The 71,309-nt window shown below is 44.3% G+C and overlaps 3 protein-coding genes and 3 long non-coding RNA genes across 12 annotated transcripts; 2 read left to right on the forward strand and 4 right to left on the reverse strand.

Annotated features, from left to right (window-relative positions):
* Window positions 1–31,924: 31,924 nt before the first annotated feature.
* On the reverse strand, window positions 31,925–33,339 carry LOC112271037. Its single transcript, XR_002963825.1, has 2 exons — window positions 32,376–33,339; window positions 31,925–32,263 (listed from the first exon to the last, which is right to left on the reverse strand). It is a non-coding gene; the product is annotated as an uncharacterized LOC112271037 (long non-coding RNA).
* A 1,272-nt stretch (window positions 33,340–34,611) lies between these two features.
* LOC112270537 lies at window positions 34,612–37,804 on the reverse strand. The gene is made up of 2 exons (XR_002962777.1): window positions 36,484–37,804; window positions 34,612–36,380 (listed from the first exon to the last, which is right to left on the reverse strand). It is a non-coding gene; the product is annotated as an uncharacterized LOC112270537 (long non-coding RNA).
* Window positions 37,805–38,406: 602 nt separating this feature from the next.
* LOC100841520 lies at window positions 38,407–42,526 on the forward strand. 2 transcript variants are annotated; one of them, XR_002962879.1, is made up of 4 exons: window positions 38,407–39,277; window positions 40,628–40,879; window positions 41,924–42,058; window positions 42,130–42,526. XR_002962879.1 is itself a non-coding variant. In XM_003566340.4 (2 exons), exons 1-2 carry the CDS (start codon window positions 38,665–38,667, stop codon window positions 40,654–40,656), a joined length of 642 nt encoding a protein of 213 aa, XP_003566388.2. In that variant the 5' UTR covers window positions 38,407–38,664; the 3' UTR covers window positions 40,657–41,002. The 2 variants fall into 2 exon arrangements, 1 of the variants encoding a protein (XP_003566388.2); XM_003566340.4 differs by lacking the exons at window positions 41,924–42,058; window positions 42,130–42,526 and having other exon boundaries at window positions 40,628–41,002.
* Window positions 42,527–44,150: 1,624 nt separating this feature from the next.
* Window positions 44,151–50,266, reverse strand: LOC112270811. Of its 5 annotated transcripts, XR_002963222.1 has the most exons (4): window positions 50,151–50,266; window positions 47,891–50,019; window positions 47,106–47,182; window positions 44,151–46,421 (listed from the first exon to the last, which is right to left on the reverse strand). It is a non-coding gene; the product is annotated as an uncharacterized LOC112270811 (long non-coding RNA). The 5 variants fall into 5 exon arrangements; XR_002963218.1 differs by having other exon boundaries at window positions 44,151–47,182; XR_002963221.1 differs by having other exon boundaries at window positions 47,106–50,019.
* A 499-nt stretch (window positions 50,267–50,765) lies between these two features.
* LOC100841827 (MADS-box transcription factor 2) lies at window positions 50,766–52,635 on the reverse strand. The gene is made up of 5 exons (XM_024459093.1): window positions 51,466–52,635; window positions 51,297–51,358; window positions 51,141–51,208; window positions 50,987–51,016; window positions 50,766–50,877 (listed from the first exon to the last, which is right to left on the reverse strand). Exons 1-5 carry the CDS (start codon window positions 51,568–51,570, stop codon window positions 50,873–50,875), a joined length of 270 nt encoding a protein of 89 aa, XP_024314861.1. The 5' UTR covers window positions 51,571–52,635; the 3' UTR covers window positions 50,766–50,872.
* A 1,005-nt stretch (window positions 52,636–53,640) lies between these two features.
* On the forward strand, window positions 53,641–60,245 carry LOC100827776 (transcription initiation factor IIA subunit 1). 2 transcript variants are annotated; one of them, XR_002963870.1, is made up of 12 exons: window positions 53,641–53,911; window positions 54,016–54,213; window positions 54,312–54,479; window positions 54,568–54,622; window positions 54,711–54,769; window positions 55,794–55,919; window positions 57,956–58,087; window positions 58,158–58,212; window positions 58,305–58,486; window positions 58,583–58,666; window positions 59,719–59,819; window positions 59,904–60,245. XR_002963870.1 is itself a non-coding variant. In XM_003568633.4 (11 exons), exons 1-11 carry the CDS (start codon window positions 53,792–53,794, stop codon window positions 59,925–59,927), a joined length of 1,203 nt encoding a protein of 400 aa, XP_003568681.1. In that variant the 5' UTR covers window positions 53,643–53,791; the 3' UTR covers window positions 59,928–60,245. The 2 variants fall into 2 exon arrangements, 1 of the variants encoding a protein (XP_003568681.1); XM_003568633.4 differs by lacking the exon at window positions 59,719–59,819 and having other exon boundaries at window positions 53,643–53,911.
* Window positions 60,246–71,309: the final 11,064 nt, after the last annotated feature.

Raw genomic sequence — 71,309 nt, forward strand, 5'->3', positions numbered from 1 at the left:
ATCTTTCCTTATATCAAGTGACCGTACAACCATTGGGGTACTCAATGGATGTGCTTTATCCATGAAAAATTGTTTCAAACTTTTGTCTGAAAGTTGTCTGATGCAAAAGAATGCCATCTTTGAGATGTTCTATTTGTAATCCAAGGCAAATTTGGTCCTTTCAAGATCTTTCATCTCAAATTCCCTTTTCAAGCAATCCATTGCCTCGTAGAGTCCTTTAGAAGTACCAATCAGGTTGAGATTGTCGTCGCACGGTGCTCCGACACCGGGGGCGTGAGGTCACGGCCCCCTTTTAGGTTTGGCAGGGGCGTCGGGGATCGCCCCGGCGATCGCCGGCACGGCCGGTGGACCCTGCGGGGCCGGCGAAATGATATACTAGAGGTGCGCGCTAATCAAAGAACACATGCACGCACGTTTTTACCCAGGTTCGGGCCACCCGGAGGTGTAAAACCCTACGTCCTGCTTGTCTGAGCTAGTATTGATTATGGATCTAGTATTGATTTCAAGGTCCCCGGGCTCTCTCTCTCTTCCTTTGTGAACGCTACTTGCTACCCTGAACTAACCCTTGAAAGCTTGGAGCCTGTAACCTCCGAACCTCTAACCGGAACTGGAACTAGGACCGAACCGAATAGAGCCGAACTTGACCGAGCAGAACCCTTTTACCGCTGGCGGGGGTCCTCCTTTTATACTCCAGGGGATGACACAGGTGACACGGTGCATGGGCTACAAGTGTCGAGCGGGGAGGCACACACCTCCCCCTCGGTGAGCTGGTGGCGCGCATGGAGGCCACCTCCGCCGCTAGGGGTCTAAAACCCTAGATTAGGATTGGACATCCACTGTTTACTTGATTTGGACTGGTAGCGTCTCTCCTGTCGGCTCATTTAACGAGCCGTGCGCCTTACTCCTTGCCCCGGTGGGGCCGCGCACCCCACGCCCGCCACGCGCCCGCATGGCGCTGTTGATCTGCTCACTGGGCCCCACCCTTGAGGCGGGGGCCTACGCCCGGGAACCCCCTGTCCCAGCAAGTCGCTCCCCGGGAGGCGCCCGGGCCCAACGCACCCGGGAACCACCCCCCCCCCCCCCCGGGAAGCTAGCCCTTCCGGGCTGCTCATAGCCGTTGCCCGGGATGGAACCTTCCCAGGAACTCAGGGACGGGGCCCACGCATCGCGCAGCGGTGGTACCCCGGGTGCCACTGGTGCGACAGTAGCCCCCGGGCGTGGGCCGGCATCACCTGTTCCCGGATAAGTCTTCCCCAGGTCGGTTGCCGGGCTACGCCCTCAACCGACGTGTGGGCCCCGATTTGCCGCGGGCCCGATTTCCTTCGCTGCCCCGTGTACGGCGCCGTTACAGACGGGTTGTGGGCGCGTGATTTCCGCCCTAACTCGCCCCCTAAATTGGGAAGTTACGGCCACTCCGCGCATCACTCCTAATGATTAGGAGTTATCCCCGCGCACCCATAGGGTACGGAACCGGCCGTTACCAAACGGCCGGGTGTTATAAGGCTCTTACTGTTGCAAAAAGGGGAAAAACACTCTGCCCCCGTAGCCTTCGTCTTCATCTCCTTTCGCATCTCGCATTCCAGCGCCCCTGCTAGCTTTCACCTTCGTTCCCCATGGCACCCCCCACCACTAGAAAGGGGAAGGAGGTCAAGGTCTCAAAGAAAGCCGCGGCCAGCAAGAGCGAGGCGGCAACCAAGGCAGCCGCCGCCAAGGACCAGAAGAGGCGGGAGATGCAGGCCACGCTCGCCTTCTACCGCCCCGGTACAACGGCGAGGCGCTAGGGAAGGTCCGGCACGCCGTCGCCTCCAACTTCAACGAGCACGGGCAGATGCTGATCTTCCCGGCGGGCGTCGAGCACCAGGACAACGACTACCGGGTGTTCGCGCGCTTCCTCCTCAGCAGCCTGGTGCCGCCCTTCTCACTATTCCTCCACGCACTGATGGAGTCCTATCAGCTGCGGGTGGTGCAGCTTCACCCCACGTCGCTGTTCCTCCTTGTCACCTTCCAGTTCCTCTGCAAGGCGTTCGTGGGGGTGATGCCGTCGGTGGGGCTCTTCCGCCACTACTTCTACCCCCGCATTGACAACGCGAAGGCGATGTCGTCGGGGGTCGTCTTCCGCGCCCGCGACCAGATGAAGTCCGAGTTCATCGTCCGGTCGGGGAAGAAGATCGAAAAGGAGTGGCGGAGCGATTGGTGTTGGGTCCGAGTGGAGGACCCCCCAAGAGTTCATCCAGCCGCCCACGGAGCTGCCGCAACCCCAAAACGGCTAGCAGGACAGGTATCACCGCGAAGCCAACCTCCTCCCCATCGTGCAAAAGATCAAGGCGCTGCGGCTAGCGGCGCTCACCGACGTGGACGTGGCGTGCACCTTTGTCCACCGGCGTATAGCGCCGCTTCAACTGCGTTCCCGGCCCACATGGATGTACACGGGCCCCGGGGACAGGACACGCCTCCAGCAGGACAGCGTGGACTTGGAGACCCTCAGGATGTGGGTGAAGAGAATCTCCGGCGAGACCTTAAAATCAACGCAGTTCCCGCCGGGGGTTTCCTCTCTTCACGCCGGCATTACGGCGCTCAGTGACATTGTCGGTGCCTCCTGCAACGAGTGGGGGTTGATGGACGACACCCCCACTCGGGTCCCGCACGCTCCCCTGCAAGCACCCCGCGAGAAGTAGGTGCTCGAGGAAGATGATGAGGGCGCCTTCCTATTCAGCAGTAAGGTTCGCATCGACAGTGACGATGCGTTCCTCGTCGTCGGCCTGGAGGGGCAGCTTCTTCACCTTGGCGGCCTCCTCCCGGAGCTTCTGCCCTTTGCTGGGGCGCGAGCTCGAGCCTGCGCCTCCCCCGGCAAGCTCTTGCGGGGTAGCGCGGGCCTTTTTCGTTGCCGGGGCATCGCCCGACAAGCTGCCGTCCCCGGGGTCAACTGCGGCAGCGGCCCGGACGACTTCGCCCACGCACCAGGCCGCGTCCTTGAGGTCGCACCTGATGGAGAGGACTCCATAAACGGACGGCATTTTCAGCACGCCATAAGCGCAATGCATGGCCGCCATAAACTTGATCAGCGCTGGCCGACCAAGGATCCCATTGTAGGGCAACGGGGTGTGTGCCACGTCGAACACTATGTGTTCGGTCCTGAATGCTTCCCGGGACCCAAAGGTGACCGGTAGCGTGATGCGCCCCAGCGGGCGCACGATCCCGGGGTTCACCCCCCGGAACAGGTCGGTGGGCTTCAGCTGCTCTACTGGCAACTGGAGTTTCTCCACCAGCCTGGCGGACAGGAGGTTAAGCCCCGCTCCATTGTCCAGCAGCACCTTGGTCACCGTCATATTGCTAATGATCGGCGAGACGACGAAGGGTGTTACCCCTGAACCCAGCTGCCACGCTGGGTGATCGTCGGCGCCGAAGGTGATCGGCACATGCGACCACCTCAGCAGCTGTTCGGCTCCGCGTCCGGCAACAGAGCGCACACGTCGCAGGTGAGGCACTTCACCGCGGCGTGGGATGGGAGAGCGTAAGCTCCCCCATGGATGCAGGCGACACCGCGAAGCACCTGGAAGCCCGGCTCGTCGCCGCCAGTGCAGTCAGACTCGCGTTGCTCCTCAGCGCGGGCCCTGTCGCGTCCCCGGGGTGGGCGTTCCCACCCCGTGCGGGGCTGACCGCGTCCCCCTTGGGGTTCGTCCCTGCTGGCACCGCCGCCGGCAGGCCTTGGCCCTGCCCTGGGGTCGTTTGGGCAGTCTCGGGAGAGGTGCCCGATGTCGCGGCAATTGAAGCAGGCGCTCCTCATGGCGCTGCTCCCGCCGCTGCTTGATCCCCTGTAGAACGCGGCAGTTCTGCGCGTCGTGGGTGGAGTTGCTGTGGATGGAGCAGCGGGGCGCGTCGCCCTGCTTGCCACCAGACCCGCCACCCGGCGAGGCCTTCTTCGCAGGCCTCACGGCAGGAGCCCCCGAGTCCGCAGCGAGAACTTGCTTCCGCTACACTTGCGGGACCCTTCTTCTGCGAACCCTCGCCAGGGCTCGCGGCAGCCTTAGCCGCTAGCTCGGGCACTAGGCTCCCTTCCTCGGCCATGGTGCATTTGTGCGCCAGGGCGTACAGGTCATGCATCGTCCGGATCCGGTGCATGCTCAGCTTCTCGCGCATCTTGGGATCGCGGACATTGATGGCGAAGGTGTTGATGATGGTGGCCGCCTCCGCCTCCGGGATGGAATAGGAGATTGGAGAAACGGTTGGCGAAGGCCCGCAACGTCTCTCCCGGCTTCTACACAATAGTGTGCAGCTCCGCCATGGTTCCCGGGCACTTATAGCCGTCCTGGAACGCGCTCACAAACTGCTCGCGCAGGTCCGCCCAAGTGGCGATGGACCCGGCGGGCAGGTTGAGCAGCCAGGTTCTCGCTAATCCTTTCAGGACCATCGGGAACCAGTTGGCTCTGACCTTCTCGTCGACGCCGATGGCATGCATCCCCAATGTGTAGGTCAGGAGGAAATCCTTGGGGTTGGCGGTCCCGTCGTACGTACCGAGAGCGGGCGCTCGGAACTTATGGGGCCACGTCACCCGCCGCAACTCGCGTGTGAACGCGGTGCAACCGTCCTCGGGGCCCATGGGAGCATCTTCCTGCTCCTGTGGGCGTTGGCGCTCTACCTCGCGCCTGCGCCGGCGCTCCAAGCGCTGGCGCAGATCCTCCTGCTGACAGGCATTCAAAATGCCGCGCGCATCACCCCCCGGAACGGTGGGCGACGAGTTCGAGGACCCCTCCGAGTCCCCGTTTCCTTGGCCTCCCTGCGGAGGGGGAGGATTCTCTCCCTGTCGCGAGGCGGGCGGCACGTCCTCGCGCTCCGGGTTCTGCCCGTGGCCGGAGCCTGCCGGGGCGCCCTCGCCTTACAACTGCTGGGCGGCCAGGGCGAGGAGCGCGTCTAACTCCTCGCCCCAAGTCTCGTGCCGCACCATGACGCGCGCGGCGATGATGGCTTCTGCCTGGTTTCGTGCGAGGGGCAGCCGGTTTCCCGAGCGGCTGCTTCCCGCTCTGGCCCCGGACGACTACGGGTGCGCAGGGTTCGAGCCCCCGGGGGTCGCCCGCGACGCAGTATGTTCCTGGTGCCGCTGTCGCTGTGCATCCTCGGCCCACGACTCAACTCGCTGACCGGCGCGGGTGGCACCATGTGCGCTCGCGCGACTAGCTCCGGCACTGGGGGCAGCCGATCCTCTCGGCCGATTATCGGCAGACGGCTGAGGAGGCGGGGGGAGGCAGTTGTGTTTGCTGCACCCTTGAGGGCACGGGGTTCTCCTGAGCCCCCGACTCGGGTCGCACGTCGTGCGACCGCGTGTGCGCCGCAGGGGCCTCACGCGAGTCTATCCGAGGATCACCAGCCCGCTTGGGGGGCATGGTGACTAGTATCGTCGGCGAAGAGGGCGAGGCCGACATCAATGCAAACGCTACTGCCGGCGATCACCGGCGAGCTCTACTCCTGCGCCCCCTACCAGGCGCGCCCGATGTCATCGCACGGAGCTGGAACCAGGACCAAACCGAACAGAGCCAAACTTGACCGAGCAGAACCCTTTTACCGCTGGCGGGGGTCCTCCTTTTATACTCAAGGGCATGCCACAGGTGCCACGGTGCATGGGCTACAAGTGTCGAGCGGGGAGGCACACAACTCCCCCTCGGTGAGCTTGTGGTGCGCATGGAGGCCACCTCTGCCGCTAGAGGTCTAAAACCCTAGAGTAGGATTGGACGGTCACTGTTTACTTGATTTGGACGGGTAATGCCCCTCCTGTCGGCTCATTTGACGAGCCGTGCGCCTTACTCCTTGCCCCGGTGGGGCCGCGCACCCCACGCCCGCCACGCGCCCGCGTGGCGCTGTTGATCTGCTCACTGGGCCCCACCCTTGAGGCAGGGGCCTACGCCCGGGAACCCCCTGTCCCGGCAAGTCGCTCCCCGGGAGGCGCCCCGGCCCAACGCACCCGGGACCCCCCCCCCCCCCACGGGAAGCGGCTTCCCGGGAGGTGCCCAGGCAGGAATATTCCCTGAAGCCCCGCTAGCCCTTCCGGGCTGGTAGTTTGCCGGGCTGCTCGTAGCCGCTGCCCGGGATGGAACCTTCCCGGGAACTCAGAGACGGGGCCCACGCGTCGCGCAGCGGTGGTACCCCGGGTGCCACTGGTGCGATAGAGATCATCAACATATACAACTATTATCACAAATTCAGCTCCAGATCTTTTTATGAATATGCATGGACAAATAGAATCATTTTTGTACCCTTCTTTTGTCAAATATTCACTGAGACAATTATACCACATTCGTCCAGACTGTTTCAGTCCATATAGTGACTTATTCAATTTGATTCAATATTGTTCCCGAGAACCTGCCTCTGGCAGTTTAAAATCCCTCAGGAAGTTTCATATATATGTCACTCAAGTGAAACATACAAGTATGCTGTGACAACATCCATTAGACGCAATTCACGATTCTCTTTTATTGCCAGACTAATAAGATATCTAAAACTTGTTGCATCCATCACAGGAGAGTATGTTTCTTCATAATCTATACCGGGTCTTTGGGAGAATCCTTGGGCAACTAATCGTGCCTTGTATCACATAATTTCGCCTTTCTCATTTCGCTTTCGCACAAAGACCCACTTGTAACCAACGTGTTTCACACCAACAGGTGTGCGGGTTACGGGTCCAAAGACTTCTCTTTTTGTAAGAGAATTTAATTCTGCTGAATTGCATCTTTCCATCTTGGCCAATCTTGTGTTTCCTTGCATTCCTCGACCGATCGAGGTTCATGATCCTCAGTTTCATCCATAATTTCTAGCGCTAGATTATATGCAAATGCATCATCGATGATGACTTTGTCACGGTTCCAAATTTTTCCCGACATGACATAGTTCAATGAGATCTCATTTTCTAAAGAATCAGGTACCTTTATCTCTTCTGTGGCAATAGCATTTGTCATGTCTACAATCTCCTCAGGAGATTTTTCTTGGTTTATTATTTCCTCATGGTGACCATCTTGATTCTTTGCTCCCTTTCTTTTCTGAGGATTTTTATCTTTGGAACCCAATGGTCTACCTCATTTCATGATAGGTTTTGATTCATTTGCGGTAAACGGTTGCCCATGTTGGACATCAATTCTTTCAGGAGCATTAGCAGCTGGAATGTATGACTTTGTCACTCTTTTTAAGTCTGTAAAAGCGTCTGGCAAATTATTCGCTAAGCTTTGTAAATGAATTATCCTTTGAACTTCTTGCTCACATAGGTATGTACGAGGATCAAAGTGAGACTGTGATAATTCGTTCCAGCTTATTTCTTTATTTAGCTGCTTATCCTCTCCCCATGTTGTCGGGAAATTTGACTCATCAAAATGACAATCAGCAAATCTTGCTATAAATACATCTCCTGTTGATGGTTCAAGATATTTTATTATAGAAGGGGACTCATATCCAACATATATTCCCAACCTTCTTTGAGGTCCCATCTTTGTGCGCTTTGGTGGAGCAATTGGAACATACACCGCACATCCAAAGATTCTTAGATGGGAAATATCAGGCTCTTTGCCAAAAACCCAACGTTAGAGGGGAAATTAATGCCGCTGCATGCAAACTAGCATGTCCCTATGCAGACATTGGGAGTTTTGACTTCATAAGTAACGGTCTCGCTATTAATTGGAGACGTTTAATAAATGACTCAGCAAGGCCATTCTGTGTATGAACATGTGCAACTGGATGTTCAACACTTATTTCAATCGACATGCAGTACTCACTGAAGCTTTTTGATGTAAATTCACCAGCATTATCTAGGCGCATAGTTTTGATCGTATTATCTGGAAACTAAGCTCTTCACTTGATTATTTGAGCCAACAGTCGTGCAAATGCTAGATTGCGAGTTGATAGTAAGGAGACGTGAGACCATCTAGTTGATGCATCAATTAAAACCATAAAATATCTAAATGGTCCACTTGGTGGATGAATTGGTCCTCATATATCTCCTTGTATGCGCTCCAGAAAACCGAGGGACTGATGTCCAATTTTAGCCGGTGATGGGCGCACAATCAATTTTCCTTGAGAGCATGCGATGCATGGGAAGTCATTCGATTGGAGAATCTTTTCGTTCTTTAGTTCATGGCCACATGAACTATTAATAATTTTTCGCATCATTACTGATCCGGGATGGCCTAGCCGGTCATGCCATTTAATAAAATTCTATGGTTGGTGAACTTCGGTTCCACCGCCATATATGACTCATTCCTTTTGAGACTTGTATAGTATAAACCAGAAGATAATTCTGGTAATGTTGAGGTATTCCAGCACATTATTTTTTTCCCGATGACATTGTAATGTTGAGGTATTCCACATTATGAAGCGATCCTTCCCCTTCCTAGGGTTCGATCTCTGTGCTTACCGTGCTAGTCTCTGGATCGACTCGCTAGCACATACAGTTTCAAGATGTAATATCAAGATACAAAGGTCAAAAGTATATTACATCGTATTGATCCAGAATTAAATAATACCTTACATATTGCATAACCTCATGGGTTATCTCAACAGAAAATAAAATCTTGCAGCGGAAGGCAGAAGATACAGGAGTCCCATAACAATTCCACGGTCGAAACATGTTGGAATGTAAACTCGCAACCCTAACAATTCGTACCTCACTCTTCACCTGGTTCACCTGCAACATTTAAACGTTGCAGCCACTAGGGGGTCAATACATTGAATGTATTGGCAAGTTCACCAAAGGTTTATAACAGATCCTATCAAGTACATGCAGTATTGGCTAGGTGGGGTTTGGCTATTTGCATAAAAGCATCATTGTTTCATCCTATCATTTTTAACCAAAATAGTTTTATTTCTATTGGACACGGAGTAGAAACACCCATGCTCATATTAACCTAGGCACATTGAGTAGAAACATCGATGCTCCTACCCAGTTCAAACCATTCATTTTATTAGGAAATTGGAATGAGTGAGACCTTCCTTACAGCTCCAATATCTAGTTGCTCATAATTGTCCGTAACCGGGGACACGGCTAAGTACTTAGTTTGACACTCTCGAGAGGTGGTACACGCAAGAAATCGACGTGTTAATCCCTTGCGGTCCTCAGGGTAGAGTAGCAACGGCATCGATTACAGGAATTTTCAGAACATATTCCCCCAAACCACCTGAGGGACGCGTTCCAACCTACACTGCTACATACCGATGTCACCTCGGATCTAGGTTCATATTTCTTACATCCATTCTGGCAGAACCCATAATACCATGTGCTTGTACTGAAGTTACTAAACAGGAAACTAGTCCAGTCTCTGGTTATCCCGGGTGGCATCCCACATTGTGACGCAGGCGCTCCCCGAATCGCACGGGGAGACGAGCATGGACGCTCCCGAATCACACGGAGAGACGACTCAACGGGCTCATAGAAATGGACCTAACGTCACGACATTCGAAAACTCAAAGCAGCCCACCCAGGACGGTTCATTGAATTACTTGTTTTGCCATACACTAGGGAAATCATATTGTAGTTCAATATTATCACATTGTAATAATACCACCCTCGTATATTCTCATAGCATAGCATTTTACTACTACGATGGCAATTGGTGGTGAGGACATGGCCAGGGTATCCTACACTACTAGGACAAATCATAGCTAGTATAGATACAATAATAATCCTGACAATGCAACTAATAAAATCTAGTGCATAATAAAATAATGGGATGATGGTCAAAGTGAACTTGCCTGATTAGTGTCTTTGTATTCTTCTTCTTTTCGATACTCACGGTTACCGCACTCCGTATAATCTATCGCGAAAAACGAAAAGCAATAATAAATAACTATTCGAGAACTCCAAATCATAACTCCAAATAAAGAACCAAAGCAATATACGAAGTTTAAATTACACAATACCTAACTACTGTTAGGCTATCCTAGGCATAGATCTAAGAAGTAGGAACGAGGTTGGGACAAAAGCGGAGTTGGAACGGAATTGATTTGGTAACCTACGGGCTGTTAATACATACAATTTTCTAGGGGTCATGGGCTACTGTAGAATAACTTTGGAAGGTGTACAAAGTGGTCCAGAAATTAGAGTTTGATGTACTCTTGTCGCAACAGAAAGAATGAACTGGTTTGAAAATATGGCTCAACATGTATGGGTTTTGGAACATTGCTAATCAATAAGACAATGTTAATAGATACAAAGTTTGGTTGGGCATGGACTAATGTGGTTAAGTCTGGAATTTAAGTCTATAGGAACTATTATAACTTAGATAATTTGGCTGTTTGGAAAATGGTGCTAAATGGCAGAACATGAGATAAGAGTATACTAATGTATATTATTAAGATTGCACTTGCTAACCCAAAACGTCATATCCCAAAAGGGTCCACAGAGAAATAGCTAGTGGCTTGCAAAGCTGGCTAGTCTGATTCTGACAGATTAAAGATACTAACTTCTACTGAAAATGTACTGGTGCTAATGGCTTCAAAAGACAGAGGACCAATGGGATAAATTAAACTAGATCTAACAAGATTTCAGAATACACTAGTTTAACCTAAATAGGAGTTGTGAGTAAAAATATACAGGCTTACAAAACAGGCTAATCTATAACAAAGTTTCTGTAACTTAAGGGCTTAAAATTGGCAGTGTGGGAAACTGCTGAAGGTACTTTTTTGCAATGACGATGAACTAGTGTGGATGAACTTGGAAAGGTGTTAAAAGAGGTCTAGGATGTATATTTGGATTTCATCTTGACATGACAGAAAGAATCATCTAATTTGAAGTAATGGCTCAAAAGATATAGGCTCCGGAAGATAGCTAACTGATGTGACAGTGTTAACAGATACGACTTTTGATTGAAGATGCACCTCTGTAGATGAATCCTAAGTTGTGCAAGATGTACAATAATGTGTAGAAAATGATCTAATTGATGATCTACAGAAGGTTTGGAACCAAACGGATCAATGGAACAATTTATATTAATTTCGAAAGGTGGCTAATCCAGAAACAGCATACTGTGAATAGCAATTTCCAAGGAAGATGCCGTACTGAAGATCATGAAGACAGGGTATACAATCTGCTCTGGTCTAGAGACGTGGACACGCTCTAACTACAACAGAAAGATTCGGCCAAAAATGGTACACTGATCAAAAGATATGGGCTTCTAAACATGGCTAATCAAAACTGCTGCGGCTGAAAAGTTGCTCACCGGAAAAGACACGGAGTTCGCCGGAGTTGAAGAAGGACGGCGACGATGTCGACCTAGGGTTTGATGGGGCCGTGGAAGACATCGAGGCGGACATCGTGACGCGGTTTTCGGGGTCGAGGGCGTCTCCGGACGGCGACGGGCGGAGCTCCGGGCGCGGCTTTGGCATGGGGTCGGCGACGGCGCGGCCAACGGCGTCAAGAGGTCACGAAACCTTGTCACAAAGGTAGGTAAGGATCACATGAGTCTACCGGTGAAAGGAATTGAAGAACGGAGGTTCGGGGTGATCTCACCGGCAACAATGGTGGCGGTGACCAGCGGAGGAAGACGTCGAAATAGCCGGCTGTACAGAGGTTTTAAGGCCAAACTTTCTACATAGGAATGGGAGGGGAGAGGCAAAGGCTCAAAGTGACGCGCGTGGAATCCTTTTGTAGTGGCCAAGGAGGGAGATCGGGCGCGGGATGTCGACGGCCGGCATTCGGTGCGTCTCTTTTGGAAACTGCGATTATGAGAGGAAACTTCAAATTGATTTCCTGAATGGGTTCCCGGGATGGTGAGGATTGATGGAATGGTTTCCTTTTAGAGAAAGACGCGCGGGAAGGAAAGAAATCGAAGAAACAAAATATGGAAGGAGTGGATTCCTTACTCGTAGAGGAGGGCTGGGGCGCTCGGTGGAGATGGGCCGGCCCAGTTGGGTCGGTCCATTCTCTTTTCTTTTTTTTTCCTTTTTTTTTTATTAATAACTTTTGATTCCTAATTCCAAATAAGTCCAAATAAACTCCAGTAAATTTGTAAATTCAAATCCTCCAAAGTGTGAACTTTTGGGACTTGAATATTTTCAAAATAAAATAAGTAAAAATACTTTTGTTTATATAAATGTCATTAGGGCTTTATTAGTAATACATAAAATATATTTTGAAATCTATTATGAAAACCATAAATTAGTTTAAACTCCAATAAAATATTGGGTTGGCATACTTTGCACTAAAACCCTTCCTTAGCTAAATACCCCATTGGGTTTAACTCCAAATAAAATCTCATAATAATTATACGGTTCAATAAAATTCTCAAATGGCTTTATAACACCAAATCACAAACCATGTAAACATCGCAGATGTTTCTAACTATATATGTTTGGGAAGTCACGTTATCCCACTCTCAACAATAGAATAAATGTTGGAATAACATTTGCACATGAGGATGTCATGTTATCCTCTTCTCGAATATTTTATAACTTTTTCTCGAAAACAAAATGAACACGACAAAGCAAATATCGAGAGAAACATAGGTGAATCATTATATATGTTTTCCAACCATATACTTGGGAAGTCATATTATTCCCTTTCTTTAACATTTAAATAAATGTTGAAGAACATTTCTAATCGATTTAAGTATTCCAACGATGCTCTCAAATGGTCATGGCATCCAAATTGGAAACTTAGTGTGCTAGTAAATCCTTCAAAAAGAACGTAGGATTTATTTAGATGCAAAGAATAATTCGGTGGAAATCATAAGATGCATATGGGTCCAAAATAGAATAACTTTGAACTTACATAAATGTTCCCAACCATGTTATATAATTTGGATAGTCATATTAATCCACTCTTTTGTTGAATATTCAAACATGGTGTGGAAAAATTTAAATAAGTCCTAAAAATTTCAAATCCTTCAGAAATTCACAACCAAAACATTTCCAAAACCAATATTTTAATTAAAATAATTATTTTATTTAACATTCCAGAATTGGAAAATTCTGGGATGTTACACATTATCCTCACACATTGTCTCTATATGATAGCCATTTCGACGTATATCTTTAAAGCTCAACAAATTTCTTTGAGACTTTGGGGAATAAAGTGCTTCGTTTATGTCTACCTTTGTCCCACAAGGTAACATTATTGTGGCTCTTCCAGAGCCCTCTATCAATTTAGCACTTTCAGATATTGTATTAACAACTACGTCTTGTACCACAAGGTACGAAAAATATACTTTACTCTTTAGTATGGTATGCGTTGTTGCACTGTCTATAAGACATATATCTCTTTCCTTCGGAAGATCTTGATCCAAAGAGTTTTCCATATATACTTTAAAAAACATATACCAATCACTATTAGTTTATTAGAATAACTTTATTAAATACTAAGCAGTTACATGCAGAGTATTAAACACATATATGAATCTATTTTGTAGCAAAGGAAGTTACAACATACTTAACTCTTATTGTAATTAAGACATATTTATTCTTATATGGACTAGGAAGTTACGATATAAATTATTCTTGGATGAAGAAATCAGAAACATCTCTTGAATGAAGAAATCAGAAACATCCAATACTTTGGTGTGCGGCAATTTCATGCCCAATGGGGTTTTCCTCCACAATAATGGCATGGATGTTCAGTTTATCCATTTCACCATTTTCTTTATCTCCCTTTTTCTTGTCTTTCATGAGGTCTAGATGTGTTCTTGAAACGAACACTATAATTTCCTCTGCCACGACCTCGTCCATATTCATAGCCACGGCCACGTCCACGACCACAACCACGTCCTCTATTTTGGTAATCATATCTTGTCGCATTCGCTTCAGGGAATGGACTGGAACCACTTGGACGTGACTCAAGGTTTTTCATCAAAAGCTCATTATTTTGTTCAGCCACTAGTAAACAAGAAATAAGTTCAGAATATTTCTTGAATCCTTTCTCACGGTATTGCTGCTGAAGCAGCACATTTGATGCATGAAATGTAGAGAATGTTTTCTCTAGCACATCTTCGTTCTGTTACTTTTTCTCCAAACAACGGTAACTATGATGTGATTCTAAACATGGCTGAATTGTATTCAGAAACACTTTTATAGTCATGCAACCTTAGGTGCAACCACTCATAACGAGCTTTAGGGAGGATCGTTTTCTGATGATCAAATCTTTCTTTTAGTTTCTTCCAAAGAACAAGGGGATCCTTATCAATAAGGTATTCAGCCTTTAGACCTTCATGGAGGTGGCGACTAATGAAAATCAAAGCCTTAGCTTTATCCTGGCTAGATGCATTTTTTTTCTTTGATCGCATCACCAAGCCCATAGGCATTCAGGTGAGTTTCAGTATCTAGCACCCATGACAAGTAATTCTTGCCCGAAATATCTAGAGCCGTAAAATCAATATTGGCAAGATTCGACATAGTAAACTACAAAATATATAGATTGCAAAATTCAAACAATCGCGCAAGAATGAAAGGGCATTTCGACCCTAAGTGTTTTGGTGTTAATGACAACATGACTCGTGGACTAACCGTGTGCTCGAGTGTTTCAGATGTGAGATCAAATGGCACAAGACGGTTCGTTGCCCTAAAAAAGGAAAGAAGCGTGGAAGGATTTATGGCTTTGTATTTATATTGAGTCGTAGGAAAACCGTACTATTAAGAGGGAGTCCACATGGGAAAGGTTTGGGTGAATCAACTTCACATACACAAATCTACTAGTTGCATCCACATAAAGCCGTTTCCTAAGTGGGAGAGAGACCACCTCATAATCTTAGCCTAAGGGTTTAGTGCCTAATTGTCTCCAGGGCGGCAGTGCAGCTCTATCCAGGCCGGTAGTACCGAGGCCGGTAGTTTCGCCCCCGTACCGGAACCGCACCTAAACGCTATTGTCTTCTAGCGGTAGTGGGGCGGTACCGGAGTGGTACTACCACTGGCGGTAGTACCTCTCTGCTACCTCTCTACCACCCGGCTGCCCGAAATACTCATAACGGTCAGTTTTTGAGGCGCCCTTTAAATAGGAGTCGTCCCCTACCTCGGGACTTCTTCCCCACGAAGCTATTCCTCTCTCCCCTAAATACAAGAGCTTCAAATTCCTAGATCTCCATCCCTAGTGCTTCCCCACTTTTGATTCTTTGAGTATTGGAAGAGAAGATCTTGATCTAGGGTTTCACCAAATTGAAAAGTTGATTCCCCTTGTTTCCTTTGTGGATTTTGTTACTCTTCGGATTTTGGAATTTCTAGCCGAAAGGTGTCTCTTCAAGGCCTCCAATCTTGTGAGGGGCTCCTTAGGATTCGGGAAGGAGCCTCCAATTATGTTGTGGAGTTGTGCCCTTCTCCTTGTTTGTAAGGGTTCGGCGTTCGCCCTCAAGGAAGCCACTAGTGGAAGTCACCTCACCTTTGTGGTGTTGTGAGAGCTCATCCCACCTTTGCGGTGTGGTGAGTTGGAGAATAGAGTGAGCCTTTGTGCCGCCTCTACCTTTGTGGTAGAGCACTTCTCCAAACGAAGACGTACACCAACCCTAATAGGTGGAACTCCGGTGAAATCTTCGTCTCCCCGTGTGGTATCATTCTTGCCCCTTTACTTACTCGCAAAGCTTAATTGTTTCTTGTGCTTTGGCTATCAAGCAAGTTTCAATTGATTATCTATTGCTTATGCTCGTGCTTCGGCTATTGCATCATACTAGGGGTGTTCATCATTTAGACGTTTTAGTGAACCCATGTATTGATGCTTGTATCCCATAAAAGTGAAAAGAAAAAGTAAAACTTGTTGTCGCCTATTCACCCCCCCCCCCCCCTCTAGTCGACCATACCGATCTTTCAAAGAACAAAATATAGAAACAAATACAAAAGATAATGTCTTACCACAAAAATAACATTGCGATCAACGTAAAGTTTCTTACCTAGTTCTTTATAGCTTTTAGAGACAGTCGTGCTGATAACGTGTTATAAAATAACTAGTTGTAATGTAAGGGAATATATAGAATGGAGAGAGTGAGTGATGAAATCGGAAATTCTTATTTCCTTTCCAATACATAAGCTCTCATATATATAGCCATACATGTGAGATGGAGTTACAAGCATTAATGCTATGAGAGTTACACCATTGAAGTAGAAGGTTATAACTTTGATGGTATAGGGGTTATGGACATCCACATTAATATTTCATAACAATGTTCGAGTTTTGTCTGATTACTATATTTTTCTATGAACTTAATCGATATTAAAAGTTTGCCTAACATCTAATATTTAGGAACAAACTATACCAAATTCATAAAACCCGTATATAAAAGTGTCGAAAAAAATCTTAAAAACATGCCATATGTTGGACGTGTTTTGCTCTACAAAAGTGCAAAATTTCAAGTTGAAAGTCAACTGCATTTGAAAGTAATTAAAAATAGAAATATACAAATGAATAGTGTCAAACACCGAAGGGCAACTACTCATGCTAAATTTACGTCAAAAAACTATTCATGCTGAATTTTTTTCTATTATTTTCTGAGAATTTTTGTAATTTTGTACGGAGTTTGCACCATAGAGATGGTTTTCACCGGATATGCCACCTAGATAACAATAGTATCTCAAAGTATTTTTTATATATATAAATGGACCTCATTAACCATAAAAAAATTTCTGGTCATATATACTTGGCGTCTTCTTCTCGAAGGTGATAGAGAGGCCACCACAAAGAGCGTGTGTGACAAGACATTTCTCTAGAAAGCGAAGACATTCGCCTTTATTGACCTCGTTCATAGCGGATGGGTTGGTGCTCGGAAATGGAAGATTGTCGAATGAGATGGCACTCGAGAAGGGAGGGATATCTGTTGGTCTCAAGATCCGAAAAATCGGCAACTGGTGGCTACTATAACTCATGTTCTCTCTATTTTATTTCTCTTCTATTAGTTTCCAAAAAAATGGCAACTGTAGTGAACAGTGCAGTGGCCACTGCCGCTCATATTCTCTGTAGGGTAATTGAGGGGCAAATTGTTGTGGTAGAAATGGAAGGCTTGGAACCTAAGGACATTCTAAGGGTGAGCCCAATTTTTCTCCTCATTTGTCCACTTGAGAGATGTCTGCACAAATAGGAGTGGACAAAATAGCATGCGGGTGAAATAACAGGATACTACTAGGTTCTCTTTTGATGCCCGATGATGATTGTAATGCATGCCTACCGTACATGTAGAACCATGACTAGAGTTTTTACTTTTTGGACCTTGTGCTTTGGTTGTCAATTATTAATGATTATACATTTGATCTTATCCATATAAAGTCTTGTTTATTTCCATCTTGTATACCTGCTAGATGGACAGTCGCGCTTTGCTGCGACGTTGTCAGCGTGAATGTTTTTTTAGGATTTTGTGCCGTTTCTGAGACTTGTTATCTTCTAATCTCTTTGGTACCGAGTCTTTTAACAGATATGAACGGAAAGATCTTTCTTGAACAATGCACTAGAGAATAATAACATAGAAAAATGACACCTGATCCTACCAAGAGCTCGACAAGCTAAGAATGAATAATAACAACGAAAAATGACACGCTACACAAGCAATGGATCCAGGGGGTTGGACGCAACAAGGGACCAAGCAGCAGTCGCCAAAAGGTTTTGTCTAGCTCACAGCAAACATGGCTGAATTCTTTCTCATCTCTGGTGCAATGGATGAGCCTTGATACCTCTACTAACAAATCCCATCTAGCATACAGTTTTGCAACCATAAGATCTGAGTGTGACCACATATTCAAGAGTTTATTTCTGAATATGAATAGCAAGTATCACTATTCCATACGAATAGCACGGAAAAGCTATTATCTAAACAATGTAGAGCACCTTGGGCTGGCAATTCAATTTCCAAAAGGCCACAAGCACCATTAATGACGACATAGTACACTTGTGAGCACCCCTTCCCTGTCAGAAACTTATTTCCAATTGCAGTCACCTCATGGGACAAAAACCATCATCTTTGAGTTTTTAGGTTGTTCCATTGGCAACAATCTCGCAACTGACCAACCACGTCTTTGATTTGACCTTATTCTGAAAATACCATGCCATAGTTAGTGTAGTAAAGTATTGTTCAGAAATAAAACTACAACTATAATAATATCATAACAATGTGAATGACCACCTCAACAAACACGTAACCAAGAAGGCCGGAGACATGGGTGATGTCACAGCGATCTTTAATTTCTAAGTAATTTAAAATACTATTTAGAATTGCATTCAGAGTAGTGCTTTAAAAAAAAGATAAAGATAGGAAATAGCCATGTTGAAAATATATAAGGAGTAAAGTGAGAAAAACATAAGTATAGTCCGAGAGGTAAAAATAGTTTGCATTGAGTAGCTTACTTCTACTTCTGGTTATACAAATACATAAGGAAATCGACGGCCAATGGATATAGAACTCAGCTTCTGAGCAACACTTTAGTAATCAGATGCTAGGTACATGGCAAAACTCTCATGAACTATTTCCCGAAATTGGTCCAATGTGTAGCTACTAGGGGGGCACTCACCTTCTGATGGATGAGACTCACGCACACCTTCATCTTTTTCTCTTTGGTATGCTAGTGTCTCACACACTACGAAGTTATATTTATTCTTCTCAAATGAACTACAAACTTCGTTTTCCTACGGAAGGGATAAATCCTTATATAGCCTTTCTAGGTCGGTTACTGTTCACAAAACAGTAACTTCTAGAAATTACTACAACTTGCTCCTTGACCTATTCCAAAACTGACTTGAACACAACTACTCTTACTTCTAGTAAATCTCCTACATATCCTGGATACTTCTAGACTAAGCTAACTCCATCTACTAAGAGCCGACTAGATTCTTCTAGATACCACTACTTAATTTATGAAAAGATTAGTACTAACATTCTCCCTCCTAATCTTGTCATATCAACGAGATCCACTTATCCAGATCACCTCGCACTGCCTCATGTCTAGCATCGGCATCACACCGTGCTTGTCAGCCTCACACTGACTACATATAAGATGGCTTCACACCACCATTTTGGTTTCACGCCAACCTTTCTACTCATGACTGCATCACACCGTAGTGGTCGGCCTCACACCGACGCCTTTGTACGGTCTCCAAAAGCCTCACACCTTTGGGCGTGCACTTTCACCACCCCTCTCACAGGAGTGTTGGCTTCATCATCGTCATTTCCTCATGACAGCGTCGCGCCGTCGTCTCCTCATGGCAGCATCACACCGCTTTCTCCTCCATGCAGCATCACACCACAACCATCCACTAGCGGCTTCACACCGCTAACATCTACACCTCGCGCCGTCGTCCTCCACCTCTCATGGAGTCCGCAGCCACCGCCTCAATATTGCACCTCGTCACATTGTCCTCCACCTCGCTTGGAGTCTGCCAGACTACAACCGCCGCCTCATATCTGCACCTCGTGATTTCGTCCTCCACCTCACATGGAGTCCGCTGCCACCGACTCGGATCTTGAGGCTCTGATACCAATTGTGGCTAGGAGGGAGGCCCTTAACTTCTAATAGATGAGCTTCACACTCACCTTCCTCTCTTTTTCTCTTTGGCATGTTAGTGTCTCACACACTATGAAGCTATATTTATTCTTCTCAATACACTACAATCTTCGTTTTCCTACATGAGGGATAAATCCTTATATAGTCTTTCTGAATCGGTTACTGTTCACAAAACAGTAACTTCTAGAAACTACTACAACCTGCTCCTTGACCTATTGTAAAACTGACTTGAACACTACTAATCTTACTTCTAGTAAGAATCTTACATACCCTGGATACTTCTAGACTAAGCTAGCTCCATCTACTAAGAGCCAACTAGATTCTTCTAGATAGTAGATACCACTACTTAATTTATGACAAGATTAGTACTAACACAATGGAAGTATAGTTAAACTAAAACGGATAGGTCATGAACATGTTGAAATTAAATGGATAGGTCATGCAAATGTAAATTAGTAGTCATGTCCTTGGATCACTCCATTTATAAGGCAAATATTCCCACAGCTATTCTTGTACTGATTGAGAAATAAATTTGTGCAACCCACAGATTCTCGGGGAAGTTGTTGCTTAAGATAAGAAAATCAAGACATAACACCTCCAATCTTTTTGAAGGATATGAAATTCTGAAGTAATTTGTAATTCAAAATGAACAACATAGTCCTACTTCTGTTTAATCCAACGAATTAATGCCATAAATCTAGGCATACACATTTCAAGTGAATTTCCATTCTCTTGGTTGCATCTTTTCCTCAATGCCGAAGGCCGAGACATTCAACCTTCTTCTCCTTTTTAATCTCTGTACCATCTACCATTAAACATTACATCCTCATCCTATCGAAGTATGGAATAAAGATCCAAATCATTATCCTTTGACTCCCTAGCTGAAAACCAGCAAATAAATAAAATAGAGTAAATTTCAAGAAACCACAGGTTTTGGGGCTAGGGTTTCAATGGGGCACAAGTTTTGTGCTTTGCAACAGAAAACCACAAGTTATGAGCCTAATTGTTTCAGAAAACCCAAATGACCCGGTTTTGTCAATTTGACAGCAAATCCGACAGGGACGGCCCACAGCTCAGACGCCACGTCCGACAAACTCTTTTTTCCCCAGCTCCTCATCCAAGTCTATATTTGCACCCAACAACAAATAACATTTTCCCCGGAAAAAAACAACAAATAGCATAAAAAAACAGAAAATTACCTGGCTGCCTCGGTGCCTCCATACCGGCGCGGGGCTGCGCCTCAACCGCCGCCGCCGCTCCTCGCGCGCCGCCGCCGCGGGCCACCGTTCTACTGCGGGCCGCCATTCTGCTGCGGGCCGCCACCGCTCCCCACGGGCGACCGTTCTGCTTCAGGCCGCCGCCGCCCTTGCCGCCGCTCTGCTGCTTTTCTGCCCTGCCCTCGGCTCCGCCCTCGCTGCCGCTCTGCTTCGGGGTCCGGGGTTCGCTGGACAGGGAGATCAGGTGGCGGCGGTGGTCGGCCGGAGTCGGTGAAGATGAAGGTGGCCCCGGAGTCGGTGAAGACGAGGATGGACAGAGGTGGTAGAAGGGGATAGAGAGAGGGTCGTGAATACAAAGGAAGGTGGGGGCTATGTGAATAAAGAGAGCGTCTGAGCTGTGGGCCGCCCCTGTCGGATTCGCTGTCAAATTGACAAAACCGGGTCATTGGGTTTTCTGAAACAAGTCATAACTTGTGGTTTTCTGTTGCAAAGCACAAAACTTGTGTCCCCGTAAAACCCTAACCTCAAAACCTGGGGTTTCTTGAAATTTACTCAATAAAATAAGTCCTACTTTTGTTCAGCTTGCATATAACACATGCAACACTAACATTGACAATTACAGGTCATCCATGGATTCGTGGCACTCAAGAAGTGAAGATTCCCTTGGACATGATAATTTACAGGCTTGTGAGGGCGTACATAAGCTCATCTTCTCTACGGAAATCTGCTCTGACACAGTAATATTCTTGTAGGGTCTATTAAGTGGTTTTCACCTTCCGCTTGCTGATGGTCATTCTCTTTCTAGCCTCAAATTGATGTGATACCTATTTCTGTTTTCTAGAGAACAAACAGTCTCAATTATACGTAGTATTAATCATGTCCCTTTTTGTCTTAGTGGTAAATATCTGTCCACATCATATAGCCTATTTTCAGCTATGCTTTAATTTTATTTTTACCACACTTTTGTTTTTCCTCACATAATTATATATAGCTGGCTGTGTGTTTTCCCGAATGCCTGTGGACATGGTTATACTCTGCACACTTTTTTTACTGTCACAAACACATCACCAAGAGTTGTATTCAAACAGTGTAATATATAGCCAAATAATCTCAGAAACATCCTGTGTATGCCTTTTTCCATTATTCAACGCTCCATTTGCTGTGTCTGTGCATGCTGAAATACCATAATTTGCTGACAATAGTACTTACATACTTTAAGTGAGTGTTAAAGTGGTTTTTGCTAAGTGTCGGCTCCGGAGATTAGGGGGTATCCCGGAACCTAAGAGCTTGGGCCACGGCCCCACCATGTCCGTCTAAGGCCCCCGGGGACAGGGTACCCCGAAGACCGCCTCCCCAGGATTGACTTCCTGGGAGCTCTGTGTTTGTTCTCTCCTTTTCCGGGCCTGGTCTGGTGCTCGAGGAGAGAATACGGCACTGCTTACCTCAGCCGGTCCTGAGTTGCTACTTTGGCGCCCACGAGCAATCTCATGATTATGATTTATGGTAAACTATGGTGAAAACCGTGCAATTTCCATAAAAACCATGTTTAGAGGTTTTAAAAAATTCCTATAAAAATAACATATGTTTGAGGTGTGATGTTCTACGAACAACAAACCAAAGCTCTATTATTGTCTTCGAAATAAATTAAAAACACAAATATACAAATGAATAGTGCCAAACAATTAAGAACCACAGTTAGTTAGATAGGCCTAGCTTGTTGAGCATGTCAGTGTTTATCCACTTTGAAAACTTCTGGTTTATAAAATCTTAAGAACCTGTTAGCATCGCTTTGACAATGCCGGACTATTAGATCAAAAGTTACTGCACATATAAATATGGAACGCTTGTGGACAAAAAAAGAATAAATAATCTGACTCAGTGTATGCATTCGGCATGCCCATAGCAGGATCATACTTTTCTTTCAACATTTTACGTAGTTCTGTAACAAAATGACCACCCAATGGAAACATAAATTTGAATAAAAGTTCCAATTTAAGTATTTATGAAGTAGTATTTTTCTTTTTGTGCTTCATATTTAACTTGTAAAATTCAGACCATAAGAGTTTGGCCTGTTCTTGCAGTTCTTTTGAACTGTTTATATACTCAAAATTATTGTAATCGGCATATTTATAAGTAAAGTCATACTATTGTTTTAACTTGAATATCAATTGTTATTACTCATAGTTAACGGAACAAAACTATGATTTTAAGTAAAAAAGAATGATACACTTTTACAAATGAAGCCACAAATGCACCATAATGCTGTAATAGTTGGCTACAGATACTTCACCGAGTAGAATTCACTGGACTTTATCTTATTATAAGAATCCCATATAGCAATACTCTAGTCTAAAGGCCGGAGACTCCTCTCCTGTCACCCTGCTGCTACGTGGTCACTTTGTCACCGTTCATTTTCGTTACGTGGCCACATCTATCGTCGTAAAACCACGACCCGATAGTGCCTCCAGGCTGGGTTCCGGACAAGGCAGTGGCCTTAGTCCGCGCGGCCGCGCCCCTCCGCAACCTCGACGCCGTCGCCACCAGCCTCGCCGTTGAAACGACCGCCCCCGTACATGGATTCGATCTCTGTGTTTTTAGTGCTATTTTCTGGATCGACTCACTAGCACGCACAGTTTCAAGATGTAATATCATAAAACAAAGGTCTCAATATTACAACGCATCATCCAGAATTTAAGAGTACTTACAAACTCGCATAACCTAATGGGTTAGCTAGAAATAAAACAATTGTTTAACAGCGGAAAACGGAAGATACAAAGGGCTACATCAACACCACGGTGAGAGCGTGTTGGAATGTAGACTCGTAACCCAAAGACCAGAAAGTATCCTTACTCTTCGTCGGAGCTTCCTGCATCATTAAACGATGTGGCCACTAGGGTCAATACATTGAATGTATTGGTAAGATCACTAGGAGTTATATCAGAACCTACCGAGTATATGCATAATCTGGCAAGGTGGGGTTCAGGCTATTTGCATAAAAGCTAAATTGTTTAATTCAATCATTTTAATCAAATAATTTTGTCACTATTGGACATGGGGTAGACACACCCATGCTCCTATTAAACTAAGGACATTGAGTAGACACATCAATGCTCCTAAACCCAAGTTCAAACCATTTATTTTTATTAAGAAATTAGAATGAGTGAGACTTTCCTTACAGCTCCACTATCCAGTTGCTCATAATGGTCCATAACCGGGGACACGGCTAAGTACTTAGTTTTGACTCTCTCGAGAGTTTGTACACATTCCCCACAAGAAACCGGCGGGTTAATCCTTGCTGTCCTCAGGATAGAGTAGCAACGGCGTCGATTACGAGATTTTCAGAGGTAATTCCCTAAACCACGACAGAATCACGCTCCCCCTACACAGGCTACCTCAGTACAATTCCTCGGGTCTAGGTTCATACAACATATTCTAGTCTAACCAGAGCCCATTTAGCATGTGGTTGTACTAGAAGCTACTAAATAGGAAACTAGTCCAGTCTCGGTTACCCCAGGTGGCATTCCACATTTGCGACGCAGGCGCTCCCATAGACATGGAGAGACGATTCATAGAAATGGACCCATAGAAATGGACCTGACGCCGCATAACATCAAAATCCTCAAAGCCGCCCACCCAGGATGGTTCATTAAATTAATTGTTTTGCCTTATTCTAATAAAACATCTCATTTCTCCATAGACATAACAATATCATAATGTAGTAATTGCCCCCACGATACTATCATAGCTTAGCATTCAACTACAAACGATGTCAAATTGGTAGCAAGGTAATGGCAAGGCTAAAACTATACTACCTGGGATTTATAGCTAGCATAGAGGTACAAATAATATTCCTAATGCAACTAATAAAGCAACTAGTGCATAGTAAAAATATTTGGAAAATGATTAAAGTGAACTTGCCTTGTCCAAGGTTGTGATAGTTCTCGCACTCTTCGCAACAACAAAGTTCACAATCCACACAATCTAAAATAAAAGAATACACACACACATAAACATGCAATTCAATACAAAAACATGCCATGATGCAATAGTCATGAAGATGCACACTTAGGTTGGATTTAAACTTAACAAGTTTAGTTTCTGTTTCAAAGAGTTTCACAAAAAGTTTGGACAGGTTATAAACTAATAAAGAGGTAATTACTTTGTATGAAACAAAGATGAGCTTTAATTAAAAGTTTATTTGATTTTTGTAAAGCATGGAGAAAGATTAAATTTGTGTAGCAATATTATTTACAAAAATAATTTCCCTTCTAGTCCTAATGGACAGAGAGTATACTCAAAACATTTTTCAACATGCTAACATGTTCAAAATCATTTTGAAAAAATTCGTATGAATTTTAAACCATAACTAAGCAATCTGTAATTTGGTTATATTAAAGTTGGTCAAATTCAAAATTAAACTATGCCAAAATATTCTACATGTTGTGAGGATTCCAGAAAGGTGCGGATCGTAATTTTTGGCCAAACGGTTTAAAAGTTATGATGGTTTGAATATCCGAGGGCTTTTCTGCAAAAGTTCCTTTTTAAATCGGTCCGGGAAACGTTTTAATAAATAAGGGACACGTGGCAGCACGTGATTGGTCGGTACCGGTTCGGTTCAAGAATAAAAGCGAGCCATTGGATTTAAAGAGGGATGGACGGATGAGATGAACCCGTACCCTTTCACTTAAGTGATTTAATTTGGGCCCTTAGATGAAGATCCAATGGACGGGAATGCACCTACCTCAACTCTGGCTAGGGTTGGCTCCTCCGGTGAGCTCGGGCGGCGGCGGCGGCTCGGGCGATGGCGGCCCGGGCGTTCCGGTGATCGTTCGAGCTCGGGAAGAAGTTGGGGAGGGGCGGAGCGAACAGGCGAAGAAGATGGCGGCGCTAGCGATCCTCGGTTCGGGCGGAGGTGTGCGCTTCGTCCTTGAGAAGTCAACGGCGGCGGCGGTTACTTCAGGTTGGAGTCGACGGTGAGCTACGGAGATTGAAAAATTAAACGGAGCGCGTCACAAAGTCAGCAAGGATGAAGGGAAAAAGGAGAGGTAGGTAGTCGCGATTTTGTCTCACCGGGTCGGTGGCGGCGGCCAAAACAACAGCAGTGGCAGTGGCTTCTCCGGCAAGCTTTTTGGCCGGCCTGGTGGCGTGGAAACGGTCGAGCGAGAGAGGGGAAAGGATGCGGGGGCGAGGTGCTTTAAAGTGACGCAGATAGCTTCAGGTATGGTGGAGTGGGCAAGGATAAATCGGACGTGGGGATCGTGGACGCGCGCTCGGGTTCGTGCCGGAGAAAAAGGGGTGGTCGTTGGAGGTTGAAGATGAGCCCGACCGGTGGGTCCCACCTGTTGGTGGCAGCGGCGGCGCACGGGCTGTGGAGATGGGCCGCGGCGCTCGGGTAAGTGGGCCGGCCCGATTGGAGTTGGTACGTTACCCCCTTTTTTTTCTTTTCTTTTTCTTATTTTCTGTTTTTGATTCTAACTTTTGATTTAAAGCTTCAAATCGAGTCAAATAAAATGCAAAAAAAATTGTAAAATCATATCTTCATATGATTCAACTTTTGGGACAAGAATTCCCTCAAAATAAAATATTTAAAAATACTTTTGCCCGTAAACTAACCTTTAGGGCTTTTTAGCTATTAAAATATTTAGTGTTTCAAATCAAATTCAAAAACCAAGATATGGGGTAGCTTTATAAATGCATTAAACCCCTTTTTATGCCAAAACCCTCTTGGGTTAAAATGCAATTAACCAAAAGCAAGAAAAGAGCCAGATTCAAATAAAAGCACTTTTGTTAAAGGGTTTTTCTGAGCTAAACTTTAGGGTTTTAAATGTGATTAAATGCAAAGGTGACATGATGCTTATGAAATACAATGCATATGAAGGGTATTGAAAAATGGGATGTTACAGCCGCCTTTGTCGCCCGCCCCTCCCTCCCCCACTCCGTCGGTAAGTTCGCCTGCCTCCAATCCCCGTATTTGGATTGCCCTACCTCGCCCGACCAACAGAGGACTAGGTTCGGGTGTGCATGTTGATGACCCGACTATGTACGCGCTGCAGGGACCAGAGGAGGGGCCCTCGGGGTGCTCTGCGTCACCTCGGGCGGCACCATGGTGCCCCTGGAGCAGCATTGCGTGCGCTACATCGACAATTTCAGTTCCGGCCAGCGAGGGGCCGTGTCGACCGACTATGGCCCTGTTTGTTTGGACTTATGCTTCAGCTTTTGCTGCTTCTAGCCCTCTGAAAAGCACTTCTTCCGTTTACCCATGAAGCTGGGAAGCACGTCGGGAGGTGCTTCCCTCCAGAAGCTGCATGAAGCACCTTCGGATGTACTTCTCAGTTTCATGTGTAAACGGGAGAAGTGCATTTTAGAGAGCTAGAAGCACCAAAAGTTGAAACAGAAGTCTAAACAAACATGGCCTATGTACCGTGACAGCTTCTACCCACCTTTGCTTCTCTGCTTGCTATTACCTGCAAATTTTTGTGCAATGCAGATATTTTCTCAAGGCTGGCTACGCAGTCATCTTCATCCATCGCCGGTGAGTCTTTCTAGCCCAAGATTCTTTTAGTGCAGCTAAGGTAGTTCAGGATTCAGGTAGGGGTTTTCATCAGGTCATTGAGATTTGCCATGTAAGGCCTCTACCGGCTGCAAGCTTGATCTTTTTGAGCTCGGTGAAGGATCCGAAATCCAAGCTCTGGGAATGGCAGTCCTAAATTTTCTATGCATGTCATGCAAAACTGTGCATGTTTTTATGCTATTTTCTTTCGTTCTTTCCATTTTGTCTCATTGTTCAAACCTTTTCGCTTGAATATTTTGCAGTAGTTTAAGTAAATGACTCTGTATCCTGCTTTGGAACATACGTGCTCATCTGAGCTACTTATCTCAAATGAACTTGCTCCTCCTCTTCTACGATGTGCATCCAGGCCAGGACTTTGGTGTTGTCTGCGAGGATTAGTAGTGATGTTGAAAATTTAGGTATTTTCGATGAATATTTAATCCAGAAAATCATGGCTAAAAACATGTACCATATTATGTCATGCAAACTAGACAAACTAAACAGCAACGCAAAGCGATAAAACTCGTCTAATTCTACAGCATGCATAATATAACTACTGAATAAAATCAACAAGAAAGAGCAGATTACGTACGGTAAGGTGCCCTTCTCTTGAGTTGGTTCCTTCTTAATGAATTTGTTGAAGTCGGTGACGAGTCCAGCGGCGTCGATGTTCACGCCGGCTGCAGCAGCTGACCTGGCAACCTCCTGGGCAGCTGTGAGCGCATGCGCTTGCATCTGGGTAGCAGCAGTCGCCTGTTCTGTGATCTGTTGCTGTGCTTGGAGTTGAGCAGTTTGCTGCTGCTGAGCTTGAGCGGCAACCTGAGCCACGGGATTACCGTTGTTGACCATGGTGACCAAGAAGCCGACGAAGAAGGGATGTGATAAAGCGAGCAGTCGCCTAAGAACGCTTTCTAAAAACCTTATCAACCGTCTCCCGGGAAGGATCTCGAGGGTCGGGGTTCCGAAGGCCTGCTCTCCCAGCAAGCTGTGCACGCAGACGGCAGGATGGAGTAGCAGAGGGCAGCGAACAGCGAGATTGGATCGTGGACGTGACGGCGGCTAGGGTTTGAGACGTGTTTTACCGGAGGCCGGGATCGTCCTTTTTATATGCACACATGGGACGTCGGTTCGGTTTAAGAAACCAACACGTCCGCAATTTCAGGCACGCAGGCGGATGTCGGTTCAGTTTAGAAATCCAAAACGGACTCCGCAATTTCAGGATTCGTTACGCGTCCGTAACAGATTCTGACTGCCAAAAAGATAAGCACGACCTGGACCGACTCGATCTCAAACTCGATCCATGCAACGCAACGCGCGCGCGCGTCGAGACAAGGCGAGCGGAGGAGGAGTGCGCATGGGGATATTCCCTTGCTCACCTCTCTACTATGTAGGATACCAACATTTCTTATATACTGGTCCAACTCCCACTAAATTAGCAAGGTGGGACTATTCCACTTCCTCATCCCACTTCAAGAGTGGGCTTTGAGATTTTGCACGAATTAATTTCAGATTGGGCCTTGGTCCTAATCCCAAATTCCAAAAATCTCCCACAATATCTCAAAAGCACAAAATAATACCGTTGATCCAAAAAATTTGTTTTTGATATACCAGCGTTTCAGTGGAGACCGGTTAAGGTTGAACATCCACCTAAACAAATAGTTACACTCATGCACAACTGAGCAATGGACAAGACCTTGAATTGTCAGTTTTCTGTGTTAGAGCTTCACTAAGTTGTTGTCTGGTACTGGGCTGCCGAAAGCTACCCCGCGGTGTGGAGCATATAAGTCATTCTCCAGGCTTTTTCATGAGCTTACTAGAGACCACCCAAATCTCATAGACTGCGACCAACAGTCAGGCTCATATAGGTGTGTTCTTTCGAGAGTACTCTATAGGACAGTATCTCTCTTCCAAATTAATGCGACACATCAGAACACATAAGTCAAGCAACCTACCATACAACATATGAGAGTAATGCATCGTCAACGGAGTGGGATAAGGAATGTACACTCTCCTCAGTTATCATATGACTTGTTTCCCAGGTTCTACTTCACGGGATCTTCGATCACATGGGCTGGTTTACCGCCATGGTAACTCACGTGGGTTGCAACCCCATCTCCCGTGATGCAAATTCTATCGCATTCCTTGATAGACCCTTCATAAAGGGATCTGCCAGATTTTTAGCCGTTGGGATATACCCCAATGCTATTATTCTGGAATCTCTCATTGCTCTGAAAAATTTCAGATGTCTTTTAACGTGTCTTGATGACTTCATGTTGTCTTTAGAACTGTTCACTTTGACTATCACAGTTTGATTGTCACAGTTCATAAGAATTGCCGGTACAGGTTTTTCAACAATCGGGACGTCCATCAAGAGCTCTCCAAGACAGTCGGCTTCAACTGTGGATGTATCTAATGCTGAAAGTTCTGCTTCCATTGTTGATCTGCTTAAGATCGTTTGCTTGCAAGACTTCCAGGAAATAGCGGCCCCTCCGAGTGTGAACACATATCCACTCGTGGTCTTTAGCTCATCAACATCAGATATTCAGTTTGAATCACTATAGCTCTCAAATACTTTGGGGTACCCAGTATGTATACCATAGCTCATTGTATTCTTTAGGTAGTGCATTACCCTCTCAAGTGAACTCCAATGATCATCTCCCGGATTCTTATTGAACCGACTCAGTTTGCTCACAGCAAAAGAGATGTCAGGTCTAGTTGCACTAGCTAAATACATGAGCGAACCAATAATCTGAGAATATCTCAGTTGGTCTCTTCCAATTCTGCGATTCTTTCGAAGCAGAACGCTTGGATCATAAGGAGTTTGAGAAGGTTTACAATCAGCATAGCCGAAATGACCCAATATCTTCTCCACATAGTGAGATTGCAACAGAGCGATCTCACCATTGTCGCCTCACAAGCTTGATGTTTACAATAACATCAGCTACATCAAGATCTTTCATGTCAAAGCACTTCGACAAGAAAGCTAACCTCTTTAATCACTTTGAGGTTAGTCCCAAATATTAGTATGTCATCGACATACAAGCAGCGTATAACTCCCTCACCCCCACCATGGCGGTAGTATACACATTTGTCAGCTTCGTTAACAACAAAGCCGGCAGATGTCAAACTTTTGTCAAACTTCTCATGCCATTGCTCAGGAGCTTGTTTCAGGCCAGATAAAGACTTTAATAACTTACACACTTTGCCTTCATGACCCTTTATTACAAATCCATCTGGCCGTTTCATGTAAATTTTCTCGTCCAACTCTCCATTGGGGAAAGCTGTCTTGACGTCCATTTGATGAACGATCAGACCATATGAGGCAGCCAGTGATAGTAACACTCTGATTGTGGTCAATCGAGCTACAGGTGAGTAAGTATCAAAGAATCTTCACCCTCTTTCTGAGTTAAACCCTTGGCCACAAGCCATGACTTGTACTTCTCAATAGTACCATCGGGCCTAAGCTTTTCTTGAATATCCACTTGCATCCTACAGGTTTGCACCCATACGGACGGTCAACAACCTCCCAAGTACCATTAGCCATGATGGAGTCCATTTCACTACGAATGGCTTCCTTCCAATAGTCTGCATCCGGAGATGCAATGGTCTCATTAATGGTTTTAGGAGTGTCTTCCACGAGGTACACAATGAAATCATCATCAAAGGATTTTGCAATCATTTGTCGTTTACTCCTCGTAGGAGCTTCATTGTCATCGTCCTCAGGAATCTCAGCAAGCGTTTGTTCAAGATTTTCCATTGGGATGGTGGATTCAGGAGCTACATCATGATTTTGATGTTCCTTTGAACTGTCGGGTTCAGCAGGTACATCATGATCCTCTCTAGATGTGCTATGCATATCTCTCATGGGAAATATTTTCTCAAAAAATGTAGCATCCCTGGACTCCATAATTATACCAACGCTCATGTTAGGTACTCCAGAATTTACAACCAAGAATCTATAACCGACACTTTGAAGAGCGTAGCCAAGAAAGACACAATCAACGGTTTTTGGTCCAAGCTTACGTTTCTTGATGATTGGCACATTGACTTTCACCAAACAACCCCAAGTCTGTAAGTAAGAAAATGTGAGTCTCTTCTTTTCCCATATCTCGTATGGTGTAATCTCTTTATCTTTTGTGAGAACACGATTTAGGACATGACACGAAGTCAACAGAGCCTCCCCCCACCATGCCTTGGACAAACCCGCAGTGTTTTAACATGGCCTTAACCAAGTCAGTTAGCGAGCGGTTTTTTCTCTCAGCAACCCCGTTTGATTGGGGCGAATAGGGTGGCGTCCTCTCATGGACGATGCCATGTTCCTCACAAAATGAATTAAACTCATTGAAGAAATATTCTCCACCGCGGTCAGACCGCGGCCGTTTGATTTTTTTCTCAAGTTGATTCTCGACTTCAGCTTTATAGATCTTAAAATAATGCAATGTTTCATCTTTTGATTTTAATAAAAACACATAGCAAAATCTAGTCGCATCAGCAATGAAAGTCATGAAGTAACGTTTTCCACCTTTTGGTAATACACCGTTCATCTCACAAAGATCAGAATGTATGAGCTCTAACGGTGCTAGGTTTCTCTCCTCCGCAGCTTTGTGAGGCTTGCGAGGCTGCTTCGCTTGCATACAAGCTTGGCACTTTGAACCTTTAGCCACAATGATTTTAGGGATTAAACTCAGATTTGCTAACCGCCTCATGCAAAATTAATGTGACAAAGTCGTGAATGCCAAACATTAGACTCATTGTTAATAGAATTGATGCTATTCATGACCTTATTACAAAAATCCGAAAGGGATAAGCGGAACAAGCCTTCGCACTCATAACCTTTACCAATAAATTGTCCATACTTAGACACAATAACTTTATTGCACTCAAACACTAACTTAAATCCGTCCTTACAAAGGAAGGATCCACTTACAAGATTCTTCTGTATGGAGGGCACATGCTGCACCTTCCTCGGCTGCACGATCTTCCCCGAAGTAAACTTCAGATCCACTGAACCAACACCATGAACAGAAGCATGAGCGTCGTTCCCCATCGTCACTGAGCACCTGATGGCCTGATATGAAGAAAACAAGGAAATATCAGCACGCACATGAATAGTTGCACCTGTATCAACCCACCAATCGGTGGATTGACATACAGAAAATACAGTAAATAAATTACCATACCCGCCTGCATTTTCGTTGTTGCCAAACTTTTGTCGTATATGTCCTTCTTTGCGCTCTTTGCAGTTACTTGCCCAATGGCCGAGTCCTCCGCACACAAAGCAATGAAACTTGTCCTTGTTGCCTCATTTCTTCTTCTTCTTGGAAGTGGTAGTGTTCTTGGAACCAGGCATGCTGAATCCCTTTCCCTTTCCCCAGTTGTTACTGTTGTTGGGGTTATGGTTGTTCCTCTGAACCATGTTGGCAGTGGATGTACCCTCCACGGAGTTGCATTTGGGGCCAGCATCTTTTGCTCTTGCCTTCTCCTCAACATCAAGAGTCCCGATCAGGTTCTACACAGAGATTTCCTGTCTCTTGTGTTTTCGAGAAGTAGTAAAGTTCCTCCACGAGGGAGGAAGCTTGGAGATGATGCCCCTGACAACAATTTTGTCGGGTAGTGGACACTTGAATTGTTCAAGTTCCTTAGCCATAGTCAGTAGCTCATGAGCTTATTCGACTACAGATCGGTTTGCGACCATCTTATAGTCAAAGAACTGCTCCATGACGTACATATCACTGCTAGCATCAGATGCGTCGAATTTTGTGTCGAGCGCATCCCACAGCTCTTTGGCATCCTGAATATGCAGATAAACATCAACGAGCTTATCTTCCAGCACACTTAGGACCGCGCCAACGACTACAACACAGGCCTCTTTATACAGCTGCTCAGGAGCAACTGTTTGAGTCTTCTCGTGTTGTACCGCCCACCATGCGCCCATAGCCACAAGCCACATGTGACATTTATAATGTCACCTCTTAAAATGCAGAGAAGTAAACATAGGTGGTTTCAAAGTAGCAGCAAATTGAGCCATCAAAAATTGCCTACACAGATAAGGTTTTGGATTGTTGAAAATTTAGGTATTTTTTATGAATATTTAATCCAAAAAATCATGGCTAAAAAGATGTAGCATATTATGTCTTGCAACCTAGGCAAACTAAACAGCAACGCAAAAGTGATAAAACTCGTCTAATTCCACAGCATGCATAATATAACTACTAAATAAAATCAACAAGAAAGAGCAGATTACGTACGGTAAGGTGTCCTTCTCCTGAGTTGGTTACTTGTTGATGAATTTGTTGAAGTCGGTACCAAGTCCAGCAGCGTCGATGTTCACGCCGGCTGCAGCAGCCGACCTAGCAACCTCCTAGGCAGCTGCGAGCGCCTGCGCTTGCATCTGGGCAGCAGCAGTCGCCTGTTCTGCGATCTGTTGTTGTGCTTGGAGTTGAGCAGCCTGCTACTGCTGAGCTTGAGCAGCAGCCAGAGCCGCGGGATCACCGTTGTTGACCATGGTGACCAAGAAGCCGACAAAGAAGGGACGTGATGAATCGAGCAATCGCGTAAAAAGGCTACCCAAAAACCTTATCGACTGTCTCCCGGGCAGGATCTTGAGGGTCAGGGTTCTGGAGGCCTGCTCTCCCGGCGAGCTGTGCATGCAGCCGGCGGGATGGAGCAGCAGAAGACAGCGAACAACGAGATTGAATCGTGGGCGTGACGGCGGCTAGGGTTTGAGATGTGTTTTTCCGGAGGCCGGGATCGTCATTTTTATATGCACACATGGGACGTCGGTTCGGTTTAGGAAACCAACCACATCCGCAATTTCAGGCACGCAGTCGGACGTCGGTTCGGTTTATCGGTTCGGTTTAAGAAACGAAAACCGACTCCGTAATTTCAGGACAGATGTGGGGTGCATGAGCCTGATGTCGCGAGCCGTGGGTGGATCACTCGATCCTTCTCCGGCCACCACCAGGCAAGATGGAAATGGCACACGGAGTTTCCATCTACATTAACCATTTCCAGAACTTTGACCTTTTCCATTTATTGTAAACAAGAATGATTTTGGAGATTTTACCTTCTTCTTTTGGTGTTCCTTCCCTTTAATAACTCATGAGATTTCTTATGTTGTTTCTTGAGTGTGGCAATATGAACTTGTTTCAGGAGATCAGCTAGACAGTGACTGCCAAAAAAAAGTGTCAAACAACGCCGCAGCGAAGCGCGGTTATTCGTCTAGTCTTGTGGTATCACTGGAGGCTCTCTCCGTATCTTATTAAACATCAAAAGGTTTCTCAAGAAGCTCCAGAGACCGACGTTTCCTTAATTATGTAAATATCTACCTGATTACTGGGTAATGGGTATAGTTACAGTACGTTGACAAACATTTTCCAACTTCCCTAGCCGATGAAACAAAATGTTAACAAAATATTGAAAATCCCATCTCATCCCATTCTCATTCATGAGTCGACCTTGTAGGTGAGTCCAATGATTTCAAATATCTACAGCCCAATATAAACATTTTATAGAAAGTCATACAGATTCAAATATTAACAGGACACCATGCATGCAACGGTCACAATGATGACATGCCTGATGCTGCAGACTGGAGCCAAACTATGGCATTGAACATTTGAATGCTTATACTCCCTCCGTTCAACAAAAGATGTCTCAAGTTTGTCAAAATTTGAATGTATGTAGACATGACTTAGCATATAGATGCATTCAAATTCAGTCAAAGTTGAGACATCATTTGTTGAACGGAGGAAGTAGTTAATTTTTACCTGTAGCATTGGCACCTTAAAAAACCATTAAGAATCTCTGTGTCAGCATTTCTTTTGGGAGCTTTGTAGCATATTCTTTTTCTTCATATGCATTCATCTTGTATCCTTCTTGACTGCTTATCTTTCCCTTCTCTGATTGCAAAGCTATGTACTGCAAAAATGAAGAGAAGTGCCAAGAAACATATAGTTGCCGCCCAAAACCACCATTTGTTATCAGCAACCTCCTCTTTAAATATGCATTTTCACATGTACAGAGATGCTTACACTGCAAATAACAAGCAGGTCTGAAGCCATCAGACATATACATCGAGGCAACAAAAAAAACCCTGCTTTTGCTCACATGAATCATGTATTGAACTGATTGGGCTCCCTCAACCGTGACATGCAGCTCTCTCCCTCCCTTTTCTATCTCTGATTACAATTATTTATGCAAACTCAAATTGAACTTTACTCCCTCCGTTCCTTAAAAAATGCCATATTAGCTTTCATTAAGACAAGGCTTTGACCACAAATTACTATGTCAAAGTGTGGTTTATATAACATAAAATTAGTATCGCTAGATTTGTTATCAAAAGTGCTTCATGATATTTGTGGTTTCATGATATATAAACCACACTTTAATATAGTAATTTGTGGTCAAAACCTTGTCTTAATGATGAAAGCTAATATGACAGTTTTTAGAACGGAGGGAGTATATGTCAGGCAAGAAAATGGGGGCATACACTAATTGTTGTTAAGTGTACTGTAAGGAATTTGTAGCATAAATTGAATCCATGGCAGCTTCAGAACACAAGAACATGACGGACATGCTAACCTGATGGCCAATAGTTAAGATCTGTCAGACAAAAACTTACCAAAGAAAAAAATATTATGCAAGACGCAACAGGGTAATAAAATAAATTTAATTTCAACTAAATTAAGAATGGATAGAAAAATAAACAAACATATAAAGTGGTATGGTTTGGGCAAACTCGGAGCACCCAAAATGATTTTGTATTTTATTAACTTCTGCTTTATCCATATCCATGACAGCTTGTGCACTGCAATAGGCAGGATTTGGTGCTCCATATAAAGCACAACATTTTGTACGTAGATCAAGAGGTTGATCTCAGTATATCTCTAGTATGCTAAATCCGAGGTAATTTCTATCATAATTCAGACTATGTACTATAATTGCACAAACAGTGATGGAGCACATACAACCACATTATATGCAATAATTTAGGTCTCAAGATCTTGTACTGAAATTATTTTCATCTCTGAAACACTTAGTCGGTGCTAGACAGAAAAAGAAATATAATCATAAGACCGAAGCACACGTATAGAGCAACTTTTACTGTTATAAGAGTAAATATTTATCTATGCGAATATTAATTGTGTAAAAAGGCTACTTCGCAAGCCTCCCTCCTTCAGATTCTGTTAATAAAAGAATAGAACATTATATGAATGGTTAACTATAAACGTATATATATGATTATCAAAGAACTTGAATCCATGACTGCTCTTAACTAAAACTCACCAATATCATAATATGATTATCAAAGAAATTGAATCCTTGACTGCTCTTAACTGAAATTCACCAATATCATTCCATGATTATCAAAGAAATTGAATCCTCAACTGCTCTTAACTGAAACTCACAAATATCATACTGCACATAGGCGTGGGAGCTGAAAACAAAACAAATCTACTTGGTTGAGCGAAGTGTTAAAACAAAGAACATTTACTGTCATTTGCAGAGTCAAAAATATATGATCATCCTACACCACCAACAGACATGGGAGTACAGATGACGCTACACGTGAAATCCATATGATGACAGATCGAGCGCATAGATGTGGACTACAATTCCCATAGCTAAATCTGAAGAAGAAATAACTTAGTTGAGCAATGGTTAGCCAAGCTCTATCTCCATGGGTTATCATATCACTACCTTCACTGAAGAACCAATGAAAATTCTTAACTGACGCCACAATGATGATTTTCTGCACTCAGTTCTATCTTTTGGGTTGATATAAGAAAAAGAAAAACATGATATTTCTCCTTGGTCACATGTAACAGCAACAGCCCACAACTGTATTGAAGCAAACTTCTATTGCTCCTGTACTATCTTTTGGGATTGGTCGAATGTAATTGGCTTCTATATGGCTGATTTTTAATTGCAAAAATGCAAGCAAAATGCAGTATTCAGAAACAAAGGACAGGATATATGGTATTTAATATTCACTTGCAGCTTGGAACAAAATAAATATTTATAAATTACTATTAATGTATTATGCCCGGCTACATCAGTAGTGCCTGAAAATTTAAATACAAAAAAAAATAAGCATCTCCATGTTGCACACGTTTCTTCCAATCAAGGATCCTGACCTCCCTGGCTAGACCAATCCACTGTAAAATTATCTAATTTGAGGTCTCTGGTTACTATATGTTCGAAGCTCTATCAATCAAACTGTTTTGGGACCAATACCAACATTACCGTCAGGAACTGGAGCATGCTGAGAGAGGGAGGGATGGAGAAAAAGATAGAGCACTGGTAATTGTGGCCGGGGAAGAGATGGCGTGATCCCCATACAAAATCGAGGTTGATCGAGATCGAGACATGGGAGGCGCCATTGACAGGCGGGGATTAAGAAGAGCACTCAGAATGCCGAGTATGCTGCAGGAGGGCAACGGAAGCCAGAGGTAGCACGCAGCCACCGCGGCCACGATTCCAGAGGATGCGAGAGAGCGATTCTGCTATGGGGGACGGGTCAACAAAGGAGTAGGGGAGCGGAGGAGATGGGACGACGCTGCGGCGGCGGTTTGGGGAAAACATAATGCGAGGAGACAGGAGTTCGGGAAACCAACATACATCGAGTAAAGGGATTAGACCGCTCTGATTTAACTCCACGTCGGATCAAACGCCAGAAGTTTTGCTTTTTTTTTTCTGGTTGCTACTTTTAGTATATAATAGATTATAGCTCACTTGATGCACCTTGCATAGACATAGGAATTGAGATGCATTTTACTCTTTTTTTTGTTGTTACAGGTTCCCTCAAGATCAAAAAAATGTGTGTTCTCATCATTGATTCAGCATCGGATATCTAAGATGTCTTCTTTGACGCCCTCTAACATATACAAGGCGCATCCTTGCAACATAGCACATTTTTATGCGGCTACCCTCAGCGATACTTAGGACACAGAAGGGACATTAAGTTCGAAAACACACTTAAGTTTGGTGCATCTCTTTTTCTTAATGTACTCCATAATTCGTTTAAGAAAGAAACACGGTTCATGCTAAATATGCTCTACGGTCTGTCAGAAAAAAGCTCTACGGTCGACCATTTCAATATGGGCTATATTTTCTTCGACTAATCAGAAAGGTCATGAGCCGTGGCTAAGCACAATATGATTAAGAGGGATTTTGTTAATTAAATACCAATGTCAATGGCAAGCCTCATGGATTCATGTGCTCTTTCCTGAGGACCACATGCCTGCACGCACAACCCCCTCTTTCTCTTTCTAATCCTCAACAGAATCTGGTCATAGGCTTCTTCTACCTACCTAGCATCTCTCACGTCTCTAGAAAACGCTTTTGTGCTGCACATCTCATATCTAAGCTAGCTCTCTTTCCGGTCTGGATCTGACGAAATTCCGAAGTCAGTTTTGTCCGATCTGAAGCAGAGCTAGACAAACTAGCCAAGGAAATTAAGAGAGGATGCTCCATAAGAGCGCGAGCCAGAAGACGCTCCGAGACGTGATGCTGGAAGAGAGGACGACCACCATGGCCAGCCGCCTGCTCTCCCCCGACCTCTCCAACCCCTCCTTCCGCAACTACTACGGCGTCGCCTCCGCCGGCTCGGTGCCGTTCCTCTGGGAGTCGGCGCCGGGCACGCCCAAGAAGGACGCCATCTCGTCCAGGGCACTCCCGCCGCTCACGCCGCCGCCGTCCTACTACAGCAAGGCCACTTGCAGGTCCAAGTCCTCCAAGAAGCTGCTCTCCTCATCCTCGTTCAAGCCGGCGGCCAGCTTCGTCCACAGCATGTTCCGGAGGAGCCAGACGATGCCGTCTCCCTCGAGGCCCAAGGATCAGAGTCAGAGCGTCGTCGACCAGCAGTGTAGCAGCAGGAGGAAGAGGCTGGTGCCGAGCCCGAGCCCGCGGTCGTCGTTTTCGTCCACGTCCAGGGGGGAGGACGAAGAAGGGGACGGTGCTCAGGACGGCAGGGCGGCATCGCCAACGTCCACGCTGTGCTTCCGGGCGAGGCACACCGGCCAGCCTGGCTCCGGCGGCGGGGCCCGGAGGCTGCTTGCCTCCGTGCTTGGAGGGCATGGTAATGCTGCCTCTTAATTAGCGTTTGACCTTCTGTTGCCTCGATCGTTGGGTTGTTTTACTTTGGGTTCTACTCTTTTCTTTTCTTTGTTTTTGACACGACACCTTCTACTTGGTTTACCTGGAAGACAGAAAGCATCACTTTGACCTGTGTATATGGATTGTTTTATTCAGCATGTATTTGGGTTAATCTTTCTATGCTTCCCCTGCCTATCCGTGACGCTTGGTATGTTCATGCTCCCTCCATTTCACAAAGAATGGCACGCACGCATTTCAAGATTTTGTTTTGACCGATAATTAGACTAATGATTTTACAAAAATTATATCATTGGATTCGTATTTCAAAAATCTTTCTAACAATATAAAATTTGTAACATATAATTTACATACAATTAGTCTAATCATTGGTCAAAGTTCGACCTCGAAAAACGTGGGCGCCATTCTTTATGAAATGAAGGAAGTATTAGAGATAAATCGAAGGAATTTTTTGACTATCTCAAATCTCAAAATGCTTTGATTGTGGATCAACTTTTCTAGAAATTGTAAAAATGCTTTGTGACGTGGACTTGTCAAACTATAGTACTCCCTCCGTTCCTAAATACTCAGCGAGAAGTATTTAGGAACGGAGGAAGTACTACTATTTGAGATTAGTTCGTGTTATATACATGGGAAGAGGCTGAACCAAAAATAACATACTTACGTATAATCTTTTTTTGAATTATATAATCATATAGTATTGTCCTTTCTGTGCTTTGCGCGGCGTCGTTCCTTATTGCTGAAGGTGGCCACCTAACCCTTTCCAGAAGTGATATTTTTTATTAGTCTCGATGCACACAACCACCAATTAAAACAATTCTAAGCACCGGGCAACATGCCTCCATGCGCCCCCTCGTCTGCGCCCCACACCAACAGATGCACAGCAGCAAAATCCCGCTACTGCAGGTTAGCCACTGGGCAAGGGCCGTGAGGGGAAGAGCACGGAGGGGGAGGGTGACCGCCGGTGTCTTGGGAGCCATCCGACTCGCCCAAGGTCAGGTCTAAATGGCAAAAGTATTACTACACATGTTTTGGAAAGTAGAATATGAAGAAAAAAGGATGAATTTAAAAGTAATTAGTCTGATCTTAACTATAACATTCAGGTGGAAATCACAACTATAAATGGCCACAATGGAAAACAAATATCTGATTCTCAGTTCTAAATTATTTCCTATTTTCTTCGAGTTAACCTACAAGCTAATATAACATTTTAATAGGCATTCCCTTGTTTTTCTATAAATACATGTTTTTAAGGCTTAATTTGCTTACCTGATAATTCTAAACCATCGATTAACTATTTTTAATATTGGTACAGGAGAAGAAACAAACAAAGGATTCAATTGAGAGGCTGCGAAGGAGGCTATTGAGGTATAGTTTATCAGCACTTCGGTTTAGAGCTAGTTTTTCAGAGGACAAGGCCCAACAGGACACCACAGGTTCAGAAGAGCAACAGATTTAAGAGCACCATTTCATCTCCCTCGTGCTCAACCTCCTAACGCCTTGTTGTACATGGTCAACATGTCATCGTGGGTTCCGACTGGCGACGATTACGCCACGAGCCTCTCAGGTAAATAAAACAATAGTTTATTGACACCTCAGTTCTCAGGTTCAAATTCCACTGTTGTATGCACTCCAAAAGCATTATTGCCAATGTTAAACACTACTATTTCAGCATGATGCACTTTTTTCAGTCTTTGGCTGCTTAGAACAAAGTGGGGAGTACATGAATTCTGGTCCCACATTGAGAGACACCTAAAAGTAACACGTTTCAATTTTTCTATGTACACTATATAAATCAAGTTTCTATTCTCGAGCTCTTGTTTTGTTTGTCAGCGTTCTTCAAGATTTCTCATCTGTTTTTGTTTTCCTTACTCCATTGTACTCCCTCCGTCTCATATTAAGTGTCTTAGAATTGGTCAAATATGGATGTATCTATATACTAAGATGGCAACGTATCTGGTGAAAACTCCGGTCCAGTGAAAACCTGAAAACTCCCGCCGTGAGCCGTTAGATCAAAAACGTACGGTTCGGATCGAAGGTGGGAGTCCCTCAGGCCACTTAAACGTACTTTTGCGGAAAACCCCCTGACTATTCCTCTCGTGCACGTAACCATCCTGGCAACGAAACGCCGTTCCAATCAGAATACCGATCGGTCGATCGACCATGGATCGTCGTCCTCCGTGCGTCGGCGCCGCCCCTCCGCCAGCCGTCTTCCATCCCTCTCTGACGGCCTCGACGGCGCTGCGCCCTCTTCCACGTCCTCCATCTGTCATGTCCAGCAGCCTGCGCTCTCCGTTCGTAGTTCCCCGCCGTCCGCACGCCACCGGCGGGAGCCGTCGCCCGCTGCCGGCCATGATACCCCGTCCTCCGCAGGCCGTCGTCGGGAGCAGTGGATCTTCGACGGCACCTGTCCCATGCCACATTACTCTGCGGGCCATGTGCAGCAGCATAGCTGGAGCTCCGCCGGCCACGTGTGGGAGCTTACCTTTGATCACAAATTTGCACCTGCCTCCTAGTAGCAGTACACATGTAATTAGCCTTATTGGAATTGGTTGATGGTTGCTTTTCTTCTTCTATACAAATTGATCACTGCCATGGTTGTTTATATTAGGTTGGTTGTGATTTGGTTTTACAAACCGCTGATTTCAATGAGGAAGGAGGCCATGATGGAGAAATAAATCTCCCCTTGATCAATTTGGACAGCTTCAGTACGCCAAAAAAGGGAGATTCCAATGGTCCAGTTTGTGTGAGTACCCTTATTGCAAATATCTCTAATTATTGTAAACTTGTATGACTAATGGGTGTTGTAATTTTTAGGGTTCATCGTGTATACCAGGATGTGATGACAAATTAAAGCCGGTCGTAGGTATGACATTTGACAATTTGGAAGCAGTCGAGGAGTTTTACAAGCCGTATGCTCACAATGTTGGATTTTCGGTTCGAACTGGACAGAGAAAAACTGTTGGTGATGTGATAGTTTGGAGGCATTTTCTTTGTGGAAAATCAGGTTTCCGAACAAAGGAGGAGGAAGCTAAGATGAGTTAGACCAGAGAGAAGAAAAGAGCACATGTTAGAAAAATCACTAGATGTGGTTGTGAGAGCAATGTACTAGTTTATTTTCTGGAACTTTGTAAGAGATATCTAGTAGTTTGTTTTTCATAGGATTGTTATGTGTTCTGACTTTGTGGCTTGCATCGTGCTTCTACTTTCTTGTTTTCCTGGCATTTGTTCAGTTCAAAATGCTGTTATGAAATACTTGTTCAAAATACTGCTATGGAATTAACCTAAGAGCAATGTACTGTTGGTATTATCCTTTACATTCACATTAATACAAGATTTCCTTGTACATATATGTGCAATAATGTCAAAACAGCAGGAGAAATATTTCCTTGCATATCACATTCATTCAAGATTTCGGTACAATTACATTGATTCGGATACAAGTACAACAAGTATGAGTGTTCCTTTACATCAAAGAAGCCTTGGAGATGCAAATGTTGATGAAGTTGTTGCCCTCTGTGCAGCAGGTGTAAAACAGGTTCAATGAAAATGCACAACAAGCAATAGGCATCAACACACAGCAGCATTCGCTGGAAGTCTGAAACCACATCAACAAGTCAGGCCTGGCCGTAGGATGGGGACCGGTACCAGGTCCGGGTGGCCGTTGCGGGGGGCTGCCGCCTGTACCGCGCCTCCATAGGGTGGCCACCGTCATGCCTGCCGTACAACACTAGGGTGGCCGTCGCCGCCTCCTGTGCCGCGTGAGGCGCTGGCCAGGGAGAGAGATAAGGAGGCCGAGGAGAGGGGTCGAGCACTGGCCACCGTCGCTAGGAGGGAGAGGGAGGCCGAGGAGGGTGGGGCGCCCGAGCGAGAACAGTGGTGGCCGCCGGCGACACCTCCAAATCGGGGGTTGAGATTGGGATCGGGAGGTTGGGGACGGGGAGACTTTTCTTTTTAATTTTACCGAATCGTTTTTTCTCAATACCAAGGTGGGGAATAGTCAGGGGTTTTTCCGCAAAAGTACGTTTAAGTGGCCTAGGGGACTACCACCTTCGATCCGAACCGTACGTTTTTGATCTAACGGCTCACGACGGGAGTTTTCAGGTTTTCACTAGACCGGAATTTTCACTGGATACGTCGCCTACTAAGACATGTCTAGATACATGTAATAGAAAATCACTTAATATGGGACAAAGGGAGTACACAACAAACATATGTATTCCTCACAACGCGCCGGCTCCTTGACAGTGAAAATAACGGTGAAGTTAATAAATTCGCTATGGGCTCAAAATCCATCCTAATACTAGGCCCTAGTAGGCAATAAGCTGGCCCATTATCGTTTTCTTCCGCGAGAAAGCTGGCCCATTATCAAATTGCGACCATATCAATGCACTTATCGACACTATTGGAAGAAAAATGATTTTAGTCCGTACCAACATACCTACTTCCCTAAAAAAACAAAAAAAAAAGCTGCTCCTAAGTTGTTCTCAAGTTCTCATGGATCCTAAGTTGTGCTCAAGTTCTCAAATCCATGCGTATAAGAAATCGTGCATGATTTATTCATCTTAATTGCAATATAATCCAGTTGTTAACTATTATTATTTTTAACATGTGAATGATTTTAGTCCATACCAACATAAGACACTATGCTAGCCATCTTTACTTCTTATAAAAACCTGAGCTGGTGGTCGTCAATTCACTTAATTGAGGTTATTATCTATAAAATTTAATATGGTAGATATACGTATCGTGTTCTTTATAATTGACTAGATTGATTAATATTTTTGTAAAAACGAATGTAAATGTACGCATTTAATACGGTAGATATACGTATCGCGTTCTTTATAATTGACTAGATTGATTAATATTTCTATAGCAACGCATGTGCTTTTAGCTAGTTTTCATGGAGGATAGAGTGATGATGACAAGTGCTGAATTCATAGCTTGGCACGCAAAAAGGATACAAATACATAACATAAGAACCGACCAAAAAAAAAAGAAAGAAAAAAACAACTTTGAGGTGCACCTACCATTGGAAGATAGGAAACCTCCTTACTAAATTAATCTTTTCAATATGTATGCCGGGCATAATTGATGCAAGGAGAGCCCTGCTGTCTCCTTCTGCCCCGTTTCTCGATGAGTGGCCCACCTATTAGGGCATGCCTCTTGTCGTCAAGGTCCCTTCCACACATTCAGGAACGTTTGAGTCACAACCATGTGTGCTTCCTCGACCGCCGAGTTTTCTCCACGTTTTCATCTCAAACCATGCAGGCACTCTCCGCCGACTCCCATCTTCTCTATCATACGACATGGCGGGTGCAGGGAACACGGGCAGCCCGAGCGTGTGTGTGGTGGCGGGGAACGAGGAGGCTGAGGCACATAAGGCGAAAAAAGTGTGCAGCTTCGGTGGTCGGATCGGGCCGAGTTTCAGGGGAAGGGGCGCTGCGATATGTAGGCTGACATATACAGCTCATCTCCAGCCCCGGACTACCTCCTTTGGGAGCTCATGGGGAAGGTCGAGTCAGTCGACGAGGAGGCATGGCGGCTGCCAAGTTGTTCGTAAGCTCATCTCAACATCCATGGCTACAATTTGGTTAGATGTACTTGCTAAAAACCATATGACCAATGAAAATAATATACGGAGTACATACCACTTGAAACATTCATTAAATTTATTCATAACCAAGTTAATATATAAATCAAAGAAAAGCTAAATAAACCGTCTCTAAATTATCACAACTTAATACAAAACATAAACCCAACTTTTAATACTAGTGAGCTTGCACGTGCAACGCACGTATTCACAATACGTGACAACTCAAATTCTACCTTTTTTATACGATGACTTGTTCTTTCTACAGGTTTTTTTGTCTCTCTTATTTATTTTTAAGCCAAAATGCTAAAGTTGCCCCCCCCCCCCCCACACACACACACAATGCCCAAACTTTCTTCATAAAATCATCAAATCTGAACCATGATGACCATTTAAAAAAATGCACCATTATACACCAAAGTCAAATCAATCTCATTTGAACATAGACAATATCCAAAATCATCAAATCTGAACCAATAAGGATACAAGATTAAGGTTTACAGCGGAATTTCCAAGAAAAAATTGCATAACATGAACCCAAGGCCTCAATTACGCTCTGCTGAAAGTACCAATGTACTCCGTAAGACCACTTTTTTAAAATAAGTAGTCTTCCCTACTTGACTCGGGATGGGAAACAACGGCAAGCATTTGGAATTCCCAAGTCACCATTACCAATAACACATCTTAGTACAAAGATATTTCCAGATATTAGAAATCCAAATCTCCTAACCATTTATGTCAGTATCATAAACAATTATGATACAAACACCACGTCATCCCTTATTTTACACCAACTCTAAACTCAGAAAATGTAGAACTTAACGACACGAGTTTCAGAAACATTTTGTATGGATTGATTTCCAGGATAAAAAAAGCAACTATCATGGTCAGCTAATGGGAGTTTTGACAGAACTATAGAAAGCTAACGCGTATCTCCAAAAAGAAATAGCTACAAGTTTTTTTGTTCCCTCTTTCCAGATGAGCATGAAGGAGTTCACTATGCATTGCCAATTCATAGATGCATTCAACTCTCAGAATTTAGAAGCAGCTAGCAAGCTAAGACAGAAAAATAAAGGGACTGCACACATTTAAGATAGCTATTAGGTCCTTACTCAGGTACTGAAGGACCGCAAGCACAAAATTGCTAATTCTCTATATGCCAGTTAGCCTCGAATGATGTGATTTTTTGGCAACTGAAAGTCTGAAGCCAACAGTGATAATATATGAACAGTCAAAACAGGATTCAGAGAGAGCAGAGGGGTCCTTATCCAAGTTAGATTTTTCTCAATAAGCAGTTATTGCCGAATCAAATCAATGAACTCTTCCCTAAAAAATTAAGCAAGCTAAATTACTTGAAGCAGTGGGGGTGATATTTCATCAGGCTTTAAATATTTACCTTTATCCATATTCATTTATTCTGTTGGAATACGTATTGTTGAATATAATGTGCATGTACTCTCTGATCTCCTTTTGTTGAATATAATGTGCATGTACTCTCTCTTACTCCAATGGCTGGCTGCAGATTAATTAAATACAAAATAAGAGAAGCAAAAACATTAGTCTTAGTTCAATTATAAGGAGATGAACTGTGTTCTCCCTATTCTGAATGCAGAATACCTGTTTGAAAACTCCAAGACATCTTGGTACACAATGTCACTCTTAGGGAAACAGAAAAAGGAATTCACAACAAAAGCATTCGTGTTGATAGTCATATTGTTGTAGTGGCATCAAAAGCATTGATCAACCATAGGCAAATGATTTCTTTAGAATCAAGGAGCCTTTCAATTAACTTAGAGAAATAAATACAATTGTGTTGTATATAGGAAGTATTCATATAAAAGGACTCGGAGAAGAAACATTACGGAAATATTACAATGCCATGGAGTCCCATGGAGGAAGATGCCCATCTCACCATTGGCCACTCTAGTTGATTTGTTATGCAGATTATGGTTAGTATACTTTGGGCATGCAGACGGACTGCAAACCTCCCTAGGTTCTATAATGATATTGCCTTGTGCGTCGAACAGAGAAGTTATAGCATATGATATAATTTTGGGAGACTACCGAGCAATTAATGAAGCTGAAGCATTTTTCAGTTTTAAGGATGCACAATTGCATAGCTGAAGCTCAACCAATTTTCAAATTTTGGGAATCAAACAGGACAATAAGCGCAGCTTAGAAGATCCAATGAGGCACGAACCTTGTTAGAGTAATAATGTCCAACCTGGTTCTTTTCAGCAATAAACCTTACTCCCTTCTCCATATATGTCATTTTAGCTATAGTAAGTCCCCGTAATCAGGTACAACAGCATAGGTTACCAAAAAAAAATAAGTCAGGTAAAAAAATATTGCTCAACCATCAATCAGGATCCCTATTGACATACAAAATGGAAATTGTGCAAATCAGAACTTCTACAACTCAACTACCCCAGCCAACTCTTTTTAATAATGAGTAATATAAAATAGGCTGATCTGACACTGAACAAAAGCACTCGTATGCAGATGGTTCGGTATCTATCTTGATAGTTACAAAACCAAGGATTCAGCAAACAGTGCAGATGTTTTACAGTTGACACATATTTTACGTTCAGGTGAAGTAGACTCGTATGCAGATGGTTCAGTATCTATCTTGATAGTTACAAAACTAAGGATTCAGCAAACAGTGCAGATGTTTTACAGTTGACACAAAAAAATTTATACGGTTGTCATTGAGAACAGAGGTTGAGCATTACCAAGTTTCAAATGGTGACATGCACCCTCATTTGATAATTGAAATTTGGCACACTGAACTTTCTATATATAGTGGATAGGTTACCAAAAAACTTCTTCCACCATCAGATACTTCCTAGTATTACTAATACAATAAGGCCAGGAGTAAATCTTTTCTTTATATAAGAAATACAGAAGAGTTTGTGGATGGTAAACACAGGTATACAACACAGGGTATGGTCATTTAACCAATCACACAATGTAAGCATAGTTTACCTTTATTGTCAAGGCTTCATAGTTGGATCAGCAGCCCTTGTCCACCTTGTCAAATACAATATCATTCACACAAAATGGCAGAGCTTAAAACTGGTTGCTATGAACAAAGATCGATCGGGCATCCGACTACATCAAATTCAGAATATTAGCTTCAGAGTTAGTAACAATTTCATGATCAGCCTTAGAAAAAAAAGCACTCCTGATTTGTAGAAGAAAGAAAGGGAGAGTCAGGTCCATTTTATTTGCACTGCTTGTATGGATAAGAGCATGATGGAAGTTGAATACCTAGGCTCTAAAATTTCTAAAATTGCACAAAGTCTGTCTCCCAGTGAAAAGCATGTAAATACCTATTAACGAACAACTCCAAAAAGCTAGTACTTCCTAACTTATGCAGCATCATGATTTTAAATAGCGGGCTATGCAGTACAGCGGAAACATTTTTCAAGCAGCTAAACAGCTACAACGGGGCTATAGCGCAGCTATGTCAGATAGCGGCTTTGTGAAAAATAAAAATTATGGCAGCAGTAAATACATAACTTGGAGAGAGACAACAGTAGTGTATCAATAGTTCAGTACATAGGACATGAGACATGGATCCATAGAAGGCTGCTGCTCTATGCAACAGAAATATTGGGGTCAAAATCAGAAGAATGGTCACTTGGCTGCTGCTGCTCCATGTCAACATCCTGATCGTCTCCATGTAACAAACATAGCAGTAAAAGGAATAAGATTACAATTTCTGTTTTCTAAACAATCCTCGGTGCAACAAACTATCATGCCTCCTTCTGTGTTAAGAACACAAACCACGCACGCCACCACAGGGCAATCGTAGAACAAAGCACTACAGATAGGGAGATTAGAATTTTAGAATTTGCATGCCTGGAGGTGGCTGGGGATCAGACATTTCGAGGTGACAGGGAGATTAGAATTTCAGAACAAAACACTGCAGCAGCTGATCACCAATTGCACAGGAGCCACCGATCAGAGCCAGCCAAACGCTGCAGATCTGGGCGAGGGCGCGAAGTGTCCATTAATTCCCTACCAGGTAGGATTGGAGGCCTATGTAGGAGCGGAAGACGATGACGCGCAGGGGCCGGGCCGGAGCGGCGAGCCGTCGACGGCGCCATCGGGACGCGCGGCGGGGGGTGGACCGGAGTGACGACGGCGCGTCGAGGCCTGGGACCTCGCGGAGTTTGGGTCCCGACGGGACGAGATGGCGGCGTGTCGCGAGCGGCTCGGCTGGTCTCGGGCGGGGATCGGCAGCGGCGTCGGGTCGCGATCGGAATGCGTGGTCGCGTGGTGGGGATCGGCGGTGGCGGTGCGTGGTCGCGTGGGGGGTCGGCGGCGGCACCCGCAGGGGAAGGGAAGGAGGAGGAGGCGGCTCCGAGGCTGGCGGGTTGAGGAGAAAAAAGAAAATGGGGTCTGAAAGATTCTCATGGTGGTGGAATTTCAGCCTTATCGGTAATGGTAATCAGCAAGTGCACACGGTTAGCAAATAATCCGTATTTAGTTAGTATAATTGTGGAGCTACTAGTAAGCGGACACGTGCACGCACGTCTGCTTACATGCTTTCAGATATCTAAACATTCATGTATGATGAAGGCATGTATGCTACATCTGACTGGACGACACGATTGATAAATCTTCAGGCCTGTAGTTTGTGAACAAAGGCATGTAGTTTGTGAACAAAAGAAAATCATCTCTACGCCTTGTATGCTACATCTGACTGGACGACACGATTGATAAATCTTCACCAAATGATGACCATACAACAACAATCGCAATTATAGAAAATTCATGTAAACAAGGATATTAGAAAGGCCATCACAACTATAGAAAGATTTCTTAATTGGTAAGTATGAATATTTCTACATTTTTCTAGCTGCTACTGCCTGCTATGCTACATTTTGTCGTACAATTAATGTAATCTTAACAATCGAAGATGTACTGTCCATGTATAAAACCGTAGCTATATCTTCTGGGGAGAACACTGAAAATTCATATGGTGATTATTTTTGTAATATCAAATAGGAAGTTAATGTAGCCCAAAACTAAGTTAGACCCCCACATATCTCCTGCTTGCAATCAGATGTGGCAAGGTACACCTTCATAACACTGCACTCTAGGGCCTGCCACAAGCAATAAACACAATTAGCTATGCAATCAAGATTGGCCTAGTTTAAAGCCAACATAGCGAGCTCCATGTCATTTGCGGTCACCGTAACATGGCCAATCAAACACTACGAAAAGTCCTAATTACCTACGGAGTAGCCACAAGGGAGAACCTTTGTGATACCTGAATGCTCAACCTTCAGGGAAAAAAATATATCAAGTTATTTACAGATTCTGTTTGATGCCGCAGCTAATCCCTCTGCAAGCCAGTGCAATGATTAACATATTTATCCAAATAATAACCACATGATTAATCAGGAAATAGGGTACAGTACAAAACCAATCGAACAGTGCATATTACCACCATGAAGTAAAGTCTTAAAGAGCAAAGAGCAAAGATTGGGTTTAGGGGTTTGAAAATACTCATTTACATACTCTCTTTTCTAAATCTGACTGATGCTAGTAGTTTCTGATCTGATTTTTTTAAAATCGAATAATCTAATCTAAAGCACATTTTCTTTTGACTAAACACAAGTATTCTGCACAGGGCTATCAAATATAATTAGAACTTACTTGCAAAATAATAATAATTAGAACTAACATATAAGGATGCTGTAACGTGGCATCAAATTCATTGTTGGTATCCAATTAACGTACTCTTATTTAGAATTTGAGCAATCAGCAGGAATGCACAAAGAAATACAAAGTAATAGCTATTTCAGCAGCTCGTAAAACATAAATTCTTGTCATGAACTTTTCTTACTTGATCAAAGGCGAAAGCATCAGAAATGACACTTTCCTCTCCAAAGTCCAAAGCTACCTGCATCAGTCAGATTAAAAGCAAGCAACTTGTTCTCATCTTCCAACATTTTACCCTGTAGTTGACCAAGAAAATGCTGGATGAGGACAAAATCATAAAAGAACTGATCTATGATCAAACAAAAATGCACAACCCATAATCCTGTATCCAGAAATAGGTCATACATTTTTCATGAGACTGTCCCAGTGCTCCATCTGCACCACACAAAAAAAAACATCAGAAACCAAAGCATTTCAGAAGTTATAATGCTTAGAGTGTCAACCAAGAAATCAAACAATTATTTTGCCTGTTTTTCATGCACGCTTGTTAGCCTATTACCAAGTGCCTCCTCAATCATGATCAACTCTTTTGGTTGCAGCGAGTTTAGATCTTTGCCTTTCAAGTGCCTGTACCATCACGGTGGGTGACTGAAACCTCCATAGACAGCAACACTGAACTTCAAAGAAAGAAGAAACAATTTGTTCACGTATTTACCTGAACTCGATGTGCATGTTATCGTTCTCTTTCTTAATTTGATCAATCTCCGCACTAAGGCTCTGAAAGGTTTGATGTGCTGATCAGTGAGAAATCATTCTGCTCAATCTGTCCTATATTTTTCAAATAATAAGTAAATTGATACTTAAGTACCGACAACAAGAACTACCTTGTGATTCTCATCCCATAGCATCTTCCCAGAGTTGATCTGGTACTTCTCCAAGATTCTGGATATCCTACCTGTCTCACCAAAATGATGCATAAACACAGGCATAAAGGTTACTAAACGTGTCACTTGAGAGTATGAATCGAATGGTTTACCTAGCTGCAGTGACTAAATATAAATGTGTCCTCCTATACAAAGACCGACAAAACAACCATAAATCACATATTTACCAACAGCAAAGAACCTAACGTCAAATCCATTGAGAAAAAAACCATTTTTTCTCAATAAATCAATGGATTTATATTTTGTCACTGTCCAGAAAAATGAGGAATGATAAACTGTAATCACATACCTGCACAAATCAAAATAATATGCAATGTCAGTTGAAAGCGGGGGCGCCACTCATTAGACTGCTCAAAATGGATCTAAAGTTTATACCAAATTAGTGGAATCTCCCAGTTCTGCAAGACTAAATGGTGTGTAAGATAAATGAGTGCTTTTTAAAAAAAAAAGGTACATCTATATGTCATGGTCTAGTTACTTTACCAGACAGCATCATAGCATGAGTATGGAGAAACACAGGAATGCGAAAAGCATGCTTTTTTTTACAAAAAAAGCTGGGGAAGCATTTATTTACCCAGTGCAAAAATTATTTTGCAGTTCCTAGAGAACTCTTGACTTGCAGTTCTTCACATTCCCTTTGGCGGCGTTCTCTCTGCAAATTTGGACAAGTTATACAACACAAAACACAAGCAAACAAGATTCAAAATTGAATCCAGTATATTGAGATCCTAGTACTCACTATTCAAAGAAAAAAAAATTGGTTTTTGGAAGGGCAAGGTTAAAAAGAGATGGCGTAACAAGGTTCTATCATTTAACATATACACTGGAGAGATTTCCATCAAACGAATAGAATTGCCACAATGCAACAGGGCGAGGACTCCTCTCTAGTTATAAATTTATAATCCTTAAGGCCAACAGTGTATCCTTGGTTCGTTAATCTGCAACCGCGAATGAAGTTACTGGCAACTTACCTATCTCCCCCTGTTCCCAGACATTTCCACAAACAGGTAATGTGCACGTCTACAACCAAGGGCATGTCCAGAATCAGGATCCAAAGGGAACGTCGACCGCTTGTATTTGCAATCCGGAACTGCGCGGCAAAGTGATGTTCATTCGCGTTTGGGTGTGTCCCCAACCAACGATTTGCCGGAGGTGGAGAAGAAGAGGGGGTGGGGGGTAGCCGTACCCTGCGGACTGCGGTCCCAGTAGGGGTGGAAGCAGACGAAGCCGTAGACATGGGTGATGGTGTTGAGGAGGAGGAGGTTGACGCCCATGAATGCCAGCAGCCCCGTCATCGGCCGCGCCCAGTGCAGCATCTCCTCCTTCTCCCGATTCTCCTCCCCGCCGCCGCCGGCCGCGACGGAGCTCTCTTCCACCAGTAACGATGAGGACAACGGGACAAAGGGAGAAAGAAAGAAAGAAAAAAATAGCAACGCTTGCAAGAAAGTAGGCTGTCGGCGATGAGGGGACTTTCGGGGTGGTTCGAAAGTGAGAGCGGGGCGGGTGTGGCGGTGTCGCCGGAGGAGTGGGAAGACGGCAGGGGCATCACGGCCGCGGCGGCGGCAGCTGCAGGCGTCGCGGGAGGGGCATCGGCGGTGCGGGGCGGCGGCATCGGTGGCGGTGCGTGGCGGCGGTGGGCGCGGGAGGTGGGGTTGGGACGGGCGAGGCGGGCTGAGGCGGGCCGCGGGGGGAGGAGGCGGGGTGAGGAGAAAAGAAAGAAAAGAAAAATGTTTCGAGAGGCTGAGAGATTCTACTGGTGAAATTTGAGATTCAACCCTTAATCAGTGAGTGCACACGGTTAGCAAGTATTTTGTATTCAGTGAGTCCGATTGTGGGACTATTAGTATTTCGTGTACGTTTAGTGGGTGGACATTGGAATGAATATGTTGCTGACTTTATAAGTATAATATAATATAAGTATAAGAGAGATAAAGATTAGTACTACATGTATGTTTAGTGGGGTGGACGTTGAGACGAATATATTGGTGTCTTTGCAAGTAGTAGAGATAAAAAAAAATTTAATTAAACTTACCATGTCCCTTTCGAGAAGTAGGCGGTGGTAGTGGCCGAGTCAGTGCCGGATGGGGGCTACAAATACCCCGGCCACGTGACGCCACCGGATGCAAACCTATTTATATTCTCTCCTTAATTCCCCGTCTGTCTCGTCCGCCTCTTCCTTCCCCTCCCCCTTCTTCCCGAGCTCCAGCCGGTCTCCCCGTCGCTTCCTCCCACACAAACCCTAACCCTAGCCACCGCCGCCGCCGCCATGGCCAGTGGCAACGTCTCCACCGTCTACATCTCCGTCATCGACGATGTCATCGCGAAAGTCCGCGAGGAGTTCATCAGCTACGGGGTCGGCGACGCCGTCCTCAACGAGCTCCAGGCTGTAAGTTCCGCTGATTTCTCGTGCCCCTGGTACTAACTGTCTCGAACTGCCGGCCAATTTGCTCGATTTGACGGTTGCCTCTCCGATCCGTCCGAAAACCCTAGCTCTGGGAAATGAAGATGCTGCAGTGCGGCGCAATCTCGGGAAATATCGACCGCGCCAGGGCTCCTGCCGCGCCCGGTGCCGGTGGCGGAGGCGCTCCCGGTGCCGGCTCGACTCCGCCCGTGCACGACCTCAACGTGCCCTACGAGGCCACATCCGAGGAGTACGCCACCCCAACCGCCGACATGCTGTTCCCACCGGTGAGGCAAAATCCCCCTTGATTATCGTTCCTAATTAGCCACGATCTCTGTGATTGACCTGCAGAATGTCGATTGGATTGGTCGTATTTTGGGTGCAGACGCCGCTTCAGACTCCGATCCAGACACCACTTCCAGGGACGGAGGCAGGCATGTACAACATACCCACGGGGCCTTCTGACTATGCCCCATCACCGATCAGTGACATGAGAAATGGCATGGCGATGAATGGGTCTGATCCAAAAACTGGCCGCCCAAGCCCTTACATGGTAGAGTTGATTTGGGTTTTCTGTTTCTTGTGTGGATGCGATTGTGCTTCTTTCACCTGGGTTTCATGTTTGGATGTTTATTTTGCAGCAACCACCGTCGCCGTGGATGAATCAGAGACCACTGGGGGTTGATGTGAATGTTGGTACGAGTGCATGTTATGCCCTGTTTTTGTTCTTGGCATGCATTCGTTCGTCAGTCTGGTTGGGTTAAAGAATGTGATTGATGTGCAGCTTATGAGGAAACCCGTGAGGATCCAGATAGGGCCGTGCAACCTCCGCAAATGACTAAGGTGAAGGATGAGCTGATAGCACATTTGACTGTCCTGTTTAATATGTAATTTTATTCACTGTCTTGAGTGTCTGTTAAGAAACATTGTACCTGATGATTTTACCCACATTCCATTTGTAGTATTTATTAATCGGCATTTCCAGAGTTCTATATTGCATTTGTTACTGGTTGTTCATCAATCGATTAGTAAACTTGTGCTTATTGCCTTATCACCATGTGGATGATATTATGGTTATGTGGCATGGGATTATCCTTTGACAGTAGATAGTACTCTTCTTAGAACTGAGGAAACAGACAATCATCTTTTACCGAGTTCATTGAGCCACTTCATCAATATCACATTGTTTTGAAACTTTTGCATCATAAGTTTTTTTCCACCTTTAAGCATATTCTTCTGATGGAAGCATCTTTTTTTTACATATTGTGTGCACTAAGAAAAATCTAAAGCATACTTGTAAATGAGTATGTAATCATGAAATATTGAAGGAAGAGAATTGGGTTTGATTAAATGATTTTGGTGCATTTTATTACGCCTCTTCTTGAGGTTATGATGGACACATTAAAATAAAGTGGCTCTAGATTAGTAAGTACCAACATTATAATATGATTCAGCAATGCTTTCTTCTACTCATGACAGTCTGCATGTGGTCACTTATCAGGGCTATATTAACAGTTATATTTATAGGGAAACATCGGTTTCACTTGTTAAGTTCTAGCATTGTAGGTTATGTGTTCTCAAGTCTTGCTCCCTCGTATATGCAACTTTGGAGGTTATAACATTTCTGCAGCATGAACATTATAGAGCTGCACACGTGTAAACACATCTCATGAGGGATTCAACTACCTATGTAGTTACCACCAAAATGTGTGAAACCGAATATGCACGGGTAGCAGTTCTGAAACATCAATTCTATGTATGTTTGAACTCAAATTGCCTGCATTATTAATTGCTCACAAGTGATTTGTTGGCCTCATGAGTATCCTGATTTCCACTGTATTTATACTTGGTTCATTTCATTTTCTAGGATTTTCTGATGATGTCTTCTGGAAAACGCAAGAGAGATGAATATCCTGGTCAGCTCCCGTCTGGTTCCTTTATGCCACAACAGGATGGAAATTCAGACGAGATTGTTGAATTTGTGGTGTCAAAGGTACTACCGAAATTCATTTATAATTGATTTTGACTTGTCATATCTCATATGCATACTTGGTAGTGCCTTGTTATAGAGGGGCTGCTCCAGTCTTGTTTAATATATGTATTATACATACTACTTAATTCACAGGTATCTAAGTGCATGGATCATGTAAAAATTCTTACCGCAAACAAAAGGTTAATTGCACACTTTAGGTTCCTAAAATTTATGCTATTTTCCCTCTTGGTTTAACTTAAAGATGTTGATGTGAGACTGTTAGTTTTCAAGTTTATATACCAAAGCTATACTTGCTAGTGGCTACGCCAACCACCAGCCTTCAAAGGGGGGCTGCATAGGGAAGGAGAACAGCCTCTTTATTCTGAACAGGAATACATGAAGAAATACAGAAGAATGGTGTGATAAAGATGAAGGGAGGACAAACGACAAGAATGTCTTATTTTACATGGTCTGTTTTGCTGGCCAAGACCAGATATGACCAATTGACCACTCTAGCCCCCACTCACCACAACTCTTTGACCATGGCAAGCCACCTTTTAGACCACATGAAGAAAGAACTGCATGCCCTCGCTTAAATTTGAGAAACAGCACTTCAATCAGGAAAAATCCTACCAACAACTGCTGGGATATGCCTGAAGGATCTGACATCTGACCAAAAAAAAGATGAAAACAAGGGAACTGCGCAACCATGATATGATTATGGAACTAATTTCATTGAATTTTTTACTCTGCAAGGAACCACAAGCTGTCAATCAAGCAGTCTTCCCAATTTTGTAGCTTTGGACCTGCACCATCTAGTGTTTCTTTGGACGCTACCAATCTGAACTGGCAATTCCTTTTGGTTGAACATCCTATTGTTACATTCCTTCGGTATAATTGCAATTAATATGAAGAAAGGCTCGAACCCCTTCTTGTGTACTGTATCCCTATACTCTAGCAACCATGGGCTGAAACACCGAGTTTGACACGAGATGCATTCAGGGACATAATATATGACGCAATTTCTAGTCATTTTTTTTTGTTTGGAATGAATACACCATTCAACTTGGCAGACGGAGTAGTAAAGATTTCATGGAAAACATACAGGCATACAGCAGCTTTCCAAACAAAGGCTAATAGAAAAAATAATAGAGGTATAGCAGGCATAACATCTAGGATTGGGTCGAAAATAGCATAAGCATCAGGCAGTTTAGCAAAGAGAAAGAACATAATTAAAACAAATACAGGTTAAACTAAGTATATTAGACATAACAAGCATTTCCTTCTTGTAGAGTAAATAATTGGAGTTTGATTGAATTATTTTTGTAAGGAAAGGAAAAGGCAGATTCAAATCCTGGACAGTAAATTTATGTTATTTTCATGTATATGTTTGGTGGTCTGTCTGATGATTTGGTAAGGGATAGATCCTTGTTTACGAAGGTCCAATTAAAATTTTATATTATCGTACTTTAGTCTCTGTGGTTTTCTGTAATGTCAGAAATTCAGAATACATTTTTCTTGTGCATGCGGTGAGTGACAAACTAAGTAGCTAGGTTTGGAATACATTTTTCTTGTGCTTAGGCGAGTCCATGAGTACGTTTAGTAGCCAGGTTTGGCGGGCAAATCTATTGGGTGCTATGTCATGTGTCCAACTCCAATTAATATTAGCACAGTTCTTACATATTGTGACGGTCTTTCATCTCCTTAAGCTGTGTCACTGTAAGGAGGATGCTACATCAACTGGAATAATTTAATTCTCCTCAACTTGGTGCTACTTTCGGTGATGAATTAAATTTGAACTCTTTACCTTTATATGTAGTCTAGTTGCGATCTGTATAATATAATAATGCCTCAACATGTTGGCTGCCTAACAGTTTTCATCATGTCCTAACGTAATACTCCCTCCGTCCAATTTTAAGTGTTGGAACTTTGTCTAGATACGCATGTACCTACACAGTATTAGCAACTGTGCAGTTGAATCATTAATACTGAGTTTCTCTATAGATGTTAGTATTTGATTTGGAAAGTCCTCATCCTCCTTTTTGGTCTTTATTTAGGATAACGCACAACAAGTGTGGAATTCCATCATGAACAAGCAAGAATCAGCAACTAAGGCATCTTCTACCCAAGAAACAACAATGACTCAAGTTCTTCCGCAACGTGATGGGATACAAGATGAATATAATGATGTATATAATTCTAAACATTTGGGTTATCTTAGGTTTTTGAATCTTTGACTAAATGTGATATTGTTTTCAGCAATTTTTCTTCCCAGGAGTTCCAACCGAGGATTACAATACCCCTGGGGAATCTTGTAAGTTTATCATAAATTGTGGAATTGTTGTAGACCTGGCACAACATTTTCGATTTGTTGTTCATCTTAGCATATTTTGATGTGTTCCTTAGCGGAGTATCGAACTCCCACACCTGCTGTTGCAACACCAAAACCAAGAAATGACACAGGGGATGATGATGATGATGAACCTCCTCTTAATGAAGATGATGACGACGATGATGAGTTAGATGACTTGGAGCACGAGCCTGACGAACCTAACACACAGCACCTTGTACTCGCACAATTTGACAAAGTAATAATGCCTCCTTTTTGTTTAAGATAATATTGCAAATTTGCTTTACCTCTAGTTCCTGCCCTCCTTGTCTTATTGCTTAACTGGTTTTCATAGGTGACAAGAACAAAGAATCGCTGGAAGTGCACTTTGAAGGATGGAATCATGCATTTGAATGGCAGAGATGTTCTATTCAACAAGGTGTGTAACACGATCTTTTGCTCGAACTTGCCAATAGCTTTTCTGAACCTTTGAATTTATTGTGAATTGTGATTTGAGCAATTCGATAGTTGTTTCTAGTTACTTGGCTACATAATTGGACTGTTGAAGTAATATAATTAACTGAAAGTACATAAACGGAGTTTTAAGTGTGTACAAGAACTTTGAAAAGACGCATGTATTCTAAAAAAATATAAAATAATTCAGTCTACAAAGTTTATACAACCCTTAAGTTTTGTTAACTACTGTTGGAAAATAATTTTGTTCCTAACTACAAAAGCGCAGCGACGCCTTTACTGGAATGAATATAGCCCAGTAACTATCTTTAAGAGCTTTTCTGGTCTAGGACCAGCTGCACATAGCCTGAAATCCATTGGATGTCACCTGACATTTTGGAGATAGGACACTATTAGTGGTTCTCCTAGGTAATTAAAACTAAACTGGTCTTTAATTCAATTACAAGCCCTACCTATTATGCATAGGCATGCACAAGTTTTTATTGGCCACACGGCACCATATGCTCTATGGTCCAAGAAAAAATTCAAAAAATATACTCCCTCCGATCCATAATAAATGTCTTAGATTTAGTACAAAGTTAGTACATACAACTTTGTACTAAATCGAAGACACTTATTGTGGATCGGAGGGAGTAGTAGTTAAATATAGTCTGCCTGGTATTCTGAAAATGAATATGTATGGTTTCTTTAGAAAAATGTTTTTCCATTCATTTTTTCTAAATTGTGTGTTTTGTTATATTTATTTCTGTAGTCACTGATATTGATACTCTTTGTCCAAAAAACTTGTGCTACAGGTTATGTTATCAAACATTTTGAGACTTGAAAATATGTCCACCTCAGTTGTCGTGCATTAAATAGATTATTCTCTTCTTTACCCAGAGTCATGACTGCCCAGAGTCCTGTGTGGTTAGTAGACTATTTAGTCATGCATAGTGCAACCTGGCAATAAAAAATGTTCTACTTCTAGGCCTACTTGTATTTTGAGGTTATAATAACCGTGTTAAATATTCTTGTTAGCATGTAAAAAACCGAAGACAACAAAAAAAAATTGTATCCCAAGATAGATGAGTGGCTGCTGCCCTAGATCTGGATGGACCTAGGTCTAGCGAGCACTTACCGTAAGTGGCTATAATGCTGCCGTTGCACTTCACTTGCTGCACAATGCTCTTGTTGCTGACATTGATGTTATTATGATGTTGCAGGCGTCAGGGGAGTTTGATTTTTGAATTTTGTGGTAAAGACGAGCTATGTTAGGAGCTGCTGTACGGACGTGTCTGTCTTTAACATAAGAATGGAGAGGTGACAATGCTGGTGTGGTGGCGAGTCTGGCACTATGATTTTGTGTCCTTGTTTTCTTGTTGAGGCTTGCTTCACCCTCAGTGGTGTGTTACCATAACTGCTGTCACTGTAAAAATGTTACAGTTGGGACTGTTGTAGACATTTTCTTGAGATGGTCAGTTAAAGCTGGTGCGGAACTATCTTATCTGATTTAGATCCTCCGTTTCTCCTACTAGGTGATATTTAAGAAGAGATAGTTTGCTGTACATTATCTATTCTGAAACTCTGGTGCGGTTGTGCATGGTCAGTTGTCTGCTCGTTTTGTCCATCTTATATGCTTTCATCCAGCTCTAGCCCGAGCAAAAGCACGTGGAAGCATCTATGGAACGAGTTTAATTGGTTTACACCGGGATTTTAGTTTCCTTTTAGTTTTGCCAGGAGCTTAGGGCCTGATTGGATGGTCGGTTTTGGGCCCTCTTACTTCGTAATATGCAGGGCCCACAAAATACACTCTTGAAACCCAAAGTCTCAATTGGTACTCCTCGGCACGGAGGGAGCACATCTTTCCGTTCCTCTTTTTCCCTGGTCTCAGGCCAGCACGATGGAAATTGTGACGGAGCTAGTTTTCTTCGGGAGTCTCCCGTCATCTCTGCCTCGAACCCACTACCGAAGAAAGTCCTAGGCCCCTGCTCTCCTTTGGTGACAAGCAAGGTAAACTTTGCCCTCGTCCCTCCAGGGCATCTCCGTGAGATCCCGCATATCGATCAGATCTGAGAATAACCGTTTGTCTATGGTTTTTGTCTAAAATGACTACCCGAACAGATACCTAATATTTGCAAAATCCGCAAAAAAATGTTCGGAAGAACCGAATACCTCCCCAATGCCGCTATATGCCCGGATCCCACGTCCCCTTTTCTCGGTACCGATATCACGCGAGAAACGGTTAGTGCGCGGACATTTCAGCTTGCTTCTTTCCCCTTCACTTCCTGCCTGTGGATTTCACCGGTGCTACCACATCGCGTCGTAGGTAGTCATGTCTGACTGGTCCACTTCTATCGTGAGTTTCCCCGAGCCAGCACCTCTATTTCTTGTCGCCGCCAATGATAGTTGCGATCATTCAAGATGGCAATGGATAGTCAAAATGTTGATATCCATGGATATCCAGCCCATGGATCGCGGATATGGATCGGATTTTCGATCCATGGATATCCACGAATGGATACCCGCCAACTCGTGGAGCGGACACGGATATCATATTTGATCCATGGTTATCCATGGATACCTGGTATTTATTAAAATAAATAAATTACTGACATGTGGATCCACTACTCGATAGATGTATCTACTCGTAGATACAAATCCACGTCACTTATTTCGGGACGGAGGAAGTACTCCATAAGTTTATACGGTCTTTTGGTTAATATAGATTAAAAATCGGTGATCGGTCATCCACCTAAGTGTCATCTATTGAGGTATTTTGGGCAGCAATATCTTATTTTTGGATTATTATTTTTGTTGAACACAAAGTAATAGAAGTATATATCTAGTAATCCAATGAGCTTTGTCATAGTTATGATATGATTTTTTGCCATGTAAATATCGCCACACCTTAAAATTTATCCTGAGTCCGCCACAAATTTGAGTCACTTAATATTGGACGGAGGGAGTATATTGCATGTAAAAGGATAATCCGTGGATACCCGGATACCCGGTGGATATGGATGTGGATATTGTTTTGCATCCATAGATATTTTCGTGGATGGATAGTTGGCCTAGCGATGGATATGGATATGAATTTGGTCGACCCGTCCAGACCCGCCCCGTTGCCATCCTGAGTGATCATTGTTGGTGCGCTTTGCACGGGCCCCTAATCGCTGATGAGATATCCAGGGAAGACCGCCTTCTTCGGATTCCCAAGTTGCCGTGGGGATTGTCGATGAGGTAAAAATATGGTCGATTTGTTAACTTTTGGATTTCAGGATCTCGCAAATTTTACGGATTTGCTCATGTTCGGAATTGGTGATCTTGGAAAATTTCAGATGCAGACAACCTTCTTGAGCTTCCCCACGCAACAGTTATTGGATGACTCATCCTCGTCGGACTCTTTGGACGACGATGAACTCAACTACGATGACTTGGAGAATATGTTGATAATTCTCACCATGAAAGAGGTGGAAGACAATGGAAATAAGAGGAAGCGGTGAGGATCCAAGGTTGGTCGTCTTTGCATTCCCCGCAACTAAACCCTCGGCCATTCCTTGTTGATGAAAGATTATTTCGCGGAGGTATGCACCTACCGACACATCTATTATGTAGGCGTTACCAAATGGCGTAGGCCTCTACTTGTGAAAATTGTTGAAGTTTGCGAAGCGAACTCTCGCTTCTTCACTCGCCGAAGGAATGCTGCCGGCCTTCTTGGCTTTACTGTGTATCAAAAGATTTTCTCCGCCATGAGGGTAATTTCATATGGATTTCCGACGGATTATACGAACGAGTATCTTCGCATTGGAGAAGATACAACACTCAAGTATGTCTGAATCATAGCCAAGGTGTTGATCTGGGTGTTCGGACCGTAGTACCTCCGAGCACCTACCGAGGAGGACACGGAGAGGCTGATAACGATGAATGAAGCAAGGTGATGTCCGGGCATGCTTGGCAGCATAGATCGCATGCACTGGTGGTGGAAGAACTGCCCCGCGACATGGCACGGGCAGTACACCGGGCATCACCGTGATCCAAGAATTGTTGGGGAACGCGGTATGCTACGCTAGCACAAAATAAAATTTTCTACCGCTTCCGCCCGGATCAATGCTGTAGATAATGGATCACGAGATTACCACTAGACGCGCAGACCCGTAGCGGAAGTAGAGTCGATGTAGCGCGTCGATGCCGAGTAGTCGAACAGCCTGCTCCTCCTCGCCGATCCCACGAACAGTTCGTCCAAGCGCCGCAGGTGCCGCGCCTCCGAGGTATCCACACGTACAGGGAGGAACTCCGTGCGGCGGACTGCTAGATCCGATCGCAAGGCTTTGGGCGTGGAGGTGCGACGGCCGAGTCTAACTCGCGTCTCAACTGGGGTTACCCTAGACGGGTTGGTCTCCTCCACTTATATAGACGTCCCTAGTGGGCTCAACACTTGAGGCCCATTAGGAGTCCAAGCCCGATACGAGTTGGATCCGATCCAACTCGGTTCCCACCCCTTAAGCGTGTGACCCTTCAGGTTCGCGGTCAGTCGGCCACGACTACGAGCTCGGACTGCGGGCCCGAGTAACACCTTACTCGTCCACTGGCACCGACTCAAGTCGATAGTTGGTAGCGGCGCCTAGCAGCACGTGCCAACTCCCGAGTAACCACAAGGTATATTGACGAACCATACAATGTGTCATATGCAACATTCCTTTTGCCTCGCGATATGTGTGTCGAGCTCAAGGCGAGTGCGTGTCATCCTTGTGGATAGCTCGAGTCTCTTCTCGTTCCTGTGATACAGATTCCCGAACGGGTTAACACTTAACCCAAGTCGCATGGGCATGCTTTCCGAATCTGATCACTCGAGAGGGCCCAGAGATATCTCTCCGAACAGGAGGGGCAAATCCCATCTTGATCAACCATGACTCGCAGTATGTTTCTCAGCAAACCCGAAAGCTACCTTTATAACCACCCAGTTACGGAGTAACGTTTGGCAACCCCTAAGTAGGCCGATTCACATCCCAAGCTCATACGATGACCTCAGGTCTAGGACTGGCATATACATCGTACTTGAGACTAACAAATGACAATCATCTCGTTGTGTCTCAGTGCGGGTCTGTCCGACTCAACAATCTCATTGTCGAGTCCATGCTATCAGTCGGCAACACCTTGCCCTATGACTTGTGAAACATAGTCATCATACTGATTCACATTGCTAGTCTAGATTATGTGTCCGCATAACCTCAATGACTAGGGACCATTAGAACAACATCATAGAATACATAGTCTCACAAACAAATCACGTATTTATTGATACATATCAGTGATGATGTTCAAGGACAATAACAATAACTCATGAATACATAGGAAATAACATCATCACATGATTGCCTCTAGGGCATATCTCCAACAGTCTCCCACTTGCACTAGAGTCGATCATCCAAGTATCGCATACCCATGGCTCGTGTGTGCGCCTCATGCTTTGGCTGCGGGAGAGGCTTTGTCAACGGATCGGCAATATTGAGATCCGTGTGTACCTTGCATATCTTAACGTCACCTCTCTCCACGAATTCCCGTATGAGATGGTAACGCCTGAGTATGTGTTTGGATTTTTGGTGATGTCGTGGTTCTTTGGCTTGTGCAATAGCACCACTGTTGTCACAGTAGAGGTCCATGGGATTGGACGCGCCCTGAACCACACCAAGCTCAGAAACAAACTTTCTGATCCAAACGCCTTCTTTCGCGGCTTCCGAAGCCGCGATATACTCAGCTTCTGTTGTAGAGTCGGCCACCGTTTCTTGCTTAGAGCTCTTCCAGCTCACTGCACCTCCGTTCAAGACGAACACGTATCCAGATTGTGATCGATAATCGTCCTTGTCGGTTTGGAAACTAGCATCGGTGTAACCCTTTACAACGAGCTCATCCTCACCACCGTAAACCAAAAACATATCCTTAGTCCTTCTCAAGTACTTAAGGATATTCTTCACCGCTGTCCAGTGACTCTCACCGGGGTCAGCCTGATACCTGCTCGTAACACTTAGAGCATAGGAAACATCCGGTCGAGTACATAACATGGCGTACATGATGGATCCGACCGCCGAAGCATACGGAATCGCACTCATCCGACTTCGCTCATCAGAAGTCGAAGGACTCTGAGTCTTGCTTAGACTTATACCATGCGACATGGGCAAGAACCCTTTCTTTGCGTCATTCATGTTGAACCTCTTCAACACTTTGTCAACATATGTACTCTGGCTTAAACCAATAAGTCTCCTTGATCTATCTCTATAGATCCTGATTCCCAAAATATAAGCCGCTTCTCCCAAGTCCTTCATTGAAAAACTTTTCTTCAATGAGTCCTTGGCGGCTTCTAGCATCGGAATGTCATTTCCAATCAATAATATGTCATCCACATATAAGATTAGAAATACGACTGAGTTTGCACTAAACTTCTTGTATACACAAGGTTCTTCTTCATTTTTGATGAAGCCAAACCCTTTGACTACTTCATCAAAACGAATGTTCCAGCTCCGAGATGCTTGCTTCAATCCATAGATGGATTTCTGAAGTTTGCATATTTTTCCAGCATTCTTTGGATCGACAAAACCCTCGGGCTGTATCATATACACGTCCTCGGTTAAATTTCCGTTAAGGAAAGCCGTTTTGACATCCATTTGCCATATCTCGTAATCGAAATATGCAGCAATAGCTAGAATGATCCGAACTGATTTAAGCATCGCTACCGGCGAGAAAGTCTCGTCGTAGTCAACTCCTTGAACTTGTCGAAAACCCTTTGCGACAAGTCGAGCTTTATGGATTTGAACATTTCCATCCATATCAGTTTTTCTTTTAAATATCCATTTGCACTCGATGGTTTTTACACCCTCTGGCGGATCTACCAAGTTCCAAACTCGGTTTTCATCCATGGACTTTAATTCGGATCTCATGGCCTCAAGCCATAACTCGGACTCAGGACCCACCATCGCTTTTGCATAATTAGTCGGCTCGTCATTGTCTAGCAACAACACATTGCGTATATTACGTAGTCTTTCCGACCTTCGTGGATACGGTGCTGTATTGGCCGTGGGTACGACGACTGGCTCAGTCACACGGACATCACCTGTCAAGTTATCCCTTACTGGCTCATCTCGAACTTCTTCGAGTTGCACTGACCTCCCACTTGCCTCTCGACTGAGAAACTCTTTCTCAAGGAAGACACCGTTTCGAGCGACAAACACTTTGCCCTCTGCCCGGTTGTAGAAGTAATATCCTAAGGTTTCCCTTGGATATCCCACGAATATGCACTTGTCTGATTTGGGAGTGAGCTTGTCCGACTGAAGTCGTTTGGCAAATGCATCACAGCCCCAAATCTTTAGAAAAGACAAACTGGGACGCTTTCCAGTCCATATCTCATATGGTGTCTTATCTACGGACTTGGATGGTACTCTGTTTAGTGTGAACGCTGCGGTTTCTAGAGCATAACCCCAAAATGACAAGGGAAGATCTGACTGACTCATCATCGACCGAACCATGTCCAACAAGGTCCGGTTCCGCCTTTCCGACACACCATTTCTTTGTGGTGTACCCGGCGGTGTGAGCTGTGGAACAATTCCACAACTCTTCAGATGATCGTCGAACTCGTGACTCAAGTACTCGCCTCCACGATCAGATCGTAGAAGCTTTATTTTCTTGCCACGTTGGTTCTCTACTTCATTCTGGAACTCCTTGAACTTTTCAAAGGTTTCCGACTTATGTTTCATTAAGTAGACATATCCATATCTACTCAAATCATCAGTGAATGTTATGAAGTATTGATAACCTCCTCTAGCTGTCGTGCTCATTGGTCCACACACATCAGTATGTATGAGTTCCAACAAGTCGGTCGCCCTCTCGCAACTCTTTGCAAAAGGCGACTTGGTCATCTTGCCTAGTAGACAAGACTCGCATGTCTCGAATGATTCATAATCAAACGAAGTTAAAAGTCCATCTCCATGGAGCTTCTTCATGCGTTTGTCACTTGTATGACCCAAACGACAATGCCAAAAATAGGTTTGATTCAGATCGTTGGGCTTGCGCCTCTTGACATTAATGTTATAGACAGATTCTCCTTCAAGATTAAGGATGAATAACCCGTTCGCAACAGGTGCAAAGCCGTAAAACATATCCTTCAAATAAAAAGAACAACCATTGCCCTTAATATTGAATTCATAACCATGACTCAACAACTTTGAGACAGATATAATGTTTCGACTTAAAGCAGGAACATAATAACAATTATCTAATTCCATAACAAATCCAGAAGGTAAATGAAGTTGCATAGTCCCGGCGGCCAACGCTGCAACTCTTGCTTTATTGCCAACCCTTATGTCAACCTCTCCACTTGCGACGCTCCTAGTCCTTGCCAACCCCTGCATCGAGTTGCAAATGTGAACAACTGATCCGGTATCCAATACCCAAGAGCTGTTAGGTGCATCAGCAAGATAAATGTCTATAACACATACAACAACCGTACCTGAAGTAGAAGTCACACTTCCACCCTTCTTTGCCACGTGGGCCTGGTACTTGCTGCAGTTCCTCTTCCAATGACCGGTGCCTTTGCAGAAAAAGCATACGGTCTCTGAGTCCGGTCCAGCCTTAGGCGCAGCAGGGGCAGGGGTCGGGATCACATCCTTAGCCTTTCCCTTCTTTGCCTTCTTCTTAGCCCAAGAATTCTTCTTGAACTTTGGCTTTCCCTGTACCAGCAACACTTGCTTGGTATTTTTCTTGATATCCTCCTCTGCTGTTTTAAGCATCCCATGCAATTCAGTGACTTTCTTTTCCATACCATGCATATGGTAGTTCTGAACGAACTGCGCATAGCTTGGCGGAAGAGATGCCAGAATTGTATCCGTGGCCAACTCTTGGCTCAGCAGAAAACCCAGCTTCTCCAAGCTTTGCGTGTAACCAACCAACTTGATTACATGTGGGCTCAAGGTTTCGCCTTCTTTCAGCTTAGTCTCCAGGAAGGACCTCCAGACATTAAATCTTTCGGTCCTAGCCTGAGTCTGAAACATGCCTTTGAGAGTCTCGATCATATCGAAAGCCTCAACATTCTCAAACTGCTGCTGCAGTTCGGGCTCCATATAGGCAAGCATCAGACAGCTGATCTCAATCGACTCATCACATGAGCGTTGATAGGCGTTTCTAACAGCAGCAGTGGCATTATCAGCCGGCTCCTCTGGAAGTGGGTTCTCTATGACATGTTCTTTCTTATCGTGCCTGAGAACGATTCTCAGGTTCCGATACCAGTTGGTGAAGTTAGTTCCATTTAGTTTATCTTTCTCAAGAACAGATCTCAAAGCAAAACTGGACAATTGAGGTGGTGCCATTGATCTACAACAGAAAATGCAAAAACACTAAGACAAGTATTCATGAAGAGTAATTCATATTAAACAATTTAATAGAAATATACTCCCACTAAAATCAACATCCCTCCATTGATCATTAGTGATTCAAGATCCAAGATCAACCAATCGTCTAGTGAGCTTTAGGATCACTGCTAGCCGATTGAATCACTCGGTAGGCAACTCTTGCCAATCGTATCTCTATACGACTCTTGTTAGTCGGTAGGCAACACTTGCCCCGGCTCCGACTCCTTTCACCTCGAGGCCCAAAACCGTTTTGATAGCCCCGTCAAGTTAACCAAAGCTTCGCATGTAAGTGTCCGACACGAACATCACCAACAACAAGGAAAAATGGTGATACCCCAATTTCATGAGCCCATCACCAAATGTACTTGTCTTGTGGTGTTGCAGCTATTGGGGAGGTAAATAAACTTGACATTCTTTGAGGGATCATTCTACTCTAACACAATAACATGCATAGGAGTAAACAGAGCAATAACCATCACAGATAATCAAATTAACATGTGAAATAGTATGGCTCTGTTCTTCATGGTGATCTCCATCTCCAGGAACCTGTTCATCAAGCCGCCATGGTGCACACGTCCTCCAATTCATACTAAATGACTACACCTAGTATCTAGCAAAGAATTTACATGGAGAATGACATCAAATGCCGACACGCAGGTCGTTATACAATTATAAAGACAGCACCTTGGCTCCAGCCTGGCTGACAAACTCATGACACGCAGGTCATGCAAATATTACACACATGCATCACATACATATGAGCCATACTATTCACATCAATCCTGCAAAAACAAGTTAAGCGTAGAAACCTATTCTACCGAATTGATGTGAACTCGCAACAACAACTAAGGCGCTACGAATAGATAGCACGGCGGTAGAATTTTTCAGATCCAATCCGAAATTTCCTTCATGGATTTCTATTCCGATTCGATCAATCACATTGATCTCATGAATTGTATCCGGATTTATGTTTCACTGTCTACTCCGATGGCGGAAATCCGACCGGTAGGAGTATGTTGTGTCACGACCTTCTACATCACGATTATCAGAATCGAATATCCATGATCCCCGAGTACAATCGATCCAATCGATTGACTACAAAACCGATCTAACACTTAGATCGACCACCAAGATAGCAATAGATCACATCTACTACTAACCGCATAACACTTATGCACGTAATTCGAATCCAAAACAGACAGCATCGGCTCTGATACCACTGTTGGGGAACGCGGTATGCTACGCTAGCACAAAATAAAAATTTCTACCGCTTCCGCCCGGATCAATGCTGTAGATAATGGATCACGAGATTACCACTAGACGCGCAGACCCGTAGCGGAAGTAGAGTCGATGTAGCCCGTCGATGCCGAGTAGTCGAACAGCCTGCTCCTCCTCGCCAATCCCACGAACAGTTCGTCCAAGCACCGCAGGTGCCGCGCCTCCGAGGTATCCACACGTACAGGGAGGAACTCCGTGCGGCGGACTGCTAGATCCGATCGCAAGGCTTTGGGCGTGGAGGTGCGACGGCCGAGTCTAACTCGCGTCTCAACTGGGGTTACCCTAGACGGGTTGGTCTCCTCCACTTATATAGACGTCCCTAGTGGGCTTAACACTTGAGGCCCATTAGGAGTCCAAGCCCGATACGAGTTGGATCCGATCCAACTCGGTTCCCACCCCTTAAGCGTGTGACCCTTCAGGTTCGCGGTCAGTCGGCCACGACTACGAGCTCGGACTGCGGGCCCGAGTAACACCTTACTCGTCCACTGGCACCGACTCAAGTCGATAGTTGGTAGCGGCGCCTAGCAGCACGTGCCAACTCCCGAGTAACCACAAGGTATATTGACGAACCATACAATGTGTCATATGCAACATTCCTTTTGCCTCGCGATATGTGTGTCGAGCTCAAGGCGAGTGCGTGTCATCCTTGTGGATAGCTCGAGTCTCTTCTCGTTCCTGTGATACAGATTCCCGAACGGGTTAACACTTAACCCAAGTCGCATGGGCATGCTTTCCGAATCTGATCACTCGAGAGGGCCCAGAGATATCTCTCCGAACAGGAGGGGCAAATCCCATCTTGATCAACCATGACTCGCAGTATGTTTCTCAGCAAACCCGAAAGCTACCTTTATAACCACCCAGTTACGGAGTAACGTTTGGCAACCCCTAAGTAGGCCGATTCACATCCCAAGCTCATACGATGACCTCAGGTCTAGGACTGGCATATACATCGTACTTGAGACTAACAAATGACAATCATCTCGTTGTGTCTCAGTGCGGGTCTGTCCGACTCAACAATCTCATTGTCGAGTCCATGCTATCAGTCGGCAACACCTTGCCCTATGACTTGTGAAACATAGTCATCATACTGATTCACATTGCTAGTCTAGATTATGTGTCCGCATAACCTCAATGACTAGGGACCATTAGAACAACATCATAGAATACATAGTCTCACAAACAAATCACGTATTTATTGATACATATCAGTGATGATGTTCAAGGACAATAACAATAACTCATGAATATATAGGAAATAACATCATCACATGATTGCCTCTAGGGCATATCTCCAACAAGAATTGTGTTCGAGGCAGTTGCTTCAGAGGACTTGTGGATTTGGCATTGCTTCTTTGGGTTGCCAGGTTCTCTCAACGACATCAATGTGTTGCAAAGATCTCCTTTTAGCTCGGCTTGTTAGTGGAGATGCTCCGGCTTGCAACTATATCGTCAATGGTCATAACTATAACGTGGGCTGCTACCTAGCCGATGGCATCTATCCTTCTTGGTCTACATTTGTGAAGACCATCCAAAACCCAATGGGAAAAAAACAATTTGTTTTTGCCAAGGCACAAGAAGCATGCCATAAGGACATTGAAAGTGCTTTCGGTGCATTGCAAGCACGTTTTACAATTGTCTGAGGTCCCGCTCGGTTTTGGGAAAAAAATCCCTCTTTGACATCGTGAAAGCTTTTGTGATTTTGCACACCATGATCATCGCGGATGAGAAGGGTTTAGATTTAGATTTTTTTTTTCTTTAACAATGTTGGAAAGTGTGTCAAACCTGTAAGGAACCCAACAGGATCCTTGAACTTACCGGCAGATTGAAAACAGGGCCACATGAACGCAGCTTCAAAATGATCTCATCGAGCATCAATGTTAATCATATTGGAAATAGGATTCCATTATTCAATTTATTCTGTGCGATTTGAATGGTTTCGTTGTATTTTTCTGAGCA

Source organism: Brachypodium distachyon, chromosome 2, assembly GCF_000005505.3.
Source record: "Brachypodium distachyon strain Bd21 chromosome 2, Brachypodium_distachyon_v3.0, whole genome shotgun sequence".
Taxonomy (NCBI): domain Eukaryota; kingdom Viridiplantae; phylum Streptophyta; class Magnoliopsida; order Poales; family Poaceae; genus Brachypodium; species Brachypodium distachyon.

Excerpts from the sequence above, each read along its gene's own strand:
- LOC100841520 (XM_003566340.4), top strand. The coding sequence starts at position 38,665 with ATGCTCCATAAGAGCGCGAGCCAGAAGACGCTCCGAGACGTGATGCTG. Across the intron at positions 39,278-40,627 it reads CTCCGTGCTTGGAGGGCATG|GAGAAGAAACAAACAAAGGA; the intron begins GTAATGCTGCCT and ends ATATTGGTACAG.
- LOC100841827 (XM_024459093.1), bottom strand. The coding sequence starts at position 51,570 with ATGCCTGTGTTTATGCATCATTTTGGTGAGACAGGTAGGATATCCAGA. Across the intron at positions 51,359-51,465 it reads TATGGGATGAGAATCACAAG|AGCCTTAGTGCGGAGATTGA; the intron begins GTAGTTCTTGTT and ends CAAACCTTTCAG. Across the intron at positions 51,209-51,296 it reads AACATGCACATCGAGTTCAG|GCACTTGAAAGGCAAAGATC; the intron begins GTAAATACGTGA and ends GTGATGGTACAG.
- LOC100827776 (XM_003568633.4), top strand. The coding sequence starts at position 53,792 with ATGGCCAGTGGCAACGTCTCCACCGTCTACATCTCCGTCATCGACGAT. Across the intron at positions 54,623-54,710 it reads GGGGGTTGATGTGAATGTTG|CTTATGAGGAAACCCGTGAG; the intron begins GTACGAGTGCAT and ends ATTGATGTGCAG. Across the intron at positions 58,213-58,304 it reads CAATACCCCTGGGGAATCTT|CGGAGTATCGAACTCCCACA; the intron begins GTAAGTTTATCA and ends TGTGTTCCTTAG.